This window comes from Suncus etruscus, chromosome 9, assembly GCF_024139225.1.
Source record: "Suncus etruscus isolate mSunEtr1 chromosome 9, mSunEtr1.pri.cur, whole genome shotgun sequence".
In the NCBI taxonomy this organism is placed as follows: domain Eukaryota; kingdom Metazoa; phylum Chordata; class Mammalia; order Eulipotyphla; family Soricidae; genus Suncus; species Suncus etruscus.
Window position 1 is genome coordinate 102365630 of NC_064856.1, and position 71447 is coordinate 102437076.

The 71447-nt window shown below is 40.9% G+C and overlaps 3 protein-coding genes across 3 annotated transcripts; 2 read left to right on the plus strand and 1 right to left on the minus strand.

The window, feature by feature from the left end:
* The first annotated feature begins 1084 nt into the window (after positions 1–1084).
* On the plus strand, positions 1085–30222 carry ZFP91 (ZFP91 zinc finger protein, atypical E3 ubiquitin ligase). The gene is made up of 11 exons (XM_049779648.1): positions 1085–1472; positions 7540–7565; positions 17214–17423; positions 18000–18036; positions 18608–18712; positions 19156–19290; positions 20308–20358; positions 21199–21277; positions 23723–23837; positions 26028–26127; positions 26528–30222. The coding sequence occupies exons 1-11, from the start codon at positions 1156–1158 to the stop codon at positions 27036–27038; spliced, it is 1686 nt and encodes a 561-aa protein (XP_049635605.1). The 5' UTR covers positions 1085–1155; the 3' UTR covers positions 27039–30222.
* Positions 30223–31852: 1630 nt separating this feature from the next.
* Positions 31853–33855, plus strand: CNTF (ciliary neurotrophic factor). Its single transcript, XM_049779919.1, has 2 exons — positions 31853–32067; positions 33205–33855. The coding sequence occupies exons 1-2, from the start codon at positions 31954–31956 to the stop codon at positions 33685–33687; spliced, it is 597 nt and encodes a 198-aa protein (XP_049635876.1). The 5' UTR covers positions 31853–31953; the 3' UTR covers positions 33688–33855.
* Positions 33856–53127: 19272 nt separating this feature from the next.
* LOC126018724 (macrophage-expressed gene 1 protein-like) lies at positions 53128–55251 on the minus strand. Its single transcript, XM_049780819.1, has one exon. It carries the CDS (start codon positions 55249–55251, stop codon positions 53128–53130), a length of 2124 nt encoding a protein of 707 aa, XP_049636776.1.
* Positions 55252–71447: the final 16196 nt, after the last annotated feature.

The following is a 71447-nucleotide window of genomic DNA, read 5'->3' on the forward strand; positions in this document are numbered from 1 at the left end:
GCCGCCGCCATTTTCCCAGAGACTTTTCATCCGGCTGCCGACGAAGTGTTTTTTTTTTCTTAAAGGAGAAGCGACAGCTCAAAAAAATTTTTTTTCCCCATCTCCCCGCCAAGACCCGGAGACGCTGGGGTAAAAGGACAGAAAGATCACAAGACAGGAAAGTGGGCTCGGGAGTGGGAAGCAGAAGGCTGAGGCTTCCAAAGGCAAAAAACTAGAAAGCGCCCTTTCTAGGTGGCAGTAGCGGCTACGGAGGGAGGCAGGTGCGCGCGCATCCCGTTCTGGGTGCGCTTGAGGCGGGGGGAGGGAGGGAGAGAGAAGTGCTCCCACTGCCCCTAACCGGAAGGAGGAAGGGGTTAAAAAATAAAAAAGGTCACTTTGGGGATTGTCGCGAGACGCCGCCGTTTAACGGTGAGAACGCGGCGGCGCGGGCAAGGAAGGAAGGAAGGAAACCTCGCGCGCTCCTTGGGCGCTGTTTCCTGATTGGTCCAAAGCAGGGGTGGAGGCGGGACTATTTTTGATTGGTCTAAAGCAGGGTTGGAGGCGGGACTGTTTTCTGATTGGTCTAAAGCAGGGTGGAGGCGGGACTGTTTTCTGATTGGTCTAAAGCAGGGTGGAGGCGGGACTGTTTTCTGATTAGTCCAAAGCAGGGGGTGGAGGCGGGACTGCTTTTTGATTGGCCTAAAGCAGGTGTGGAGGCGGGGCTATTTCCCGATTGGCCCAAAGTAAGGGCGGAGGCGGGACTGTTTGTTGATTAGCCCAAAACAAGGGGTGGAGGCGGGACTGCCTCCTGATTGGCTGCAAGAAAGGTTGGAGGCGGGACTTGGGGGGAGGACGTCGTGGCGTAAGAGGTGGGACTAAGGCGTCCTCCCTCTCCTGCGATTGGCTCCCGCGCTCGGGGCTAGTGCGTCCGCGCAGGCGCACCGTCCGCTTCTCGGCCCGGCAGCGGCTTTGATTGGCAGGCGGTGTGCGGGGTGGGGGGGGGGGCGGGGGGAGCGCTCGCCCGCCCGCTCGCTCGCTCGGAGCCTCGGAGGGCTGAGGCTAAGCGGGAGCCGGCCGCGCGCCGGGAGGTGGAGGGGGCGGGGAGGAGGAGCAGCAGCGGCGCCTCCACCGCCTCGAACGCCGGGGGTGGTGCGTGGGGGGGACGGAGGAGCCCCGATGCCGGGGGAGACGGAAGAGCCGAGACCCCCGCAGCAGCAGCAGCAGCAGCAAGAAGAGGGAACGAAGGCGACTCCGGAGGAGCCCTCGGAGGCGGCGGCCACCACGAGCAGCCGCGTGCTGAGAGGAAGTCGGGATCGCAGCCGGGCCGCTGCTGCAGCCGCCGCCGCCGCCGCTGCCGCCGTCTCCCGCCGCAGGAAGGCCGAGTATCCCCGCCGGCGCAGGAGCAGCCGCAGCCCCAGCGCCAGGCCGCCCGCACCCGACGCCAGCAAGCCCCCGTCGCCGGCGCAGGGCGGCAAGAAGAGTCCGCGGCTCGGGTGAGTCGGGGCGCGAGGGTGGAGACGGGAAAGAGCACGCAGACCCCCCAGTGCGGTCCGGAGCGGTGCAGCGCGTTGCGCGCGCGCGCTGAGCCGCTTCGGCTTCCGTAGCGCCCCGCGGGTCACGTGACGCGCCGCCCGGCTCCCCCGCCCGCAGTTGGACGGCTCGCCCGCCAGATGTCACCCGGCCCCGGTGCCCGCCCGGCCGCCCGCCCGCGTGGCTTGGCTTGGCCTCGCCGCGCTCTCTCAATCTCTGTCCCCTTTGGTGGGCCGCCCACTCATCCACCTAAACCCCCCCCCCCAGCTCCTCGCGCAGCTCCCCCACGCCTCCGATCGCCGCCTGCTTTTGCCCACCTGCGCCCTTTGTCCGCCGCTCCCCGGCCCCTCCGGCGCACGCTGCCCCACGCCAACGGGAATGACATCATGCCCCCCCCCCCCCGGCCACCCGGGGACACCCCCGAGCTCCTCGGCCATTCAATTCTCTGCACTGCCACTTCTACTGTCTGGGACTCAATTCTTTTTTTTTTTTTATTTTTATTTTTTGCAGGGTTCCTGAGATGTGCCCCCACCCCCCAGTTTTTGGGCTTTTGCGTTTTTGTTTGTTTTGTTTTTTTTTTTTACCCCGGCCCAGCAAAACTTTGTTGTTGTGTTTTGTTTGTTTTGGTTTTTGGGCCACACCCGGCGTTGCTCAGGGGTTACTCCTGGCTGTCTGCTCAGAAATCGCTCCTGGCAGGCACGGGGGACCCTATGGGACACCAGGATTCAAACCAACCACCTTTGGTCCTGGATCGGCTGCTTGCAAGGCAATCGCCGCTGTTTTGTTTTTGGGGTCACACCGGGCAGCGCTCAGGGGTTCCTTCCTCCCTGGCTCCACGCTCAGAAATTCGCTCCTGGCAGGCCCGGGCTTGGGGACCCCCCTCCTATGTATGTATGGGATGCCTTATGGTATTCGAACCACCGTCCTTCTTCATGCAAGGCAGACGCACTACACCTCCATGCTATCTATCTCTCCGGCCTCCCAGCAAAACTTTTTGTGGGGGGGGGGGCAAAAAAGGAATTTCCCGCTCGTTTTGTTGAAATATGGGGTGTTTAGATGAAGCGCAAGTGGACGCGGCGTGGTGGCTATGACGCTGCCTGCCACGTAGCTGTTTGGTTTTGTGCTGATTGGGCCCGGGAAGCGTTCATTTGGAGGAACTTTTCTTTCCCAGCAGGAGGGTAATCTGGAAGAGGTTTTCTAGAGATTTGAGGATGAGCTTCCTCGGAAGGAAGTGCGGTTCTCTGGGGCAGGGGGTGGGGGGGGTGTCTCTTCGGGTGTTAGCGCAAGTGGCCGAGCTTGATTGGCCTTGCTGCTGCGGCTCCCGGGTTACTCCCAGCTAGAGTCCGGGACTAGATTATTATAAAGTTAATAATAGACCCCGTAGAAAAACGGCTGAGCACACTTGTTTGTAAACACTCCCTTGTTCCAATTAAGTTTTTTTGGGGGGGTCCTTGCTGAGAACATCGTTTGTAGTCGTAAAAGTTCAAAGTGGGAGGAAAAAATAATTAGTCTTAGCGGCGTGAATCTCAGTAAGAAGTGCGGGGTGCAGCAAGATTGGGTTTAAGTTGCATCTTCAATGAAGACTTCTTCCAATTTGAAGCTTGCCTCTTCCCAGGTTGAGAGTTGAATCTGCTGCTTGAGGTGCTTGCTTGCTTCCCTTAAAAGCCTCTCAGAAAGGGGACTAAAACCCAAAGGTTTTATTTTCATTTTTTGAGTGTTAGCATAATTTGGAGAATCCATCGAATGAAATAAAGTCTTGTGTACGACAAAAAAATAAAACTGTACTTGCAAACAAAGTTTAAACATCGTAGAACAAGTAGGAAAAGTGGACCGGTAATAGTATGTGGATATAAACTCAGGATATATTTCTTAACTTGTGCCTTCATTTCCCATTCTGTAGGAGATAAGAGTTGAAAAAAGCTAGGTCTGTGAAGCCAACAGTATTACCAGTGTTGAAAGTTCATTTGTTTTGCAATGTGGGAGGCGAACTGCCTTAATTGCTGTTCTATTCTTTTTAGCTATTTGTTTATAATTCCCACCAGAATTTACATTTTCCACCTTATAAATGGTTTGTAACTAATTATAATTTTAAAAATTCCCTTCCTATTTACCTAACCTATCTGCCCATTTAAGAAAATCCAGTATTCAATACACATTCGTGTCCTCACATTTCTTCCACACTTCTTTTTTTAACCAGTTATACTTACAGAAATCATCTCATTTCTTTTTTAGTAGTTCGGTCAGTTTTACCCAGTGTCTAGTTTTGTTCTGGCCACTCCCCTGACTCCGGGCCAAATTAATTTATGAATGTATTTCCATACTACGAATGTTAAATGATGACATCATTCAATATCTTCAGTATTTTCTTTTCTCTCTGTAATTCCTCTTGTGGAAAAAGGAAGATATTCTTGTCCCTCTCTCATTCAGTATCCTAAAAGATAATAGTTTGCTTTTACCTTCACTTAATCTTGGGGTTGTTTCTTGATTACTTAAAATTACAGTTTGGAAAGAACTGTTAAAAGACTGGAGAGATTAATTGTATTGTAAGGTGGTTGAGGCACTTGCCTCCTTGGCCTTCTCTCTTGGGTTCCATCCAAGCACTATTAGGAGTGAGCACTGAGCACCGGTGGGTGGGATCCCTAAATCAGAGAAAGTGAGGGGATTGTTAAAAGTTTCTTCACGAGTGTTTTCAATCAGACATTTGCAACTTAATTCATTCTCAGGCTGTCGACTAGTCCTACAACTTTCTGTCCTGTCCATTTTTTTTTTTTGAGAACTGCCGAGCTAGAATTTATAAAGATAAATCAGGCACTTGTTTTAAGGACCTTTTGGTATAAGGATGGTATGTCGATTAGTGGAGACTTGTATATATATAGTTTTTATAGTGTTTCAGAATGAGAGAAACATAAACTCAAGTAGGAAATGTGATTAATTTTTTAAGTTTATTTCAAGATGCTTTTGAGAATCAATTTATTGTGCCCTGGTCTTCCTAGAAGATTTATTTATTTTTTTTTGTTTTTGTTTTTTTTTTTGTGGTGGGGCCACACCCGTTTGACGCTCAGGGATTACTCCGTAGGCTATGCGCTCAGAAATCGCCCCTGGCTTGGGGGGACCATAGGGGATCGAACCGCTGCCAGTCCTAAGCTAGCACTTGCAAGGCAGACACCTTACCTCTAGCGCCACCTTCCCGGCCCTATTTATTTATTTGATTTATCTGTTTACTAGGAGACATTTTGACAATTCTGGCAATAGATTGCGCCTTCGAGTATGAAACTTATTGTACTCGGGTCTCTTCCAAGTCCCATTCTCTTCTATAAACGTTATCTGTAATCAGTCGCATAACCTGTGTTTCTTGTGTTTGAAGAAGCAACCAAGTTTACAGTAGCTTTAAAGGTCAGTACGTAGATTTAGATCAAAAACTTTCCAATTAGGAGGCAAACTAATAGAGAAACCAAAAAATCGGATTGAGGCTTACACTTGAGTCTCTGTTCTTCCTTGAACACGTTTCTTGCACGTATTTTATCTCCTTTCATGTCTAAGTAAATTTTATTCAATCAAACCTATCTTGTTTCATTCACACGCATTGGGTTGAGTTTCCTGTTGGTTGAGAAGACGTCCCTGGTTTATTTTTCTAGGCGTTCTTCAGTGGCTACTCCGATCTGCGTGCCCTAGTTGCTTCCAGAGGTGCTCAAGAGAAGCTGAGACCTGAGTACTGGGGGGGTCATACACTGTTCTCAATGTACAAAGCCTGCTCTCCAGCTCTTTGAGCCATTTCGTGCTCAGGAGAATGGCATAAAGTTAAATCCTGGAGCCGGAGAGATAGCACAAGCTGTAAGGCATTTGCCTTGCATGGAGAAGGATGGTGGTTCGAATTCCGGCATATCCCATATGGTGCCGGGGGTGATTTCTGGAGCGTGGAGCTCGGAATAACCCCGGAGCCCTGCTGGGTGTGACCCAAAGACCCCCTCCCCCCAAAAAAAAGTTACCGTAGATCCTAAAATCTTCATAAATTGCAATTTGAAGGCTGGTAAAGAAGCATTAACTATATAGTTCTAGTGTCTGGTGTGCAGAATTCCATTTTTGGTTTTGTTGACTTGCTAAAAATAAAATGTTACAAAACTTCTGGGAATGATACTTTGTAGCTGTTTTCCGATGAATAGAGATTAGTATTCGGAACTGATTTTTTTTTTTTTTTTTACTAAGACCAGTAGCGTAAGAGCGAAATTTTGGGTTTTTCAGTATTGGTTGGTATATAAGTAGAAACCTCAGACTATTTCAGAAGTTTTTGAAAAGTTTATAGGATTTATAAATAGAACAATCATTTTTTTCTTAGAGTTAGGCTGATCAACAATTAACTTCTATATTTAATTGAGATGTTAGTGTATTTGTGTTAAAATCATAATACCATGTTTGTTATTATAAAGGTGTAAAGAGGAGATGATAGCTATTTCTTTTTGGAGGGGGTGGTTCGGGCCACACCTGTTTGATAAACAGGGGTTACTCCTGGCTAAGTGCTCAGAAATTGCCCCTGGCTTGGGGGGACCTTATGGGACGCCGGGGGATCAAACCGCGGTCCTTCCTTGTCTAGAGCTTGCAAGGCAGACACCTTACCTTTAGCGCCACCTCGACGGCCCCGATGATAGCTATTTCTAAAGAGAACAGACTTTATTTTATACAATAAGTTATTTGGGGGAGTAATATTTAGTAACGTAAGATTCTTTATATTATTTTGACTTTTTGTTTTGTTTTGTTTTTGATTTTGGGTCACACCCAGCAGCGCTCAGAGGTTACTCCTGGCTCTTTGCTTAGAAATCGCTCCTGGCACACTTGGGTATCATTTGGGATGCCAGGATTCCAACCACCATCCTTTTGCATGCAAGGCAAACACCTTACTCCATGCTATCTCTCTGGCCCCTATTTTGACTTTTAGAGTAGACTTTTATACTGGTTAGGTACACACTGACAAACATCTCTAGAGTAAAGATTTATGAGATATTGAGTCTGGAATAATGAAACCTTATTGCTTATCTCCTAGATTGAGCTAATGAGATTTTTGCCACTTCTCTTGCCAGATGTATTTTAGTGTTATTTTATTTCACTCCTGGTTACTGCGTTTGTAAAACAAGAACTTCTCTTTTTCTTTTTTAATTGAATCACTTAATCTCAAAGTGACAAAGTTATTCATGATTGTTTCAGGCATATGTTGTTGCAACATCAAGCCATTCAGCAATGATCACTTCCCTCCCCCAGTGTCCCCAATTTCCCTCCCAGACTATCTTTATGGCAGGCACCTGATACCACTTTTCAGATGGTTTTCTCCAGAATGGCCACTTCCCTGACCTCTTCCCACCCTAACCCCAAGCGCCATTCTTCCTTCGACCACTAGAAACCAGTTCTCATGCTTATTGTTTCTGGTGCCTTTTGGCATTTGTTACTCCTCTACAAAGTTTCTTTATCTTCCCAGATCAGAGAGATCATTCTCTCTCCCCTCTCTAACCTTGCTCGCATAACAATCTCCAGATGTATCCATTTAGCAACAAATTGCATGGCTTCCTTCATCTTTTCTTAGGTTGAGTTGTATTCTTTTATGTAGATATACCATAATTTCTTTATCCACTCATCTGTTCTCAGGTACTTGAGTTGTTTCCTTATTTTTGACTACTGTGAATAGTGCTGCAATGAACACTACATTGCAAATATATTTTTCTGCATTATGCTTTTGTGCCCATAGGGAAACATTTTTTATAACTTGCTAATGGAAAAATTTGATGTGACTTTCTTTAACCTAACTTTTCTGCAATTTAAAGTAGTTTAAGTTTGTGTTAATAGTCAAAGTTCAACTCAATTATAATCCCATAGTTAGCCTATGTGACCCCCATATTGTATAGTGCAGATAGAGATTATCTGCCCATGCAGAAAACTCTTGGATAGTACTACCCCAGATGGTTTGGTTTTGAAGAACCTGAGATACATCTTTGTGTTTTAGAAAGTGTGTAAGATTGTTCATTAAATATTTTTCATTTCTTTCAGGTGTGTGGAAAAAGTAGCTGATAAAGGTAAGACTTACACTTTTACTGTTTTTTTTTTTTTACACTGATTATTTTATATCTGCTAAAAAGTAGAATTTTCAGCCCAATGATCAAAATTTTTTTATTTAAAGATGATTTAACTGGGGCCGGAGAGATAGCATGGAGGTAAGGCGGTGGTTCGAATCCCGGTATCCCGTATGGTCCCCCGTGCCTGCCAGGGTGATTTCTGAGCATAGAGCCAGGAGTAACCCCTGAGTGATGCCAGGTGTGACCCAAAAACCAAAAAAAAATAAAAAAAAATAATAAAAAAGATTTAACTTAGTAAAGTGGTATTATAGAACTAACTTAGATAATAGCATTTTGACACAATTAAAACTTAATATTGGGGGGCCGGGCGGTGGCGCTGGAGGTAAGGTGCCTGCCTTGCCTGCGCTAGCCTAGGATGGACCGCGGTTCGATCCCCCGGCGTCCCATATGGTCCCCCAAGAAGCCAGGAGCAACTACTGAGCGCATAGCCAGGAGTAACCCCTGAGCGTCACAGGGTGTGGCCCAAAAACCAAAAAAAAAAAACTTAATATTGGAAGATCGGGTTATGTTAATTTTTTTTAAATAACTAGTTCACAAATTAGACTAAAATAAAGACAATCTTGCTGGTAGAGACTCAGCATAAATGTAGTTTGATGAATTTAGAAAACACGGTATTAAGTTTTCAGTCTGCTCAATAAATGCAATTTTGTAGATCATTCTCTATAAAAGAATTTCAGCAAGCCAAATCTGTGTATGTTTGTATTGAATGTAATCTTCTATCTGAAAGAGGTTAGTGTCTGCTTTCTTTTTATAGAAGGTCTTAATTTTTTTAAAATACAATTCTGGCAAAATAGGCTATTACATTGCCCTTATGGTGGGCAATTTCTTTTTTTTTTTTTTTTTTTTTTTTTTTTTTTTTGGTTTTTGGGCCACACCCTGTGACGCTCAGGGGTTACTCCTGGCTATGCGCTCAGAAGTTGCTCCTGGCTTCTTGGGGGACCATATGGGATGCCGGGGGATTGAACCGCGGTCCGTCCTAGGCTAGCGCAGGCAAGGCAGGCACCTTACCTCCAGCGGGTGGGCAATTTCTTGATGCCAAATTCATTATACGGTAGGTAGGTATTTTATCCAGAACTACAGCAAATCGTTTTTTCCTTCATAAAGAATACTTTGCAGGTATGTGGGCCAGGCGGTGGCGCTAAAGGTAAGGTGCCTGCCTTGCCTGCGCTAGCCTTGGATGGACCGAGGTTCGATCCCCCGGTGTCCCATATGGTCCCCCAAGCCAGGAGTAACCCCTGAGCGTTACTGGGTGTGGCCCAAAAAACCAAAAAAAAAAAAAAACAAACACACACACAAAAAAGAATACTTTGTAGGTATGTAAGTAAAGTTTAAAATATGGATTGTATGCTAGGAAGTTTGATTAGGAAACATTAAATTAATGGCTTCTTTGTAAATATGTGGTGTCCAGATTTCTAAAGGTTTAGGGTTGACATAGTCACCTTCTCAGGACTTACTCCAGGAAGTACTATGAGAGCAATGGGGGGTGCTAGGGATTAAAGCTAGGTTGCTGGCTCACAAGGCAGACAGCCTACCTACTGTGCTCTCTCTCCAGCCCCCAGATTTTTTTTTCTCTAGATTTCTTTGTGTATTAGACCCGAGATATTGTGAGTGAACAAGGCATACTTCTTGCATGACTTTGGTATAGCAAGTTTGAGATTTTATTGTTTGCTGCTATTGCTTAGAAAATAAGGCTTGTTTGCCAAGATCTTGTGCTCCTTCAGAGCTCATTTAGAAAAATTTTTTTTCTTTTTTTGGTTTTTGAGTCACATCCGGCGGTGCTCAGGGGTTACTCCTGGCTATCTGCTCAGAAATAGCTCCTGGCAGGCGCAGGGGACCATATGGGACACCGGCATTCGACCCAACCACCTTATGTCCTGGATCGGCTGCTTGCAAGGCAAACACTGCTGTGCTATCTCTCTGGCCCCTCATTTAGAAATTTTATGATGTGGAGAAAATGTAGAGACAGCTGGCAATCAAATGCCAGAGAAATTCTCATTCAAACAAAGGCCAAACCCTTATCAGAGCTAAAGTTACTTTATGGCTAATATTAAGCGTCTGGAGGGGAACTGTGAGAAGTCAGTGGAAATTCTGAACCCCCGTTAAAGAAATTTTTCTGTGTGAATATCTTTGACCAGAGTTGGCATGTTACATGTAAAACATGTTTCGCAGCCCTGTGAAGGTTAAGAATGCATTGTAGGTAATTCAGTCATAGAGCGAATTTCTCTAATCCACTAATGCTCTCTGTCTGGATCTAGAATTGGAGCTTGGCATTGAATTCAAATTCTGTTACTGCAGAATAATTTAATATCTAGGCTCCAGAAAGCATTCAATAGAAGGCAGCTGGTAAGTTTCCAGTTTTAAGGGGAAGAGATAATGACCAATTTCCATTTCCATCTCTCTTGAAGAACTTTGAAACTCCTTGATCACTTAGTTTCCTAGTTAAAAATCTTCAGAGTTTTAATGGACTGGAGATACCCATGGAATAAAGTATATTTCTTGGTGTGTCAGGAGAGGTGGGGAGGAAGGGCAAGGCTGTGCAGGTCACTCTGCAGATGTTTAAAGGCCCCAAATGATTTCTCAGCACCCCGTTTTTGTACCTTGAGCACCACCAGGAATTATCCTGCAGCACTGCTTCCTCCCCCTCCCCCCCAACCACCACCAAAAAAGGCATTCCCATCTTAATCCTCAAATATGGTAACAGTTGTAGCTCATGCAGTTTCCTTCTCAAAGTGATTGTTAGTCAAAAATGGGCCTGCATTGGGTTTTTGTATTTTAAGGCTTTTTAAGCCTTCTTTTCCCTGACTTAATACTGCTGAGATTGGCAGATTGTCTTACTCCTCAAATATACTAACTGCTGTTTCCTTCAAAGATTGAATAATATAAATTGGCCTGATTTAGGTTTTGGTTTTGGTGTTTATTAAACCTCTTTTTTCCTGGCTTCTTAATACTGCTGAGATTGGTTATATTTTAAAATGGCTTTTATTGTTATTTAAAGAACAGCAAATTATATATATATATATACATATATATACACACACTCAGGCAAATCTGATTAGTTTTGAAAACTTGAGTCTATTATTATAATAATGTTCAGTCTCAGATTTTTTTTATCAAAATTTGGTGGGCATTTTATCCTATTTACTTCACAGTCCTTTATATTCACATCACAGGAACTATATTTTAATTTCCTCTGAGTATAAAAATGATTACTTGTTCCTTTTGAGAAATGCCCGTATCCTTTAAACAAACTATTTTTCTAGTTCAGGGTCCACAGAGAGAGATAGTACATGAGCTAAACTCTTGGATGAAGTTCATCCTATTTTGATCCCACATAGTCTCCCAAGATCTGGCTTTTTTTTCTTCTATTTCAGATATTTGGATTATCTTCTGGGGCTTAGAAAATAGCAAATGGTTTAGAGCTATTTGCTTTAAGATAAAGCAGGACTTGTTTTTGTTTTTGTTTTGTTTGGGGGGGCAGGGCACACCCATTTGATGCTCAGGGGTTACTCCTGGCTATGCACTCAGAAATCGCTCCTGGCTTGGGGGAACCATATGGGAAGCTGAGGGATTGAACCACGGTCTGTCCTAGGCTAGCGCTTGCAAGGCAGATGCCACCTCTTCGGCCCCAAAGCAAAACTTACTAAAGTTGGTCCACTTAGGTCTTTTTAGCCAAGCAATTTTAATGTGACATGGGTATATAAAAGTCAGAATGTAAATCAAACAGTTATTAGTAATAAATCAAATTATTTTAGAATGACCACACATTCAAGTTGCTACACACATGTTAAGGAGTTTGGACTTAGAGCATCTGCCTTAGAACCAGTCATAGTTCAGATCCCTGGTGCTGCCAAACAGACCTAAACTGAGAGCTCTGCTATTTGTGATCCACGGTGCTGCACAAACAGTTGCCATGTGTGAGTGCCCTAGAAAGGGCCACTTTCCCTAACTCTAATGGTACACCCCTGCTAACAAGATGTGCAAACTCCACAGCTAGGAAATGCAGGTTGTGCCTTAGCAAGGAGTAGAAGCCCTAGCAAGATCTATAAGTGGACTCCCCAGGCCAGTCATGTTTGTAGCTTGCCCCATCATCACAGCACCAAAGATGAGCATTAAATGGAAAGGGAAGGGGGGGGAGGATTTTTTTTAATAACTCTGAGAAGTTTCTAGTATATATAATAATTCTTTTATATGATTGTTCTTTTTTCTGTCAAAACTACCTGAGACCTAGGAGTCTTAGCAGTGGCACCAGCGGTAAGGCACCTGCCTTGCACGAGCTGGCCTAGGACGGAACTCGGTTTGATCCCCCAGCATCCCATACGGTCCCCCAAGCCAGGAGCATTTTCTGAATGCATAGCCAGGAGTAACCCCAGAGCATCACCAGGTGTGACCCCAAAACAAAAACTACCTGAGACTTGATGGGGGCAGAGCAATAGTATAGTGGGTTTGGCATTTACCTTGAAATGTAGCTGACCATTTCGATCACCAGCATCCCATTTGGTTCCCTGAGACAGGCTAGGAGTGATCCTGAGCAGAGCTAGCTAGAAGTAAGCCCTGAGCACTATTGGGTGTAGCCTACAAACCAATAAACACCCAACATGCAAAACTATCTGACTGTTGAAGTAAAGTGCCCTAGTAAAGGAAAATTCAGAAGGATCCTAAAGGAGGAACAATATGAACCCAGTTCTCTAGAAATATGTTTTTGTAAGGACATTACATATGCAAGAATCTCTGAAAGGAATTAACTCTAACGTAATGCTTTCTGGCCCTTTAAGTCCAAGAAGGCTTACGCACTTCTGAATTAAAAGTGGCCAGGCTGATTCAATATCCTCGAGCTTTAGTGCAGTTAATTCCCTTGAAGAGGCTGCAGGTTCACTCTTTTACCTCATTAAACCTGATTTCCTTTATCTGGTTAAACAACTTTTAGCTTCTTACTGGCTGATTGTAACCACTTCGGAGAATTTCTAAACTGTTTTCTTTCCTGTGATTCTCCCCTGATTCTTACATTAGTTAACTTACTGTATACCAAGACATCTCAAAAGTTATGGGAACTAGGGGCCGGAGAAATAGCATAGAGGTAAGGCATTAGCCTTGCTTGCTGAAGGACTGTGGTTCAAATCCCGACATCCCATATGGTCCCCTCTGAGCCTGCCAGAGTGATTTCTGAGCATAGAGCCAGGAGAAACCTCTGAGCACTGCCGGGTGTGACCCAAAAACCAAAAAAAAAAAAAAAAAGTTATGGGAACTAGAGAAAATTTAGCAATCTGGGATACAACGCAGGCAGGAAGCATAGATTTGGTCTCGGGCACTGCCTAGTCCTTCTGAGCACTAAGCTGGGAGTAGCTGTTCAACCTATCAGTGTGGCCCAGTAAACTAAAATGTTTCTTAGAAATAAAACAATTTGTTATTTCTTCTCTTTGATATTCTAGCCCAGGCATTTTATGATGTCATGGTGGGTTCAATATTCCAAAAGCCTAAAGGCCTTTAATTTCTAACTTAACTTTGCCTGAGTTTGAAAGAGCCTCTTACTATGTATGGCTCACTGCTCCTTCTCCCTTTAAGAACGTGAAGTACAGTGAATGTGAGGTATTTTGTAAGTAAGTCTTTGTGGTAATTAGGGGGTGCTCCCAATCAGTCTGGGGGGGGGGCAGCAGAGGGCTGGTGCTTTCCCAGCCAGCAGTTCAATGTGGGGACTCAAGAACACAGTGCATCTTGGGCCTACAGTGGTGAGCATTGCCCAGGAGATTCCAGGACAGCAACCAGCAGTCTCCAGAGGCCTCCAGTGCTACACTGAGAGACCATAGAACATTGTGTGGTATAGAGGATCAAATCAGTGTCAGCTGAGTGCAAGACCCCTGTAATCTCTTTGCTTCTCTGATCCCTTTTGTGGTTAATTTGCATGATAGCCTTAGGAACTAACACAGATTTGAGAAGTGAAATGTTGCTGTAAGAAAATACCTGAAATATGGGGCCGGTGGGATAGCATGGAGATAGGCCTTGCATGTAGAAGGAAGGTGGTTTGAATCCCAGCATCCCATATGGTACCCCGAGTGCTGCCGGGTGTGACCCAAAAACAAGAAGAGAAAAAAAAAAAAAGAAAATACCTGAAATACGGAAATTAATCTAATTACTGAATAGAGGCTAGGAACATTTAAAAGTGATTTGGGGGCTGGAGTGATAGCAGCGATAGGGCGTTTGACTTGCACACCACCAACCCAGGACAGAAAGACCATATGGCATCCCATATAGTCCCCTAGCCTGCAAGGAGTGATTTCTGAGTGCAGAGCCAGGAGTAACCCCTGAGCACTTGCCATATGTGGCCCAGAAACCAAAAAGTGATCTGGGAAAACGAAAATGGTGAGCATATTAGTAGATAGTGAGGACAGGTAATACTTAATATGTAAAGGCAGAGGGAAAAAAATAGATTAAGAAGAGAAACTTGCAGGAAAGTGTCAGGTTCTGTCTGCTTTATACTTGATATGAACTAAAAGTGTGAGAGGAAAGAGAAATTGAGGCATGAACTATAGTTCAGAGTGGAGGTGGAGGAACTAGAACTTGTCTTTGTACCTTGTGTGGCTCTTGACATAGATTTTTTAAATCACTGCCTTATACTTTAGTCTTAAGTCAGATGAGGTGAAAAAGAGACTTTAGGAAACACTATTTCCTCATGACTTTGTTACTAAATTTAGTATCCTTTTTTTAAGCCTGGAATAGTCTTTTTTTGAGCAGGTCTGCTTTTGTTTATCAAGGAATGTCTCAATTTCCTCTTGATGTTTAGAAAATAGTTTGCCAGATATAGAATTCTTGCTTGACAAGTTTTTTTTTTTCATACATTTAAATATAACATTGTTTTCTGCTTTTAGTAGAAAGGAACTAAACTGAAAAAAAAAAGCCAGTTCTTTTTTACAATTACTGTTTCTGTATTTACATTTCCTGTTTGTTGAGCCATTTAGCTCATGTTAAAGTGATTCAGCGGAAATTATTTTTATTTGAGGGTTATATCTAATAGTTCTAGGGGTCAGAGTTACTCTTGGCTCATGGTAGGCTTTGGGGGGACCATGTGGGATGCTGGGGATGTAAACAGGCTCAACCACGTGTAGAACAATTGCTGTATGATTGCTTCAGCCCCAGAAATTACTGAAAATGTCTGTTTAATGTTGCCCTTTTTTTAAAAAAAAATTTTGTTGTTATTTCCCCCAGAATATTTTAAAGTTGTTTCTAGAAGAGGTATGTGTGTGTTTCTGTTGAGGGAAATTTTTGGTGACTTATTTTCTGATTGTACATTATCTTTAGGGACTAGAGTTTTTAGGAATGGTAGGTAGCATTTAGTAAATAGGATCTTATGCTTTCTTTACAAGGATAAGCAGTGATCATTAAATTATCAAGGTCGCATACAATTTTTCCAAAACTGGCTATTCATATGAAGAGATAAAGGCTAATAGAGTCCTATCATCATCGAGGAAAGGAGTTTATGAAGAAGGTTTAAAGTTCAAATTAGTGTAGTTGGATTGAGTGAATGACTCTCTATTATTTAAAATTGTAGTACTTTATGAAGGGTTTTTAAATTGTAGTACTTTATGATCCTCAAGAAATTATCTTAAAAGCATCCTTGACCTAATTGTAAAAGTCCTTGATCAGTAGATTCAGGATCCAGTTTTTAGAAATAGATAGTTGTCTATTCTGGCTTTGTGATAGTAAACAATTGGTCTTTAGTTTTACAATACAAAATTACTTAGACTAGATTGAACCGCAGTCTGTCCTAGGCTAGAGCTGGCTAGGCAGATGCCTTATCACTCTGCCACCTACCTTTTGATACTAACAATACTTGGAAATATATATAGCTCAGATAGAAATGAGAAGGGCCAAAGAGTGGAAAACTGGAAGAAAGTATGTCTGATTTAATAGTGATGTCTGCTTTTTAGAAGTTCACACTGTCCTTACCTTTCAGACTAATTTAATTACCTTTTTATATATTCATGTATTGTGAAGTAGTAGTGTTAAAATGAAAGCATTGCCTTCTGTTCCATAGGGCATAGAGGAGGATGTTATTTTTCAAATATTTAAAAAAAAATGGTAGCTACATTCGTCCTCTGTGTGCATATGTATAGGAAAATACGTTGGAAATAGTATTATATAGCTAATGTAGTTTAGTTTTGTGGTTGTTAAGATGTTTTCATTTTTAAATATTTTAACATGTTACATTAAAATGGTCTCTGAGTTCCTTTTATTTTCCTAGAGGTTTGTACATAGGCCTTATGTTTACTGATATACTAGTGTACTAGGGGAAATCACAGACTGGTAAATGGTAAACTAGGTGAAATTGTTAGATATTTATATAGTAGGTGAAATTGCTGGATATATTTGAACCTTCCTCAGAGGTGAGCGGTAATAATTTCTCCTTATTTATTGTTGTATATGAGATATTACATCTATTTCTATGTTTATTATATATGCACACTCACAACATAGTGTCCATATAATAAGTTTTATTTTTTATATAATGTCATGGAGTAGGTTCCAATTGATTGCCTTTGATGATGATATAAATGGTCCAAATTAGTAATTAGTTTCATCCCCTCCTTATTAGTTTTTTTTTTTCACTACTGAAAATATCATAATGATAAGCTCTATACAGAAGACATTTTGTTAAGTATGACTGTATTTTGGTAACCCAAATTTCTAGTCTAACATGAAAATTATAACATTAAACAGACATTTAGAATTTTGATAATTGTTTTGTCAAATTTTTTACAGATGTTTTGCCAGCACACAAAACCTTGCCAAATGTTGTCAAACATTCAAATTATTACCAATGTAACAGGGAAATAGTGATATCATACTTTTATTTACATTTTACCTTTTTGTGAGTGGATTGAGCTCTGTTGTTTTTGTTCCTATGTTTGAAAGCTAAATATATTTACTGAGCTGAAAGTTTTCTGTTGGGCTTATTTGACTTTGTTTGTAATGGGATTTGCCTTATAAAAGAGTTTCTCTGTTCATGTAGTCAAAGTTTCAATCTCCAAACCTAATATTTGTAGTAAAAATGCTGGATATTTATACAGCTCAGATAGAAGCTGTATGTCTCATATTGGTTGTACCAGAGATTAAACCCAGGGCCTAAGTACATTTGAATTTTGAGGTTTGGTGGTTTTGTTAACAGAAAAATAATGATCTGTTTGAGCCTGACTCTTCATATATTGATTAGCTTTAGAAAATGGTTTAATTATTAGCAACAATTTAATGTACTTCTCTGAGCCCCCCCCCCTTTTTTAAGACAAGACAAAATAATTCTTCTAGAATTGGTAGAATTGGTAATAATTCTTCTAGAGTGATGATACTGTGTAAATTACTGTTTTGTTTGGAGGCCTTATCCAGTGGCAGTGGTTTAGGGATTTCATATCTTGTGGTACTTATGGGGGAACAACCACTTCAGCAACTCTGAAACCTACCTTTGGCTCCATTCTGAAAACAGCTTCCAAGTATAACCTGGTGGAGCATAGCCCAGTTCCCTTTTTGACTATTTGTAGTAATAGATCTATAGACATGATTATTCATTGTAAACTTAGAACATGTGTTATATGTTTTTTGTAGATCCAAAAGAAGAGAAAGAGGAAGAAGATTCTACCTTCTCTCAGGAAGTTTCCATTGCTGCATCTAGACCTAGTCGAGGCTGGCGCAGTAGTAGCAGGACATCTGTCTCCCGGCATCGCGACACAGAGAACACTCGGAGCTCTAGGTCCAAGACTGGTTCGTTGCAGTTCATCTGCAAGTCCGAACCAAATACAGATCAGCTTGATTATGGTACATTACAAATACAAAGTCTGTTTACTAAGTACCTCTTAAGTATTTTTTCATGTGGTAGAGTGTTTTATTTGGGGGTGTGTGTTTGTTTTGTTTTAGTTTTTAATAATATCTTTAAGCACCATGATTACAAACATGTTTGAATTTGGGTTTCAGTCAGGGTATTTGCTGTGTACGTTAAAAAACAGGCTTTATTTGGAGGTACTGAAGAAGGGGGGTGGAGAGGAAAAGAATAATAAAGTAGCTCAAGAGAGAGCCCCAGTACACAACCATCATGAAAGCATGCATGTTCACATCTCAAAAGAGATTTGGGTAATGTCCTCGGGCACCATGTACCTAGTCAGTGCATGTGTTACTTTTTATTATAATGTTGAAAATTAGCCAACAGCTTAACTTTCATGAATGGGGTATCTATGGTGGTTATAAGAAAGGGTTCTTTCTTTATTTTGAAGTGCTTTTTAAATACTTTATTTTTGTGTAATTACCTCCAAGTAAGAATTTGGCTTGAATTTTTTGGCTGCAGAGAAAAATGCCTATCTCTGTAGATAAATTGTTTATGGGGATTTATTTTTCTAGATGTTCCAGAAGAACATCAGTCTCCAGGCGCCATTAGGTAAGAAATGTTTCATCTTGAAACTCTGGGAAACATAGAGCAAGAGCAACTTAGAGGATTCAAAACTTGCACTTTATACTAAAGATTAAGATATAGATAATTTCAGGTTTTGAATTTATATTCAATTTAGATTCAACTTTTAATTGGCACTTAATCATGTAATTTTTAGATATGAAATTTAGAAACCATGCCTTTACCTTTTGCATTCTGGTAACAGAATGTGTTAGAAGTAAAATGTTGACATTTAGTCAGCATCTTCTGTTACTGTGAGTGTGAGGGAGCGCGCGCGCGCGCACCTTTTTTGAAGTTATAACAGCAGTTTACTGGATATTGTATAATAAAGCAAGTGTTTTTAACTTTAACTCTGAAAACTCACCACTTTATTTACTAGAGTGGTAACATCTAGGACTCATAGTTTTAGTTTCATTTGTTAGGATATAGCAACTCAAAATTATAGATACCTCACTGTACATGTTGGGACATTCTAAATAAGGTACTGAATAGATTCATCGAATATAATGCTTATATATTATAAAACTATAATACCTTAACTTTGTTTTTGTTTTTTTAGTAGTGAGGAGGAGGAGGAAGAAGAAGAAGAGATGTTAATTAGTGAAGAGGAAATTCCATTCAAAGATGACCCAAGAGATGAAACCTACAAGCCCCACTTAGAAAGGCATGTCTCAATTTTACTCCAGGCCCATCAGTGAAAAATTAGAGGAGCATTTTTTTCCTGTTAACAAGGTGATGGGTAAAGACGTAATGTAATTTTGACTGTGAATTTCTTTTACAGTTCTAGCTTTTCCACATACAACCCCTCTTTTCCATTTATGGACTTTATTTTCCTCATATCCAAATTATGATATCTGTTTTACTATGGATTGAGTGGATACTTAGAATTTTTCACTTTTTTGTCTCCTTCTGCAATTCTCTTGAGATTTGATTCTAGAGCGTCATTAGACTCAAAGGATATCCAGCAGTTTTGAATATATAGTAGCTTTGTGGAAATCACATTTCCTGAGCTGACGATTATAATTTTATAGTGAATGAGTGAATGGTTTACCCTGCTGACATGATTTTCTTTGAAAAGATATTATTGAAGTCTTTTTGTGTTTTCAGGGAAAACCCAAAGCCACGAAGAAAATCAGGGAAAGTAAAAGAAGAGAAAGAGAAGAAAGAAATTAAAGTGGAAGTTGAGGTAGAAGTGAAAGAAGAAGATAATGAAATTAGGGAGGATGAGGAACCTCCTAGAAAGTGAGTAGTTGGCAAATCACTCAAAGCAGTCAGCAAGTTGGGGAGCCAATTGAAAAAGGGTGGAAAAGGGAAGCAGGTTAAATGTCACTAGCACCTAATCATTACAACATTTTTAATTGATTTTACCTAGTAATAGTGACACATTTGTTTAAAAAAGGAAGAGGGGAACCAGACAGACACTGTAGTTAAGGCATATGCAAAATATATAAAAAGAAGGAACAGCTTCACGTAAAGATTGTATCTGGCTTTTTAGCAAACTTGTGGGGGGTGAATCTTAGCATGGTATGTGCTATGTGTATAATTACAGTACTGCTGCAGGGAGTTCATCATTTCATTGACTAGACTTTTTTGAAACTTGAGAAATTTTAAGTGTAATCCAACTGGAGAGGTAGTGCAGAGCAAAAGAAGTAGAGATAGCCAAAGAAAAAGGATTGGCAAATGTGAATCCTCAAAAGAAGAGCATTAGGTTGAATAATGCTATAACTTTAATCAGGTATAAAAGCTGTCTGGCATTTCATTTCACAACAGAAATAAATGGCTTTTGGTATGTAAGACTTATTTCCTAAGGTGACTAACTTCACTGAAATAGTTCCTGAAGTAGTAATCATTTTTTTTTTTTTTTTTGGATTTTGGTTTTTGGGTCACACACAGCAGCGCTCAGGGGTTACTCCTGGCTCCAAGCTCAGAAATCACCCCTGGCAGGCTCGGGATGCCATATGGGATGCTGGGATTCGAACCACTGTCCTTCTGCCTGAAAGGCAAACGTCTTACCTCCAGGCTGTCTCTCCGGCCTCCTGAAGTAGTAATCTTAAAAATTGTCTATAAGTATCCAATTTGTGAGAGGTCTTTATTTTGCCTGGGACCAATATGTAGTTGAAAGTGAAATGGATTGAAATAATTGATTTATCCTGTGTTTACATCACCTGCTTTCTGTTTTCCTAAATATGTCTTTAATTACCCTCTATTTTGTAAGCTTCAATTCAGAATGCATGACATTATTTTGTTCTTTAATTATAGGAGAGGAAGAAGGAGAAAAGATGACAAAAGTCCTCGTTTACCGAAAAGGAGGTGATTTGTATTTTTATTGTGTTACATCCTGTGTCTCGGGCAACTACATAATTACATATGTTAAACCTCATAACATTCTGTGTTATGTTGGAACTTTTATTTAAACACTGATTTATAAAGTAGTTCATAGCTGTTGTTTCAGCCATTTTCAACCACCAATGTGTGTGGCCTTATTTCTCCACACATGCACCTAACAAAGCGTTTTTCAACTAATGTGCTATGGGAAAAATTCCAATTTTACCCATAATGTGCGGCTTCGGCTCACAAATAGACCAATCATTATTTTTATTATTTCATAATAAAATAATTATAAAATAATTTTTTTTATTTAACATTTTCTAACGATGGTGTGCCTCATTTTTTTTTTTTTTGTTTTGTTTTATGAAAAAGAGTGCCTTTGCACCGAATGGTTGAAAAATACTGACCTAACATGCCCCTTTTGCCGGCACAAAATAATTTCCTTTTATATTGCTTGGTACTATAGATTTGATAGTGCTGTTACTAAAGTTGTTGGGGATTTACTGATCTTCTTGTCCTTCTTTCTGTGTTAGTCTTTGCTCACTGAGCTTCCAGACAACTTTCTCATCTGATTTATTGTTGTTCTGGGCTATCAGATGAAATTTGCATATGCTGATGTGACCTCCAGGAGATGTGGAACTGGGGTGATTAGTAGCAGAGGAAGGAAATGGGGCATTGGGCCTTTTCCTATTCCTCTGTGTACAATTAAACGTTTTTTTTCTTTGTACTGTGAAAATACTGTTCCCTATTATACAGTTGCAGTTTAGAGTTACCATGCAGCCTCCTTTATTTGCTAACTTCTCTTCTACCTGTTGTTAATAGGAAAAAGCCTCCAATCCAGTATGTCCGTTGTGAGATGGAAGGGTGTGGAACTGTTCTTGCTCACCCTCGCTATTTGCAGGTTAGTGAAGCTGTTACATAAGTTCATCTTTTTAGGTTAAACTCCGTTACTAATTCTCGTAATTAAAGAGATGGTCCTCAGTGAAATGATATCCCTTCACTCATTAACATAAAACACAGAAAAATCTTAACCTTCAGTCTGTGGAGGGTTTTTTGTCTTTTAAATAAGTAAGACCATGAAGTTCTCAAGTAGAGAATTTCTTATAACTTGCCGTATTCTCATCTCATTGGGATATAACTACATCTGATACAAGAAGTAATTGTTGTTTTGTTTTGTTTTTGTTTTTTTTTTGTTTTTTCGGGCCACACCCGTTTGATGCTTAGGGGTTGGTTACTCCTGGCTAAGCGCTCAGAAATTGCCCCTGGCTTGGGGGGACCATATGGGACACTGGGGGATCGAACCGTGGTCCTGATCCTTGGCTAGCGCTTGCAAGGCAGAACCCTTACCTCTAGCGCCACCTGGCCGGCCCCACAAGAAGTAATTGTAACAATAGACTGAGACACAGATAAGATTTTATTTTAATGTGTATGATTTTTTTAAAATCAACAGATGAAGTGATTTTTTTCTTTTAATACTTATTCTAAAGGGTTTTTAGGGAGGAAAAGTGCTCCTAAGAAGTGCTCAGGATGATCAAGAATGCAGGGCTACTTAGGCTCTGTGTTGCCAGGAGCCTCCAGGCTATGCTCAGGAGGCCAATTAGTCCCTGGAATTGAACCTGGGCTCAGCCACATGGCAAGGCTCAGGCTCTCATACTGTCTCCCTAATTCCTAAGATAAAGATTTAAAATTTTTGTTTTTAGGGTGTTTTTCTTACATGAATAGTTGAGTTGAGTGTCTGTGCGCGTGCGCGCGCACACACACACACACACACACGAAGTACTAATAAACAATTCCTGGAATGGTGCTCAGAATATTGTTCTGAGCAGTGTTAGGGGACCAAGTGATGACAGGGATTGTGTCTATGGTGCATGCCGGTAGATATGCGCTCCAGCCCTTTGAACTATTCTTGTCACCTTTTGAGTGGTTGTGTGTGTGTGTGTGTGTGTGTGTTTTAAGGAAGAAGGCCAGAGAAATATTTTAATGCTTTGAGATTTACATATAGGAGGCTCAGGTGTGAACCCCAGTGCACATGGTCCTCAAGCATTGCCAGATGTGATCCAAAAACGAGTATAAAGAGAAGCTGAGATAATGATTCAGAGGGGGATACACAAAGTTCCTGACACTGCATGGCCCCAGAGCACTACCAGATATAATCATGCTTGCTCTTAGCATTGGTGGGCCTATTTACTGAACCATCAGGCCCATATTACTGGGCCAGAAATAGCTATATGTGGTCCCTTACCCCTTTAGTATAGTTTGGGATGCCCCCTCCCAAAAAAGGAAAACTACATCTTTTGAGGGGTCCTTCAGACAGAGAGAAAATTGGTTTAAGAAAAATGCCTGTTTCATCTTATTTTGCAGCAAGTATGAGACATCTTATTTGCTACTTTTTTTTTTTTTGTTTTGTTTTTTTTGTTTTTGTTTTTGGGCCACACCCGGCATTGCTCAGGTGTTACTCCTGGCTGTCTGCTCAGAAATAGCTCCTGGCAGGCACGGGGGACCATATGGGACACCGGGATTCGAACCAACCACCTTTGGTCCTGGATCGGCTGCTTGCAAGGCAAACGCCGCTGTGCCATCTATCCGGGCCCTTATTTGCTACTTTTACAATAATGGCAGTGACTTCTTTTTTTACTATGTGCCATTAACTATAGGAAATGTTAGCAGTGTTGATCTCTAGAGACCATGAAACAGCATTTTAGTTTTTTTACATGAGAATTGAAAATGGTATATATGCTGAAGTCATGCTGGAAAGTGAGTTAACAGACCCAGATTGGAATCTAGCTTTGTGATTCATAGTATGTGTTTTCTCCTTTGATCTATCCCTAGCACATAAATAAAAAAGTAGATGTGGGCAGCCACATCAGGAGTAACCCCTGAGCACTGCCGGGTGTGGCCCAAAAAAAAAAAAAAAAAAAAGTAGATGTAATGAGCCATACTTCTGGTGTTAGCACCACACATATGGTGGTGCTGGTGAGGATGGCATGTGGTGCCAGGGATCAAACCCATTACATGTACTTGAGCTACTTCTCTGGCCCAATACCCTAAAATCTTCGCTTTTTACTTAGTTTTCTTTTTGTTTGGGGCCACACCTGCCAGTGCTCAACATTTAGTTCTGGTTCTGCAGAGCCCAGGGATCACCCCTTGAAATGCTCAGGGAACCATAAACAGTGCTGGAGATCAAATAGGGTCAGTAGAGTGCATGGTAAGTACCTCAACCTCTTCTTAATATCCATCCTCCATGGATTTAAGTTTTATTAATTTGAGTATACTGCCTCTGTCCTTGAACTACATTTGGTTTTCCATTAATAGAAATCTTCATTTTTTTCCTTTTTTTTGGATTCAGCATCACATTAAATATCAGCATTTGCTAAAGAAGAAATATGTGTGCCCCCATCCTTCCTGTGGCCGACTCTTCAGGCTCCAGAAGCAACTTCTGCGGCATGCCAAACATCATACAGGTAGTTTTTTAAATTAAAATGATTACCAAGAAACTAAATGCAATGTGTTGTTAAAGAGTCAAGTGTTGGGGAAAGATGTTTTACAATGAAGTCAGAAGATAGTAAAAATTTACAAGTGAAAAAAAAAAGAATAATTTTTATTGGGAAGCACTGTTGGATCACTTTTGACAGGGCTTGGGAGACCATGTGGCATGCCTGGGATCAAACCTGGGTTGGCAATATTGAAGACAAACACCCTATCTTGGCTGTAGTACAGCTCTAGCCTCGCAGTAGGCTTTTAAAAGTTTAAACTTCTTTAAGAAATTAAGATGTTGGGGCCGGAGAGATAGCACAGCGGTGTTTGCCTTGCAAGCAGCCGATCCAGGACCTAAGGTGGTTGGTTCGAATCCCGGTGTCCCACGGGGTCCCCTATAGTCCCCCGTGCCTGCCAGGCGCTATTTCTGAGCAGATAGCCAGGAGTAACCCCTGAGCATAGCCCGATGTGGCCCAAAAACCAAAAAGAAAAAAGAATGTAATTAAGATGTTGAAATCTTTTATTGAGCATCTTTTCTACATCTGCTACACTATTTACACATATTACTGATTATCTAACATCACCAAATTTCCTTGGTTTAATTTGCTTTTACAACTAAGAAGTTAACAACAGTAATTTCCTTAAGTCACACAGCTAGTTTTCAAGAGAATCCCCTTTGCTTCTAGTAGATGATAGCTTTTGTGACTTAAATATGAACAAAAATTAGAAGAAAACATCCAAATATTAGTCTCTTACATTTTAAGTACTTATAATTGTCTTCATAATGAATGCATATTACAGAATAGATTAAAATTTCACAGACAATCTCTGGAATGAGCTAATAGGTCAGTAATAGGAGTAGGTTGGATCTACCTTTTGAATGCATGTGAGACCTTTATTTATTAGTTAGGCTAGTATTTTTTTTCTCACTTGAAAAAATAGCAGTGGTACCAGTTACCAGTATCAGTTATAAAGAAGAAACAAGATGACAAAGTGTTGGTTTTTGCACAGGATCTGCAACAATAGCATAGATTTTCATAACATGAGGCTTTGAACTAAGCTCTTCATCTTACTGTCTTTACAATACACTTTATTTAGAGAGAGTTAACTCTGCTCTTACTTCCTAATGGGTGTTGCCATTTCTCCATCCTTTCTCCCTCTAGTAATAGTTTTGCACTCAGAATTCAAGAATTGGTTGTAGTTTAGCTTTGTTTTTTGCTTTGAGTCTTTATATTTCACTTAAACATGATCCCATTTATTTGCATTCATTTACCACAAATGGCAGGATAACATCCTTTTTAGTAGCTAAGTCCTATTGCATTGTGTATGTATTACATCTTTATTCAGTTATCCATCCTTGGGTACTTCGCTCAGGTTCACTCCATAATAACTATCGGTAAAGAATGCTGCATTGGTTGTAGAAGTGCATATATAGTTTTGGATTTGTGTTTTTGTGTTCTTAGTATAGATCCTTAGAAGGGAATTGCTTAGGCTAGATCTTTTCTTACTCTTTTGAGAAAACAAGCCAGAGAGATGTGACAGCAAGTGAGGCGCTTGCCTTGCATGTGATGCTCGATTGCTAGCATTCCTAGTGTTCCCCAAGCACCATCAGAAGTGAGTTCCTAGGAGCAGAGTGGGGGTCGGAGGTAGCTCTTGAGCATCGCTGGTTATAACCCAAATCCCTCTTACTTTCCCTCCCCCCAATACCTTCATATATTTTGTAGTAAGCTTTATAGGGTTTTTCATAAGACTGGACCAGTTTTCATTTTTCTCAGTAGTGTATTTGTATAGCCCCTTCTCAGAATGGTGAAGTGATGATCGTTGTGTGTATTTTGAATGCCAAATTCTGTAAACATGTATTAATGTGTGTTTGACACTTAGGATTGGACGTTTCAAGGAATAAAATCCATGAAAAATTTAGTTATTTACTTCTTATAAAAGTAAGTGAAAAGATAAAATTCTTCCATTTTAGATCTATACCAATGGTAAAAAGGACTTAAGATGAAAACTTATGTATTAAATAATGTTGACCCAAATGTTTATATGTTGAGAACACTAATTGATCTTACTTTTAAATAAACCTGTGGATCATCCATCCACTTAATAGAAGCTAGAAGAAAAAAAAAACATAGAGGAATTTTAAATGACGCACTAACCACAGCTGTGCTTTTCCTTAGATCAAAGAGATTACATCTGTGAATATTGTGCTCGAGCCTTCAAGAGTTCCCACAATTTGGCGGTGCACCGCATGATTCACACTGGCGAGAAGCCGTTACAGTGAGTATTTTTTGTATGGTAAATGTCTAAGGGAGAGGCTCTGAGACCCTGGTCAGGGGTTTAACTCTATAAATATTTCACTTGCCGCTGCTCTTTACTTTTACCAAGTTTTAACAAGTATATTGACTGGTTAAGCTATTATTTAGTAGCTTTTTTCTTCTCTCTGCTTCCCTTGTCTCTCATACAGGAAGGAACCCAGTGGAATAAGATTAGCTTGCCTATATGAACTCTTGTTAAGTTTTTACAAAAAGCATGTAACTTTTCACTTATTTTATTGGTTGTTCATTATTATTGTCATGGGGAAATCCAAGCTCTAACTTCTTGCCATAACCCTGATTAAGAGTTCTCTCTTTTTCTCTCTCTTTGTATTTGATCAGCCATTTCCTTTTTTACTCTTTAGATGCGAAATCTGTGGATTTACTTGTCGGCAAAAGGCATCCCTTAATTGGCACATGAAGAAGCATGATGCAGACTCCTTTTATCAGTTCTCTTGCAATATCTGTGGCAAAAAATTTGAGAAGAAGGACAGTGTAGTGGCTCACAAAGCAAAAAGCCACCCTGAGGTGCTGATTGCTGAAGCTCTGGCTGCCAATGCAGGCGCCCTCATCACCAGCACAGATATATTGGGCACTACCCCAGAGTCCCTGACACAACCTGCAGACGGTCAGGGTCTTCCTCTTCTTCCCGAGTCCTTGGGAAATTCCACCTCTGGAGAGTGCCTGCTGCTAGAAGCTGAAGGAATGTCAAAGTCATACTGTAGTGGGGCAGAACGGGTGAGCCTGATGGCCGACGGGAAGATCTTCGTGGGAAGCGGCAGCAGCGGGGCCACTGAAGGGCTGGTCATGAACTCGGACATACTCGGTGCTACCACAGAGGTTCTGATTGAAGACTCAGACTCTACTGGACCTTAGTGGAAAGGAAGACTTTGGGCACTGGGACAGCTCTGACTTTGTATTTAAAGATAAAAAGGACAAAAAAAAATTTAAAGCATTTAATATCTAGTAAAATAACTGAAGGGCCTGCTCTTTCCATTGTGGATCACAGTACACACACATACATCCAGCCGTCTTCTCCCTCTGTCGTCCCCTCTATAAAATTGATGTTGCCTTTACCAGAAAGGTAGGTGAAAAAAAAGCAGTTCTTAGTGACGATTCTCCTTATATGCAATTCCAGCTGAGCAGACTTCTGCTCCTCAGCAAATTCCCTTTTCCGACATGTAACTTATGTGCTCGGGATCAGCTTTTAACTCTTACTAGTATATTCCTGGACTCTCGGCCCCTTCTCCTTTACTGCTGCCCTATGGTCTGGCTTCTATCCATTGCAGCATACCTAACCCCCAAAGTATCATACAGTTCTAATCTCTGGAGGCTGGCAGCTTGACTTGGCACTTTAGGGCCCCTTAGCAAGGTGAGCTGGTAAAACAGCACATGTCTCTTACCCTCTTTTCCTTGACTACCCATTGAGTTTGGGAAAAGGAGGATACATGGGGACCACCTTTCTCCTCTCTGACCCCTGCACTTGCCCCCCTCACCCTGCTCCAACTTTTCCATAACGGTTCTCAATGGTGCTCACTTGCTCGGAAACAGGCTCCCACCATAGAGGGGGCTGCTCCCTACCTGGTCTTTGTGACCATGGACAGGGCTCTGTATCAGTGAGACAAGTCCCAGACTAAAGACAGAAATTTGCACTTTGAACATGTGTGTTTTGTGTTGTGGAACCTGAGATTCCTTATTTATTAATGGAAAGTAATTTGATTATTTGACTTTTTTTTTTGTCTTCGTTGCTATTATTTTGTGGGGCTGGGAGAATATTCAGTTATTCTGTCATTTCCATAAGAAGTACTTTTGAAGGCAAAATATAGGGTTGAAGAAGCATAACCAGCCTCTCAAATCATATCTCTCCAGTGGCCTTTAAAGAAAGCTGGTCCTCAGCACTAACAAAATCACTACAGTAGTCTAGTGTTCTTTTTTTTTTTGGAAGCCTTTTTAGCAAAGGATGTTAGGTTTGTGGTATTTAGTGCTCTGAGTTCTCTGAGCATTGAGATTTAGGGATTTTATGGGGGTGAGAAGGGTTGTTTGTTCAGGGTCTGGATAACATATAAAAGATTTTCTCTGGTGAACTTATTTTTGGTTTAGATCCCATCGCAGATCTTAGTGACCCTACTTTTTTTGTTTTGTCCTTTTACTTTTTGTTTTTGCTTTGCTTTATCATTGGTTCATTCCAACGCCCAATTAGTGAGGATTACTGCTATTAGTGAAGGAATGGTCTGAGTCAACAGTTTTAAGTCCCCCCCCAAATGCCTCTGCTTTGTTTTCCTTTTAATTACCTCAGAAGAGGAAAGGCTTCAATTGACAAAAAAGGAAGACATTTGTTTATGATTTGGCTGTCACCTGAAATTCATAAGATATTGCTGCTTCATTTTTCTTAAGATAGATTTATGGGTGGGTTGCTTATTATGCCTGGGAGAGACTTGTTCAAACTTATAACTCAAAAAATGTAAAAATCTATTTTGCTCATTTTGGGGGGGCATTAGAAGGGCAATTTCTATTCTTTATATCTCAGAAACTGGAATTAAAGGCTTACCCTATTCATTGTTAGAAATGTATGATGGCTTCTGGAAAGAATGAAGTTTTCCTGAGACAAAATAAGGAACAGCTTGTTTTTCACAAACACTAAAACTGCAAAATTTGTTCATTTTCTTTTGATTTATTTTTTGGTCCAAAAAGCGGGACAGCAAAATGTCATTTCTGAAAGAGGCTTACTTTACACCCACTAGTGTCGGTGGATGAACTCCAAGAAATAGGGAGTAAAACACCTACATTGAAAGTCAAACGCACTATTGTTTCTTTTTAGAGGATTGCAGATTTGCCATCCCTCCAGTGTGGGGGGAGAAATTGGAGTAAAAATCAAAAAGTATAGCTTTCCTGTCTACAATAAGGATTTGGAGTTGACTTTGGTTTGTTGGGTTAATTTGACAATATTATAAGGAATGATTGACTAGATCTACAACAAGTTGTTCCACTCCAATAAAAGTCCATTTTGTGCTATTGAATTAGCTAGCATCTATACCTCACATTTAGCCCTGGCTTGTCGAATTTATTCCCCTCCCTATAAATTACATTTGCAGTGGTTAGTCATTAGTTCAGCTACCTATACAAAAACAAACTGCATTAAGAAAAACTGAGATAGAAAGTGTTCTTACCTCTATCACACTCATCTTCCCATCAAAAAGCAAATAGTTCTAATAACTAGATAACTTTTATTTATCACTCCCTTTAGAGTTGTTCTGTCATTAGCCTACAATTCTAGCCTTTTTAGTAGGTTTTAAAATAATTTTCATGAACTTAATTTCGTTTTCTTTTGAGAAAGGGATACCAGCATAGTAAAGGGATAGAGTAAGTAAAACTACTAAATACTCTTTCTACTCGTCAGGCTATTTTTCCATTGACTTTTTGATGTGCTCTTTAATCTTAAAAATATGCATTCCTAATCTTAGGTTCTGTTGCTTTGTATCTTCCCACCTCATATCTCCATCTTGAATTTGGCAATTCTAAATTCTAAAAAGTAATTGAGAAATAAGTCTAGTTTCTAGATGCACTTCCATTTGTGGTTGCCAGAGTCATTTCGCATTAAGAGACTTACTAGCTTCAGAGTTAGCTTAAACACTGGCCAGGATTACTGGAAGTTTAAACAATATGTAGAATATCATCCATATAAGAGCACTTGAACCTCCTTTGTACCTGTTCAGAGTAAAAATAGAGTACTAAACCTAACTAAGGTCTTTAGTCTGGTTGGTTGAAGCACCATTTTCTCTACTTTATCTCCTTTCCAATGTACTCAAATTGAAAAATTGTAATGGATCCATTTTATTTCTTAAAAAGCCTTTCTTGCCTGTTAAAATGTGCAGGACCCTTCTTTTGATGGGAGACACAGGTGGTTAGCAGCTGCCTGAATCTAGGTTGGAAAGGTTATGTAAGAAGAAATTATAATAATAAAAGGGATACTCTGCTTTTCAATTCTTTTGTTTTCTCTTCATCTAAATAAGGCATACTCAAAATAAATCTGTAAAGAAGAAAAATAAAAGTCTTCATGGAAGCACCTTGTCTTCCTTGGTTGTACTGAGTTAAAGTAATCTTAGGAGGGAAAAAAGCAGTACTAGATTAGAAAACCAAGTGTGTTCAGATTTTATAATAGGTTTGATTGCTTTTGTTGAAAATCAGGTAGTTAACTTTTGACTCGGTTTATTATTTGGTTTTTGGGATTATTCCTGATTCTGCACTCAGTAAATTACTCCTGGCAGGTTCCAGACCACATGGGGGATGCTAGGGATTGGACTTCGGTTGTCTGCATACAAGGCAAATGTCCTACTGTTATAGTCCCTCAGTTTCATTTTTGATTCCCATTGCATAGGTACCTTATGAACTGTGATCATGATCATGTGAGATAGACTTGGAAATTCACTTTTTGATAAGAAAGTGACCATATTAATTTAGTAGAGAAGAAGGCTGCTGTGAATGTCATGAAAAATCCTTGATTATATTTTATATCAGTTGTTTTTTTTTTTTTTACAAAACTTGAAGTTCATGACAAGTACTAAAAATGTTTCCTGCATTCCAAAAAGTCCTATTATGTCAGCAGCTGACTTCATTTTTTTCCTTCATTTATGGTTTACCTACGGAATTTTGCCACAGAGAAGACATGTGCTTTAATTTAGAGACAAAATTAAAAGCAAATTGTTCATTTGGCGATGAAACTTTCAGCTCTTACCCAATTGACATCATCTGACCTACAGAATTAAATGTAGTAGAACAACTCTTGAAGTGCTTCTAAATTCTTTTGTCCTTACTTCAAAGCCCAACGTATATCTTGTTAAGGGCTGTGGTTTATGCTTGAAATACAGAAGACAAAAGCATGTAACTTGTGTGAAACTACCTAAGAAATGTTACCCTAGGGTATTTACTCAACTTTGGAAGTGATCAGGCCAAGATAGTTTCTCCCTCATTCTGCTACTATGAAGAAGACACCATAATTGAGGTTAGAGATGCTGCTTTGCTGGTTTCTAATCAAGTATAAATGGCTTGATTTAAATATTGCAAAAGGATACAAGTGAAAAGATGCTGTGATTTGAAAGGACCTGTTTCACATAAACTTGTTCCGTGAGCAAAATGTGTGATACCCAAAGAATAAAATTAAAACAATGAGTGCTATAGGTACAGAATCACAGACATTTAAATGTTGGGTCCCAGTTGCCGGCACGTTAAGTCTGACATAATCTAGAAAATAGGGGAGGTATTTGAGTGAATTTAGTCTAGAGATCAAGAGACTTAAGAGTCTTAGCACAATGACTCAGAATAAGTGCTTGGTAAATGACGAAATACAAATGATAACAAATAGTATGTAATACTTTGTCAGTTTTAAAAGGAAAAAGGTAGGGACACAAGGAGGAGTGATAGTGAACTGAAAGATCACATTCAGCAGGGATGCCATGAGGATTAGTGGATAGTGACCTTGTTGCTAAGTGCACAAGCAAAACAATGACATAAAAACAAATATGCTAGGCACCAAGTGGAGGAGAGCGATGGAGGCAGACACTGCATGGGGAAATAAAACTGATTAAAAAGGGGCCTTTGATTCCACAGGCACAAAAATCCACAGCCAGGAATTTGCTGCCACCTCTGAGTCAGGCAAGGGGTGGGGGTGGGGTGCACAATCCCATTAGTAGAGAATGCCCAGTGGATTTAGTCTGAGAGTCACATTTCTTACTTGGACCAGTGTAGACAGAAGTGAACTCAGCTCACTTGTTTCCTGGGACAGCTGAGTTAGGGAATGGCTTTTGCAGAGACTTCACCACTGACCCCTCTCCGCCGGGACCTCTGTAGCCGGTCTATCTGGCTAGCAAGGAAGATTCGTTCAGACCTGACTGCCCTTCTGGAGTCTTACGTAAGTTGCCTGTTTTGCTCTTGTCTCTTTTCACTTCATCTTTTCTGATCCTGCCCCTTGTTCTCCAGTCCCATACAATTGTGAATGCCTTAATCATGATCTTGAGATTAGGCATCTGATTTGATCAAGGCCCTTTCCTTTAGGAAGCTTATGACCAGATTTTCTTTAGATTCTTGAATATGGAAATGTACATGGGATTCTAGTTAGAATTGGCTATATGTTGTGGAGGCTGTTCCTAATTTGATTGCTTGAATTCTACCAGAATAAGTCATAGATCCTCATAGGTTTGGGATCTTCATGATATAATACCTGTTCAGATTTTTTTTTTTAGCATCTGTATACAAAAGGCAGATTGAGGGTTTATAGGGGTAGGAGATGAGGCTATAACTCCAACCATTTTTTAAAAATTTACAACTGCTTTATCACATTGTAAGTGAATCCATATTATAAAAGTCTACCTGTAATAACCAAAGAATTCCCTGAAAAATTGGTGAATGTTCATTTCTTAAGGAGCTAATCGTGGTCTCAGATCTGTTTTTCTGAATGAGGGAATTCCCCATCAGGCTCTTCCAAAGACATGATATGCAGCACCCCAGATATCTGTAGATATTTGAATTGAAGTTCTCTGGGGTTTCGTTTATCTTATACTCCTCCAGTCATAAATCAGACTTTGAGGTACCATTGTTTGGTGGGGGCAGTCATGCCCACATTGTAAAGGTAACTCCTCACCTGGAGAAGAGACGGTGGAGGAGAGAACACAAACCTTCCGAATAATATGTCCTCAAGTTTCCTGAGTCTTCAAGTATATCTAATGCATTTAAACTATTATGAAAATACTTGTCTCTGGGAAGGAAAATTTATTCTAGACCCCAATGTTTTTCAACCTTTAGAACCTATCATAGTTGCAGTTTCTCCCCAGAAAGCGGAACCAGGTTCTCAAAGCATATATATACAATATATGTATTTCAAGTATATAGCTTTCCTAAAGTTTTTACAGAAACCTTTCCTCCCCCAAGCAGTATCCTGTTTACAATTTGGATCCTTGACTAGGAAAATAAGTCATATTTTACATAAAATATAAGTGAAAACGTTGAGATGGTTGCCAAAGCTGTGATGGTTTTCTGTGTCCTTGGCCAGATGAGGCATCAAGGCCTGAATGAGAACATGAACTTGGATTCCGTGGATGGTGTGCCCACGGCAAGCACCGATCGGTGGAGTGAGCTGACCGAGGCAGAGCGACTTCAGGAGAACCTCCAAGCCTATCGCACTTTCCACGTCATGTTGGCCAAGCTTTTAGAAGACCAAGAGGTACACTTGAGCCCCACCGAAGGGGACTTCCATCAAGCATTACGTGCCCTTCTGCTCCAAGTTTCTGCCTTTGCTTATCAGTTGGAAGAATTAATGGTGCTCCTGGAACACAAGATTCCCTCCAGTGATCCTGATGAGGTGCCTGTAGTGGAAAATGGTGGTCTCTTCGAGAAAAAGCTCTGGGGCCTCAAAGTGCTACAAGAGCTTTCACATTGGGCAGTGAGATCCATTCATGACCTCCGAGTCGTCTCTTCTCAAACTGGGATCCCAGTACATGGAAGCCATTATTTTCCTATTGACAAAAAAATGTAGCAGTTTCCCTCTCTTCGCCCTTTTTAATGAAATATATGTGCTCTCTGAAGGCTGGAATGGAATGGAATGGAATATATACGTTCTCTGAGGCCTCACTTTCACAGCTGTTGAAAACTTAAAACTGGTATTTTCATCACATAAGATTGAAAACACGAAAGTGTGTGTGTGTGTGTGCGCGTGTGTGCGCGTGCGTGTGTGTGTGTGTTTAATGCTCTAATCTTTTCTACCCACTGTTTAACCAATAGAGACATTTAACAGCCTCCTGGGATTAATATATTTTTGATTAATATATTTGAATTAATATATTTGACTCTAGTCTGAATATTTCTTCTGAGAAGACAGAAATATAATTAAAAATCATAGATTCTTTAGCCATTTTATATTCTTGGATAATAAAACTAGTAATTAACATTGAGTGTATAATATAAAAACTGTATCAAGGACTTTATATTATCATTATTATTATTATCACATTAATTTGAGAGAGGTGGTGTTACCTCCTGTTAAACAGATGAGGAAACTGGTTCACTGAAATAAATTACTCGAATTACTCAGCAAATGGCACACTAAATTTGAACCCTGGTCTTTTTTATTTCTAACCTGTGTGCCCTTCACTTTATGAATTTATCCCTGTACATTGTTGCCACAAAGGATTGGAAAATATACCTAAAAAATTATCCACAGCACTGGAAAAAAATCCCATTATGTATTCCCAATACTCACCCACCCCCTGGTACGATTTTAGTTTTAGTTTAAAAGATAATATTTGTTGCCCATATTGACCAATGAAGATCTTAAGATTTTGTTTGGAGGACCAGAGAGAAAGTACAACGGGTAGGGCACTTAATTTGCACATAGCCAATCAGGTTCTATTGGTGCCATGTATGGTCCCCTAATCTTTGCCAGGAGTTATTTCTGAGCACAGTCTGGTGTGGCGCAGACTCCTACCACCACACCCAAAAAAAAGATTGAAGAGAAGATTGGACCCATGAAATTTCTGAAATTGGTGAATTGGCAACGGGTGTTAGGAGAGTCTGCTTTAAGGTGTCTACTAGTATTCTTGAATTTGGGGTTAGACACAGTTTTGGCAAGCTTACCTCACATTGTTGTAATTATTAGCAATACAGTGATACAGGCACCGTGATCCAACATATTCATGAACAATGGATGGAACTAACCAGATTAAAAAGTCACAAGTCTTTCATCACACATCCTCTGAACTTAGTTGTGAGGAGAGGGCGAGGCCCTTTCCACTGTGCAACATCCAGTAATTCTAAAACACTGGCAATTTTAATGTTTCCTGACTCAGAATTCAGTGCAAATGTTCTTGAAATAGGAAAGACCCCAGCTAGCAAAAGTGAACATGAATGGAAATGACCCGTTTCAAGTCTTAGAACAAGCCATGCTTTTGTGAATTCAAAAGGCCTCGGGTGTGTCGTTTTATTTCATGCTACGAATTAATCAAAACTCAAATTCTTGTATGGGTAGCCCCAGTGGATCCAAAACTCAATGAAATAAAATAGACAAGAGCTCTGAGCTGGGCGTTGGTGCACTACAGAGCCTGCCCTCTGTTGCATGTTTGTGTAAACAAGATTATGTCCTTAGAGAAATTGACTCTGCAGAGAATTCGTTAGGTACAGGTGCAAGCATTGTCGAGTTCCAGGAAGGAGTCAAACAAGGGCATGAAATCATTTCCTGGAAGGGCTGGAGTTCTTTTGTGTTTTAGAGACTGACCAGGTACCAAGTAAATTAAGTCGTGAGAAGCATTATGCTTGGTTCAAAGAAAGGCAAATAATCTGTGGCCAGCTCCACCAGGAGTCTCTGGTGTTAATTCATGTATATTTTCCTGCTACACCAGCCATGAGGCTTAATTCATGTCATTCAAGCTTTTGTTTTATTTACAAATGGTTTCTTCTTAAATTAAATCTTCTTAAGATTGTTTCATTGGCAAAACAATGATTTATGATCATAAAGATCATATATTGATTTTTTTGGTTTTGGGGACAGGGACACACCTGGTGATGCTCAAGGGTTACTTCTAGCTGTGTGCTCAGAAATTGCTCCTTGCTTGGGGGACCATAGGGAATGCTGGGGATCAAACCCAGGTCCATCCTGGGTCAGCCACACACAAGGCAAATGCCCTACCTCTGTGTTATCACTTCGGCCCCAAGAGCGTATATTTATTTGTGTATTTTACATTTTCTTAAATGCAACTAATGTGACTGGAGAGATAGTATGGCAGCTTGGGATTTTGTCTTGAATGTGGCTGACCTGGGTTTAATCCCCCACACCACATATGGTCCCCTGAGCACCACCAGAAATGATCCCTAAGCACAGAGCAGGAGTAATCCAGGTGTGACCAAAAACAAAATGAAAAAGCCACTAAAATTTCAGGGTTTTTTGGGGGTGGAGGGGGTGGAGTCAGGAATCAAACTCAAAGCTTGTGCATGCTAGGCTAGTACTGTACCACTGAGCACTGAGTCACATCTCCAACCCATTACTAAAATTTCTTTTTTTTTTTGGTTTTGGAGCCACACCTGATGACGCTTAGGGGTTACTCCTGGCTATGTGCTCAGAAATAGCTCCTGGCTTGGGGGACTATATGGGACGACAGCAGATTGAACTGTGGTCCATCCTGGGTTAGTGCGCGCAAGGCAAATGCCCTACCTCCTGCACCATCGCTCTGGCCCCATTACTAAAATTTCTTTCTTTTTTTGGGGGGGGAGGGGGGTCCTCACCCGTTAGCGCTCAGGGGTTACTCCTGGCTCTGTTCAAAAATCGCTCCTGGCAGGCTTGAGGGACCATATGGGATGTTGGGATTCAAACCACCGTCCTTCGGCGTCTAAGGCAAATGCCTTACCGCTGTGCTATCTCTCGGCCACCCTATTACTAAAATTTCTTGATAAACTGATGATAAACTTAATGAAGAGAACAGAAATGACCCCTTTCCCAAGTGTTTCATTTTTATATTCAGCAGATACTACTAGGAAAACATCTGCAGAAGTTCCAGAAATGAATGGAGCATGATATCAGCTCTGTTGCATTTCCTATGAAAGGACAGTTATCTGTAAGAGGCATAAAAGAAGTGGCAGATGGTCCAGAAAAAGTTCAAGCACTGAGCACTGAATAGAAAGAAGTAGGAAAGTTGCCTTATAACAACAAATTAGGTCACAAAAGTAGCATGTCTAGTCAAATGCATTCAGTATGCTGAATTGTTATCAGTTTCTTCAAGCAATAGAGTTGAAGAGATAGCTCTGTGAATTGGAGGATATGATGTGCAGGAGGCCTGAGTTCAATTCCCAGCATCTGATGGTCCCCCAGCACATAAAGGAAGGAAGGGAAGGTGTATGCACTTCTAGTTTGACCTTGGCATTGCAAGCATTGATTTCGTCTGAAGAATAGTATACTAGGTAGGGTGCTTACCTTGCACAGAGCCAACCTGGGTTCAATCCCTGGCACCCCACTGGTTCTCTGAGTCCAACTGGAGTGATCCCTGAGCACACAGCCAGGTATGGTCCCAAATAAACAGGCAATAGGTTTTCAAAAGGACTATGAAAGAGCTGGAGAGGAAGTACAGGAGAAAAAGTGTCCCTGCATGTGATGATCCTAGTTCGAATCCCCAGCACCATACATGGTTCCCCAAACCTAAAATTTACAGGCCATGGAGGATCGCTCCTGAGCACCGCAAGGGATAGCCCTGCCACCCACACAACCCAAATAAAAGAAGTGTGAAGAACGTCCTTAGCAAACAGTAAAGGGAGAAATGAGTACATAGTCAAAAGTACTGACAAAATAATTATATGGACATTGTGATGTTTATCTGAAATGGATGCTATTGAATGAGAGAATGGCAGTAGACCACGCAAGTCTTGGACTTTAATTTTATTTTGGCTTTGGCTGTACCCAGTGATGCTCAGGGCTTACTTACTCCTGGATTTGCACTTATGATTTACACTCCTTGCAGGGCTCAGCGAACCATATGGTATGCCAGAGATCAAACCCAGACAAGGCAAGTGACCTACCCACTGTATTATGTCTCTGATCCCTAGGCCCCTAATCTAAGGGGTGTCTTATAATACAGTTAAGGGTAAAGATAACATGTATGTATGTCTATATTTTAAGTTTTATTATCTCTTAGATCTACATATAGCTAGGATCACTGGGGAAGCATACCTATAATATATATACATACATCTATAAATAATATAAATAACAATTGAGAATTAAAAGGCATATATTAAGTTCCTAATTCCCTTGCTCCTTGTCTTCTAAAGAGAATTCCTTTTTCTTTTTTCATTGCACAGCCTGCCATAAAGTTGTCAAAGAATCTCATATCTGAGTTGATCAATTATTTCTGCATTGATTTCAGAGGGTGTTTCAGGAAGCAATGGACAAGTAAGACCAATCCCAAGGCAAATTATGGAATAAAATTAGCATTAGACTAATCAGATTTGAAACAAGGAAGAGTTTTAATAAAAATGGAAAGTTAAAGTCATAGGCCTGATATTGTTATTTCAGGCTACTGTGGCCTACGGTCCAATGGATGATTCATTGTTGTGACCACTGGTCAAACAGGGAGAGGACACTCCACTATTTCAGGGAAGCAAATGCAGTGAGCAGATGAGTCTTCCAAGTGGATAAAGGGCTTGGTGAAGGGCGACAGGAGATAGAATTTGAATAACATCTCGTGACCTTGTCTTACCAACTGTAGTAACAGAGTGGTTTGACTTGGCTATATACCCCAGCTTTTAGCCACAGATCCCAAAAAAGAACCTCATGAGTGTTGGTCCATTCAAAGCATGAACATTATAAGAAAATAGTTTCTGGGGCTGAAGAGATAGCACAGCAGTAGGGCATTTGCCTTGCATGCTGTCGACTTGGGAGGGTACCGTTTGACTTCCAGCATTCCATATGGTCTCCTAGCCTGCCTGGGGCAATGTCTGAGTGCAGAGCCAGGAGTGACCCCTGAGAGCCGTTGGGTGTGACCCAAGGGACAACCAGTCAATAAAGTTAAAAAAAAATAATTACTTTGCTCTACAACCTGCAGCTTAAAAACAATTTAATAGTTTGGATTTTCCCCCCCTTTGGAGGGGAGGGTGGGGACCACACTGGCAGTGTTCAGGGTTTATTCATGGCTCTGTGCTCAGAAGTGACCCCTGGAAGTGCTCTGGACCATAGGGCTGGGGAAATCAAACAGATTCAGCCACATACAGTGGCAAGTGGCTTAACCCCTGAACTATCTCTTCAAGAATTTGATCTTTTGATGACATGTAGACGGGCATAAGAAAGGAAATACATGTCAATGTTGAGTCTCCCATGACTTGGATCTAATGGGGTTAGATAGAAGATGAAAGATGCAAAAATGGCAATAAATAGAAATCTTGCCTCAGCAAGTCTGAATTACATCTTTTATTTCTGTATCTTTGGGTGAACAAAGGGAATTTCAAGTGATTTCAACAGGGGATGGAATGTGATCCTCCCAGTCAGGGTCAAGCTTAATCAAGCGTGCTGAGTAAAAGCTATGATGTCAAGCCACTGGGAAAAACTCCCAACTCTTGTCAGCATAGAAAAGACTTTTTCTCTACACCACGAGAACAGTACTTCACAGCAACTTCGAAGTCAGACTTGTGACAAATCAGTGGCTGATTCCAGCCCTTAAATCCTCAAATGGAAGCTGCAAAGGGAAGAGGCATAAAGCGAAATTTGACCCAAACAAAGCTCCTTTATTCTCAATCACTGGACTTGGAGGGAGTGAGGTAGAGCATGTAAATGGAATAGTGATTTCTCACCTGGCAGTCTCACTGGGGCCATACCCAGTGGCGAGGCTGGGCTTACTCCTGGCTCTGTGCTCAGGGATCACTATAGTGTTCAGTGCTCAGGGGACCATATATGGTGCCATGGTTGGAACCTGAGCCCACCACATGCAAGGCCAGTGCCTAATCTTCAGTCCTTTCTCTGTCTCTGGCCCTATGGGTCTTATTTTTAAACAGAAAACGGGGTAGAGTCTTTCCCCAGCAAGCCTGGCATTGCTGAAGGATTATTTCCCTTTCACGTGCCTGGTGTGGAATTCTGCCCTAATGTATCCTTAGCAAGTTAAATCTCATGATTTTTTAGTATTAATTAAAATATTGTAAGGGAGCGGTGGTGCAAGCGGTAAGGCATCTGCCTTGCCTGTGCTAGCCTAGGATGGACCGCGGTTCAATCCCCAGTGTCCCATATAGTCCCCCCAAGTTAGGAGCGATTTCTGAGCACATAGCCAGGAATAACCCCTGAGCATCGCTGGGCGTGGCCCAAAAAAACAAACAAAAAAGTTACATAAGACAGATGAGCACAGAATTGGGAGTCTTACAGAAGCCAGAGACCATGAGTAGACCAGTGTCCCAAAGAATTTGTGACCCATGAGGCCAGAGCTCTATAATACAGTGATATAATACAGTGTGCCTTGCACACTGCTGACCAGAGAGCTTCACATCCTATAGGCCCAGCCTCAATGGCGAACCTATGGCATGCATGCCAGCAGTGGCACGTGAAGGTCCTGCAGCTGGCATGCGGGAAGGTCCGCAATTAAGATATGCGGCTTGTGCCGCATAGCTTTTAGATACTAATATCTTGTTATTAAGGTTTAATTGACGTGCTGACACTTTTGAGGAAATTCTTTGGTTTTGTGAGGCAGTTTGGGCACTCAAGTTCAAAAAGGTTAGCCATCACTGCTAGGGTGACCTTGTTTAGTTTCATCTATCATGGTCCCTGGGTAACTTTGACATTGTTAAGTTCATTGACTGTGAGCTTGAAACCTCTCTGTAATAATATCAGAATTCAGCTGTGAACATCAAATTAATTCTGACATCAGGGTATGATGTTAGGATTATAATAAGAAATGAACATAGCTTTGAAGACATGGCTCAACAGGCTAAATGCAGACTTTGCACTTTGCATGCAGGAGGCTTGGGTTTGCTTCCAAATTCACATGGTTGCCTGAGCACTTCCAGGAGAAACCTCTGAGTCTGGAGCCAGTAGAGAAAGAGGAAGGAAGGAAGGGAGGGAGGGAGGGAGGGAGGGAGGGAGGGAGGGAGGGAGGGAGGGAGGGAAGAAAATACATATATGTCTGTCCTTGACTCTCAGCTCATCAAACCTTTGTAACTTTTACGTTTTGAGAGCACTAGAAACATCTTTTATTCTAACATTTCACCTTTGATTCCAGTTCCTGAACAGGGGCCCTGAAAACTTTTTATTTTCTGCATGATACAGGTGTCTTTGTTCACATGAGGTGGCTGACTCCAGGTTGGTGCCTTTGAAGTTTAGTCACTGGGAAGGACAAGCTATGATCTGAGGCTTGGAATTTTTCAATCCTGCTCTCTATTCTCTTGAGAAAAAAAAAAAAAACTGAATACAGAGTTAACAATCCGTCATACTGATGAGATGGAAATTCCATTAAAAAACAAAACCATGGGAATTAGAGAGTTCCCAGGTGGATGAACACACCCACTCCAGAAAGCTAATGAACCCCAACTCCATGGAGACAGAAGTTCTTATGCCTGAGACCTGTCCCAACCTTGCCTTCTGCCTCGTTTATCTGCTCATCTGTATCCTTTAGCATGTTCTTTAACAAAACCAACATAATTGATTCGTCAGGTTCTGTGAGTCATCTTAGCAAATAAATCCAGAATATAGGAGGAGTTTTTATGGAAATCTCTTGTTTGGACAGAACCAGACAAATCAGAGAAAAACTGCTGGTAATGAGCTTGTGCCTGCAGTTGGCATCTCAAGTGGGTAGGAATGACGTGGGATGTGATATTTCTCTCCTCCAGAAAGATGGCATTGGGAATGAACGAAGTTGAAGAGCACCCAGCTGGTATTGCAGAAATGCTTGGCATAGAGGGAAGTCTTAAGTATTTGGTGACTAGAAGTAAAAGGTTCTGTGTAAATAATAAAGGAGATTGACAGGGCCAAGAGTCTTAGTTAAGAAGAGCTCTACTATCCCAGCACAAAAAAGGAATAAAAAAGAGTCTTCATTATACACAGGGGATATCTCTTGTCTTTCTCCTAGAAAGAAGACTGTGTATGGGAAATGATCCATATTTCATTCTAACTGCTATACATGGCCAGTGCTGCTAATAGAAATCTATGTATAATTGATATTTCCCATAGATCACAAAGGGACAATTCTTTTTAGAAGGCCCACTTATAGAGTGCATCTTTCTGGGCATCCTCAATTAAGAATACTTTATTGAATCCTTCTCTCAGCCCGAGTCTTAATCCTTCAACAATCCCTTCTAACATTTCCTTAGTTCGGTACAATAGAGTCCCCTATAATGGGGGTGGGGAGAGAGAGAGAGACCCCAGGTTAGCTTCCCAACACCACATACCCCTGAGCACAGAGTCAGGGTAGCCATTGAGCACTACCAAGTACAGTGGATATGTTACAATTTCCCCCATTCAATCCAAAAGAAATTCCCTACAATTTACTAGTCCCATTACAAGCTAATTAATCCAACTTTGACTGTAGGTGTTGTCCAGGTGGCCTTTGAACATTAACCCTACAGGTAACCTCTAAATTAACTCTAACCATCTCCTAAACCCTCATCCTAAATTTAACCCTAAGTGTGATGCTAAACCTGCACCTTATCCTAAATGAAAACCTAGCCATAATTCAAACCCTTGTAATAACCCTGGTACTAAATGTAATCCTGACCCGATTGTATTCTTAACCTTAACATAGAAAACATAGCAAACTACATAACAAGAGAAAAAAAAAAAAAAGAACAAGTTTTTTTTTTTGCTTTATTTAAAGAAAATGCATCACATAGTTGACGTAGTTGACCATGATGCATTTGTTTTCAGGTGAATGAGAGCAAAATTAAAAAAAAAAAAAAAAAAAAAAAAGGATGAGAAGAAAAAAATTAAAAAAAAGAAAAGGGGGCCGGGTAGGTGGCGCTGGAGGTAAGGTGTCTGCCTTACAAGCGCTAGCCAAGGAAGGACCGCGGTTTGATCCCCCGGCGTCCCATATGGTCCCCCCAAGCCAGGGGCGATTTCTGAGCACATAGCCAGGAGTAACCCCTGAGCATCAAATTGGTGTGGCCCAAAAACCAAAAAAAAAAAAAAAAAATTTAAAAAAAAAAAGAAAAGAGTGGGGCCGGGAAGGTGGCGCTATAGGTAAGGTGTTTGCCTTGCAAGGGCTATCATAGGACGGACCGCGGTTCGATCTCCCGGCGTCCCATATGGTCCCCCCAAGCCAGGAGCGATTTCTGAGCGCATAGCCAGGAGTAACCCCTGAGCAACAAACGGGTGTGGCCCAAAAACAAAAAAACAAAACAAAACAAAAAAAAAGAACTACTGCGACAAGCAAATCTGTGAAATTATTGTATCTCCAAGGAAGTCACTAATACAATGGCAGAAGGTTTAGTAGCTCTTGATGTTATCCTTTAATTATGTTAAATTGGTATGTTCCTTTAGGGGGTGACAGCATCAAAATAAAATTGTCCAGGAATTCAAAATACTATTACTGATACGGGGCTTTAGTAGGGTATCTTCTCAGCTACCTCTTGGAAGAAGAAAGAAATGGTGGAAGAGTGCACACACTGGCTCCAAAAAAGCCCTGGTGATATCAACCCCTAATCCAGTATATCTAAAGTTGTTGATTTGATTGTTATCAAACCAGGTCAGATTAGTGTCTCTGAAGAGAATCATAGAGGAGTGGTGAGGCGCGGCCATGGGCAACGTGGTAATTGTGGATGATGGATGCAGCAGGCATGGCTTCAGCAGGATGGAGATTTGGCCCGTTTTTTCCCAAGATTGCTAGCTTTTGGCTCCATGAAGGTGTACCCATGATTCTTCATGGCTTGGTTTATGTTTCTTTTGAGAAAAAGCGAGTCTATAGAATTGGTCGGTGTAACCAAAAAAGGGTGGGGGAGATAGCATGAAGGTAAGGCATTTGACTTGGATGCAGAAGGATGGTGGTTCGAATCCCTGCATTCCATATGGTCCCCTGAGCCTGCCAAGAGCGATTTCTGAGTGTAGAGCCAGGAGTAACCCCTGAGCATCACAGGGTATGGCCCAAAAAGCAAAAACTAAACTAAACAAAACAAAAAACAATGTTCCAATACCCATCCTTACAGTGCTCATTTTCCACCAATATGCCCAGTTTTTAGCCTGCCTCTATGACAGACACTTTTCTGTTCTCTTTTTCACCATATTCTTCCTTTTAGGCACTGTGATTTGCAATACTGTTACTGAGAGGATATCACTTTACTCTTCAGTACCCAAGACTTTTCCAGAGTTATTATTTCAAATCATCATTGTCATAGTGGTCCCTTATCTGTCCTAAGTGCACTCCTTCCCGACCTTTTGTGGCCATAGATGATTTTTCCTGGCCCTCATTTCTATTGCCTTTGGGTAGCATTCTCAGATGATGATTTTTTAAAAATCTTGAAAATAAACGTAATCGTTCTAGTCTTTTTCTCTGTCTGTTTCTCTCCTGATTCATTTTACTCAGTGTGTCTATTTTTTACTCAGTTACTCAGCATTCTCTCCATGTCTTTCTTGTATAAGTAAATTTCATGATCTCATTTTTTCTATCAGCTGCAAAATATTTCCTTGTGTAGATGTGCCACAGTGTTTTTTATCCACTCATTTCTTTTGAGGGACTTGGATTGTTTCCAGATACTGGCAATTGCAAATGGTGCTTTGATAAATATAGTGTGTAAATGCCCTTTCTGCCTTGTGTTTTTGGACCTCTTGGATATATTTCCAGTAGCAGTATTGCTTGGTTGTGTGGAAGCTTAACTTCAAGTTTATTAAATTATGTCCATTTTATTGTCATAAAAATATTGGACCAAGCTATGACCCCAAAAGCAGTGAATGAGACAATCCTTTTCCCCCACATCTTTTTCAGTGCTGATTATTCTTACTGTCTTTGATGTGTCTCTGTGGTGTGAGATAACATTGAATTGCTACTTAATTTTGCATCTCCCTCGTGATTAGTGTTATGGCATTTTTCATGCTTGGCCAGTGGTATTGCATCTTTGAAGATGCCTTTCACTTCAATTTCATGGGGAATTTTTCCTATGTTTTCTTATATGTACCGATGGTTTCAGGTCTGACATACAGGTCTTTAAACCATTTTGATTTGGTTTTATGCATGGTATTAGAAAGATATCTGACTTCTTTTATTTTTATCTTGCATGTACCTGACCATTTTTACCAACACCATTTGTTGAAGTGGCTTTCCTTGTTCCACCTCATATTTTTTGTTTCTTTATCAAAGATTAACTAATAATATGCTGAGGGTCTGTATCAGAATATTCTATTTTATTTCATTAATCTGAGGTCTGTATTTATTCTACTATCATACTGTATTAATTACAATAGCTTTGTAGTATAGTTTAAAGGTAGAGAAATTTATATTTTCCATCTTCTTTTCCTCAAGGATTGTTTTAGCTAATTGAGTTTGAGGGGAGGGTTTATTTCATATGAATTTTAGAAGCATTTGATCTATCTCCTTGAAATATGTCAGAAATATCCTATAGGTACTGCACTGAATCTCTACAATGCTTTGGGGAGTTTTGCCACTTTGCTTTTTAAATTTTGGGTTACACCCATTGATGGTATGGGGTTACTCCTGGCTCTCCACTAAGGAATTCTTGAGGAATACTACGACTTCTGGTGGGATTCAAAGGGCCATAATGGATGCCAAGGATTGAACTCGAATTGACTGTGTACAAGTGATTTATCCACTCTATTATCTCTCTGGCCTCTTGTATTACTATTTTTATATTAATCCTCCCAATCTATTAGCAGAGTATGTGTTTACATTTCCTCATATCCTCTTTTATTTCCTGACATAATGTTTTGTAATTTTCTTTTTCTTTCTTTCTTTCTTTCTTTCTTTCTTTCTTTCTTTCTTTCTTTCTTTCTTTCTTTCTTTCTTTCTTTCTTTCTTTCTTTCTTTCTTTCTTTCTTTCTTTCTTTCTTTTTTCTTTCTCTCTTTCTTTCTTCCTTTTTCTTTCTTCTTTCTTTTTCTTCTTTCTTTCTTTGTATGTGTTTACATTTCCTCATATCCTCTTTTATTTCCTGACATAATGTTTTGTAATTTCTTTCTTTCTTTCTTTCTTTCTTTCTTTCTTTCTTTCTTTCTTTCTTTCTTTCTTTCTTTCTTTCTTTCTTTCTTTCTTTCTCTCTCTTTCTCTCTCTTTCTCTCTCTCTCTTTCTTTCTTTCTTTCTTTTCTTTCTTTCCTTCTTTCTTTCCTTCTTTCTTTCTTTCTTTCTTTCTTTCTTTCTTTCTTTCTTTCTTTCTTTCTTTCTTTCTTTCTTTCTTTCTTTCTTTCTTTCTTTCTTTCTTTCTTTCTTTCTTCTTCTTCTTCTTCCTTCTTCCTTCCTTCCTTCCTTCCTTCCTTCCTTCCTTCCTTCCTTCCTTCCTTCCTTCCTTCCTTCCTTCCTTCCTTCCTTCCTTCCTTCCTTCTTTCTTTCGTTCTTTCTTTCATTCTTTCTTTCTTCCGTTCTTTCTTTCTTTCGTTCTTTCTTTTTTTTGTTATTTGTTTTTTGTTTTCTTTTGAGGGAGCCACACTCGGTGACGCTCAGGGGTTACTCCTGACTTGGAGGACCATATGGGATGCCGGGGAGTTGAACCATGGTCCATCCTAGGCTAGTGTGTGCAAGGCAGTCGTCTCATGCCCTGCCCATCACTCTGGCCTCTGTATAGGTCTTTCATCTCTTTAGTAGATTCTTCTTTTTTTTTTTTCTGATTTTTGGGCCACACCCAGTGACACTCAGAGGTTACTCCTGGCTAGGTGCTCAGAAATCGCTCTTGGAAGCACCAGATTGCACTCTTGCCTTTGAGTGGGATACCTCTTATGTTCTTTGAGGAGGATTTTTGAAAAGCTATCTATGCCTCCCTTTATGTTCGGGGAACAGAGGAATTTTGGAAAACTGCTGTATGAGGATTCCCCTACACTTCCAAAGATATTCCTTCCTCTCTGGGCATCCAATGTGCTGGAGTCTCCAAGCCTGTCTTCGGACTTGGTTGTTGAATTAGCATCAGCTGTTTGCTATGAGTCAGATATTTCAGTTTGTTAATGCTTCATGTGTAGTTGTGTTTTGTGTCAATAAAGCTATTTATTCAAGCTGTTGTAAAAATCTAAAAAAGAAAAAGAAATCACTCTTGGTTTGGGGGACCATATGGGATGCTGGGGGACCAAACTCGGGCCATCCTATGCTAGCGTGGGCAAGGCAGATGCCTTACCACTTGATCCACCAATTCGGCCCCTCTTTAGATTCTGAAGTACTTGATAATCTTGATATTCTGTGGCATAGTTATGAATGGAATTGGTTTTTAATATTTCTTTTCTTGTATGTATTTAGGAAAATCCTAGTTGTTTGTGTATTAATTTTGTAGCTTTCCACTTTAATATACAAATATTTTACTTCTAAATGTTTTTAAGGAGAGTTTTTAGGGTTTTCTAGGGATAGTATCATGTCATTTGCAAATAGTGAGACCTTGACTTCTTCCTTTCCTATCTGAACGCATTGATAGCTTTTTTTAATGTTTATTTATTTATTTTTATTTTGGTTTGGGCCACACCCAGCAGCACTCAGGGGTTACTTCTGCCTCTGCATAAAGAAATTGCTCTTAACAGGCTCAGAGGCCCATATGGGATACCAGGGATTGAATTCAGGTCTCTGCCAGGTTGGCTATATGCAAGGCAAATGCCCTGCCACTGTGCTATCACTCTGGCCCCTGATATCTTTTTAAAAAAGTAATTATTTAAGTATGATAGTTACAGATATGTTCATAGTTGGGTTTCAGTCATACCTTGATATCTTCTTTTTTTCTTTGAATATTTCTTGCTATGGCAATAACTACTTCCAATACTTATTGAATAGAAATGGTGAGAGTAGGCAACCATGTCTTGTACCTGCTCTTAGGGAGAAGGCGTTTAGTATTTTCACCATTAAGTATAATGTTTGCTGTGAACTTGTGGTAAGTGACTTTGACTATATTGAGGAAAGTTCCTTCAATTCTGGTTTTGTTGAGTGTTTACCATGAATGGGAGCTAGATCTTATCAAACGTTTTCTCTGCATCTATTGATATGATCCTATGATTTTCATTTGTACTTTTGATAGGGTGTCATAATTATTTATTCATTGTCTAATGCAAATGTTTACTAAAATTTAATAAATATTTAGTAAATATTTATATATGATATATTTAATATTTATAATTTTATACTAAAATTTTATAAATAGAAAACATTTTAAGCATATGCTACATCTTTGTGGAATGGATGTAACTGCAGATGGTATTTGAAATAAGTGCAACTGTGTTCTAATAAAATTTATTTACATCTAGGAAACATTACCTATTAACTTAAGTTTACAAGTGATAGACTTATTAAACTTATTTATAGGCAATGTTTTCTAGGCCCAGTTGTGTTTGATATCTCTGTGTTGGAGCCTTCTTTCAGTCCAGTTTTAAAGTTTGATGAAGTTGTAGAAGAGAATGAACTTCACCTGTCCTATCTGAGGTTTTCACTTGGGGATTCTATTAAGAACACTGAAAAGGACGAGAAGAACAAGAAATTTTCTAAATTATGGGATACACATACTGTAGTCTACCAGAGTCAAACCATTTAAAATCGTAATTTAATGTTTCAGTAAGAAGCATCTTCAGCAAAGAATACATGAGACATGTTATAGGGCTGGAGGATAAGCTGTGCACAGGGGAACCTCTGGTTCCAAACTTACCACTGCATGAGTTTTGAGCATCAGTTTCTAAGTACTGAACTGGGAGTGGCTACAAAACAAGCAAAACAACATAATACATATGTAAATAAATAATTAGATAGGTGCCAGAGAGATAGAACAGGATTTAAGGTCTCATGCAACTGAACCCAGTTATACTTCCTAGCACTGCCGTTGAGCACTGCCAGAAGTAATCCCTGAGCAATGTGTCAGGCATAAGTCTTGAACATCCATGAATGTATTTCATCTTTTCTCAAAAAAAAGAATACTAATACTAATACTAATAATAATAATAGATGTCTAGGTGCCACAAGAAGGCAAATATCTAGAAACAACTGGAAGAGAGTGTTTTTTTTTCCAGATTCCACTGAGGTCCTCTCAGGAATAAGTTTTCCTCCTGTAAAAGGAGAATTTATGTTTTTCCTGTGGGCAGAAAAGGGGACAGTTTTTTATTTCTATGTTTACTGCTCATAAAGAATAAGTATTTTTAATAATATAATTACTTTAATTCAAGCACCATAGTTGCAAAATCGTTTATGATTGAGTTTCAGTCATAGAATGTACACCACCCTTTACTAGTGCACATTTCCTGTCACCATGTCCCACTCGGAGTTCAATCCCCAGCTTCCTGTATGATGCCCAAAGCCTGCCAGGAGTAATTTCTTTTCCTTTTCCTTTTTTTTTAAGCTGAATACTTTAATCTGTCTGCCAACAACCTCCAAACTGGTGGACCAGGGTCATCTGTAGAAGGAGATGAACTCTGCTCAATATCATGAAGAGTATTATATAGGGAACTAATAATATAGGGAGGTTCTAGCTTTCTGATGATCTTTAAAATGATTGGCTATTATCTAGGGGTACCTTCCTACTGCTCCCTTGTGTCCTTTCCTGATAGGCTACCTTCCTTGTTCAGAACAGAAAAGAAGCCTGACATGTGGCCTTTACAAAATAGCATCCCTCCTCGTTCAGAATCCAGGTCCTTATATTTTCTTCTTCTTCTTCTTCTTCTTCTTCTTCTTCTTCTTCTTCTTCTTCTTCTTCTTCTTCTTCTTCTTCTTCTTCTTCTTCTTCTTCTTCTTCTTCTTCTTCTTCTTCTTCTTCTTCTTCTTCTTCTTCTTCTTCTTCTTCTTCTTCTTCTTCTTCTTCTTCTTCTTCTTCTTCTTCTTCTTCTTCTTCTTCTCTTCTTCCTTCTTCTTTCTTCTTTCTTTCTTCTTCTTCATCCTTCTTTCTTCTTTCTTCTTCTTCTTCCTTCTTCTTTCTTCTTCTTCTTCTTCATCCTTCTTCTTTCTTCTTTCTTCTTCCTTCTTCTTCTTCCTTCTTCTTTCTTCTTTCTTCTTCTTCCTTCTTCTTCTTTCTTCTTCTTCTTCTTCTTTCTTCTTCTTCTTCTTCTTCTTCTTCTTCTTCTTCTTCTTCTTCTTCTTCTTCTTCTTCTTCTTCTTCTTCTTCTTCTTCTTCTTCTTCTTCTTCTTCTTCTTCTTCTTCTTCTTCTTCTTGTTCCTTCTTCTTTTGGTGTTTTGGGTCACACCTAGCAGAGCTCAGGGGTCACTCCTGGCTCTATGCTTAGAAATCGCTCCTGGCAGGCTTGGGGGACCATATGGAATGCTGTGATTCAAACCACTGTCCTGCATGCAAGGCAAATGCCCTGCCTCCATGCTATCTCTTCAGCCCCCTGAGTCAAATCTTTGACTCTCCTTGAGGTTCCCCATCCTTGTCCCTACTGGTGGGCACATACAGGGACCTTAACTGAAGCATCTTAATCAGGGAGATTTTGTAAGGTGATTGAACCACTGTTCATACCAGGTAGCAGAATCTTACCATCGCCTATCCCACTCCTGAAAACTAGCCTTCACCTGCTACAGTGTTTCAAGGGTGATCCCTGACTTGTTAGCATAGAAACAACATTGCTCCCCCAGAGCCTAGGTCTAGTCAAAGCTTGTTCAGGAGAGCAACTTCAGCAAGGGAGGCAACTTGTTCTTCTAACGTCTCAATAGAAAAATGATTATGTTCTCCAATTAGCATCCACTTGTTGGGAGAGGTGTTTAAGTTGCATGTCTCCCTTGACAAGGGAGGCTACTCTAACACCAATTGCTACAAGAGCTGGTATAAGAAGGGTAATGGCCCTCTTCTAGTGGGGCTGATAACTATGCTCAACTGTTCCCATACACCTTCTCTGACCAGGTATGACACCTGAGGTAGGAGAATGACCATGATGCAAAACTCATCTGGATTTATAAAAGCAGTGGCAAACACAAAGTGGGTAGTCCCTTGGTACACATGGCAAGCCATGTCCCATTCGGTCTCCAATGGGGATTTCTTCTCCATGCATCTATATGGGCCTCCACAGTCTCATTGCAATAGTCCAGGTGACGGGAGGGGAATCTGGTGGCCCCTCTAGGGGTGGCTAAGAGGCACATGCCCATGCCTTATAGTCCCTGCAGGGTGACCTACCCCTCAGTTTAAGGGCAGCCAGAGTCTGATGTCTGAAACACTGCCCCCACTACTCCTATTCCCATGAAATATGGGAATCTAGGGTCCAAGAATAACCAGCTGTCCTTGCCAGCCCCAGGCAGGTGACATTGCGAAAACAGCAGGCTGCATTGATGGCCTGGAGTTCCTCTTCCCCTTCAGTTCAAGAAGAGGTAAAAGGTTATGGGGCTTATACTGGCACCTTAAGGCAGTATTGAGCTTCTGACTCTCTCCTTCTTATCTGCCTTAACTGATGCTTTCCTTCTAGGAAGTTAATCTAGGCATGTTCTGTTAAAGGTCCTACTGACATTTGGGACAGAAAGTATCTGGCATCAGGGGTTTTTTTTGGTCTTTTTTTTTTTTTTTTTTTTGCATCTGATTAACAGCACTTTTAAAACTCTTCCTGAGACCTCGCCATGAGTAATTTCTGAGCACAGATCCAGTAGTAGCATCTTAGATACTCATGTCTACACATTAACCTCAGAATTACTGATGTTTCTTAGAAGTCATGAATCTAAGACGCCTTCCTGGGGTTTCAGAAAATTATTGTCTTTGCTTAGAGAATTTATGTTGGCAGACCTGAGTTGAACAGAACTCTAAAGCGAAGGTCTTCTACAGGGACTGTGGGGTCAAGGTAGAGGGGTAAAGACTCCTAAGTTTTCCAAGATGAGACTTTATGAAACTGCCAAGGACAAAAGTAGCTTTCAGCATTTTTGACTGTGATCAATGTTTGAAATATATTTCATATTGTGTTATCTGAACTTGAACCATTCACTACTCCTGATTTTTTTGCAATCAACGTAAATATAAATGAAACACATTTTCACAAACTAATTCTAATTAGTTTCTAATTCTACTTAGTTTTCTAATTCACAAACTAATTCTAATTCTAAACTACTTTAGTTCAAGTAGTGTATAACATATGTTTCTGTTATTATTTAACAAATTTTAAATTTATTATTTTATTTATTTATTAATAGATTGATTGGTTGTTGGGCCATACCCAGTGGTGGTCAGGGACCACTCCTGGTTCTGTGCTCAGAAATCGCTCCTGACAGACTTGGGGGACCATCTGGAATTCCAGGAATCAAACCGGATCCCTCCCAGGTTGGCCGCATGCAAGGCAAATACCCTATAGCTGTGCTATCTCTCCAGCCCTTATTATTATTATTATTAATGCTGATCTATAGTCTCCTTTAGTTCATGATAAAAAAATTTTAAAAAATCATTCAGGGCTGGAGAGATAGCACAGCAGTAGGGTGTTTGCCTTAGATGCTGAAGGATGGTGGTTCGAATCCCAGCATCCCATATGGTCCCCTGTGCCTGGCAGGAGTGATTTCCGAGCGTAGAGCCAGGAGTAACCCCTGAGCGTTGCTGGGTGTGACCCAAAAATCAAAAAACAATCAAACAAAAAAATCACTCTTGGAGCCGGAGTGACAGCACAGTGGTAGGGCGTTTACCTTGCACTTTGCCAACCCTGCACAGACCCGGGTTCAATCCCTGGTATCCTATATGTTTCCCCAAGTCTGACAGGAGTGATTTCTGAGTACAGAGCCAGGGTATGGTAAACAACAACAACAAACAAACAAACAAAAAAACACTCTTTGACCAAACAGGAGCTTACTTTTCAGGTCACTCGATACAAGACAGTGATTCTGGGAACACACTCTGGCAACATGACTATTCTAACAATTACCAAAATAAAAGTTCAACTTCAAGGCTATTCTATATTCTGCAGTCAGTGATGATTTCAACTTCCCAATTCATCACCACACCCCATCATCCTCACCTCCCCTTCATTCCCCCTCATTTTTTCACATCTCCCAACCCATTGCCAAAAAAAAAAAAAAAAAAAAGAAGAAGAAGAAAAGCCAGCATCACACATTTTTTTGAGGAGACCAAGGAGATTTATTGGCTGGGTGCAGTCAGGGGGAAAGGCAGCACTAGGAAAACATGGTAAATGAAAGGCTGGACTTGCCCTGAAAAAAGCCACAGGACAGGAACAGCATTTGTGTTCAGATTTCAAAGAGGAATAACACCGTATCTTTTAAGAAAGTGAGTATTGTCTGGAATTCTACATTTTTCATCTAGACAGTCAATAAACAGAACAAATGGTCAAGGATTTATGTAATTTATGTAACTGCAGAAAACAAAGATGGAATGTGACAAACAAAATGGACTTTGCAGTTCTGTTTGGCTACTTATCAGATCTGCACAAAAGTCTTGCCCTTTTGCATTCAGACACCAGGATCCGCAGCAGTTTCAGTAACTTCACCGGACTGATTATTTATCAGGACAGTCTCCTGGTTTCCCCTCCATCTGCTATTCTGGCGGCGCTTAAAAAGGACAAAGGCTCCCACAGCTGCCGCCACCAGCACCGCCACCGTTGCCACTAAGGCTCCCGCAATGGATCCCGAACTGGCCCCTGATTTCTCCTGGGCCACGAGCTTGGCTGGCAGAGAGAGGCGATTCGAGAAGGCCATTGTTCTGTTGCTTTTGAGCGAGGCGGGACAGGGAAGGAAAGGAGGCAGTCTGAGCTTTATCTGCTCCTCGTCCTGAAAAGCCCCAAATCTGAGGCAGTAGAGGATTTGGCAACCGTCTTTGACAAAGGCCTGGTGTTGGCTGTACCCTCCTGGGCACTTCATGGGGTGGTCAGTGAGACTGTCCTGGTAGAACATCTCTTGCAAGAAACCGGGGCTCTGGCCTTTCATGATGCCAGCCAAGGGGTTACCCTCTTGACAGCTAAAGAATCCTCCAAAGGGAACTGCCTGGGCCCCACCCAACTCTGGGTCACTACTGACACAGACCTTAAGGTCATCGAAGAGGGTTAAGGGATAGAAGTGGCTTGGGCAGGCTTGAGCCCTGGTGATTGGGTTGGCACTCCTGGGGCTATACAGACCTCCAAAAAGAAAACCAGAGAGGGCTGGCAACTTAGCCCCCGTTTTGGGCACACACCAAGACGTGGAGAGCCATGCCGTGCTGTTCAACTCCTGGGGTCCACACACGTCATCGCAGCACGTGAAGAGGAGCCAGCACTTTTTACACACCTTCTTGCACACGTTGTGGGGTTTGCTCCAGGTCTTGTACTCGCGGTGCAGGCTGGCAACCTCGTACTCGGGCGTGCAAGAGGCATTCCCCGTGAGGGGATTCATGGTGCGATAGACCTTGCAGAAGGGCTCGGCGTCCACCCCGCTCACAGCTTTGCATTCCTGGAAGACCCCTCCGAAGCTGAAGTTGGCTCGGTTGCTGCCGGAACAGGAGCCGTCGTCCACGTTGGCCTGAGGGTTGAAGGCGGGATCCCCGCGTTTTACGCACCCCGGGTGCGCGTTGAGCGCGTAATAACGGTTGATGGCGTTGCGCACCGCGGTGGCCAGGCGTTGCACCGAGGCGGGTGGCAGCTGGGGGACGGTAGTGGGCTCGATCAAATCGGGCAGGGGCAAACCAGCCCGGCCGATGGCTACTAAGCGGTTGTCGATGCTCTCTTGCCAGGTTTGCAAACTCATGCCCGGAGCGTAGGGCAAGCCGCCTTGGCTGCGCAATTTGGAGGCTACTGTGTTCTGCATATAATTCTGGATGCGCTGGTCCTCGCTCAGCCAGGACCCGTCGGTCTTGAGCGAGAACTTAAACGCCAGGGCGGCCGTTAAGGTGATGTTGGTCTTCTCCTGGGTCTGACTGTCCACCAGCTTGCGTCTCACCTGGTCCTCTTGCACCAAGGCGGCCCCGGCTTCCACATCGGTGAGGACGTGCGTCCCGAATTTGCGCACCAGCAGCTCGGCCAAGTATTGAGCCTCTTGGGTCTGATTGTTTTCCAGATAGTCGTTGAGCTGGAGTAGCTGCTCGAGGAAGACAGGATGGAAAGTGGGGGACTCGGGGACTTTGACCGAATAGACGCTATGTCGGACCTGCACCCGCGTGGTGACCGTCTCGTATTTCATCTCGTATTTCTTGGCTTTCTGGCAGGCCGCGGAGAACTTGCCGTTGAGCGCCGCGAGGAAGGAGAAGTCTGCGTTGATGGACAGAGCCCAGGAGTCGGTGTACTGCAGCCACTCGTCGATGAGCTCGGCGCGCGTCTCCATCGCCGTCTCCCGCAGGGCCACCACATGCACGTTATCGGGGATCAGGTACTCCCCATCTTCCGTGGTGAGGCAATTCGAGTAGTCCCTTAGCAGCACCTGCCCCAGCTCCACGTTGCGCAGGTTGTCCCAGCCGCCTCCTGGCAGCGCGCCCAGCACCGACGTATTGAGCGCCTCTTTGCAATGTTGGAAACTTCCTAGGACGGAGGATGAATAAGGGGAGAGATAGTTTGCTCCCAGTACCTCAGGGAACAGCCCGACCAGCAGCAGGGCCAGGCCCAGGGACATGATTCTGGAGACCTTGCACTCTCTTGCAGACCCGCACTCTCCTCTTGCAGATCTCCAGTGTCCCTTGCAGGACTCAGGTGCTGGGAGATGAAATTTAAACCCCCCCAGAGTTGGCTTTTTTTTGTTTTTGCAAGGGGAGGTGCGGCAAAAACTCCTCCCCTAGGTTACTTACTAGTCAGAAAATATTGCCAAAGTAGCCCTGCTTGAGGAGATTCAAACCAAAAATAGAAAAAAAACATGCTGGAATTTAGGGTCCAAGTTCGAGGATCACCTGAGCAGTCTAGGATGAGCTCATGCGCAGATGGTGTATTTTCCCAAAAAAATTGCTTCTCCCTTATCTTGGCTCCTCCTCCACAGGAGCTTTTGTTGAAGTTAAGTTTTGTTGAAGTTTTGTTGAAGTTAATGCTTTCCTATTCTTTTCTTGCCTGCGTGCAGTTTGCTAAGGTGATGAAATTAGACCAAACTTGTTTTTACCCAAGGGGCTCTATGGACTTTGGAGTTTTTGCTTGAGGGGTAAGGAGAGATGATTTCCTACAAGAAAGTTGAAGAAGTTTTACCTACGCACAGAACAGCAGAATCTGTTCACTCATCCAACATCCATCAGATAAGAGGTTAATCTAAGATATACAAGGCACCGTAGCAAGAAGAAACAAACTTCCAACATCCAAAAATGGAGAGAAGGAATGCACATTTTTTTTTCAAAGAAGAAATAAAATGGCCAGAAACACATGAAAAAAATGATCATCAGGGAGATGAGAATCAAAAACTACAATGAGATATCATCACACACCACAAAGAGCTGTACACATCACAAAGGACAAGAACAATCAGTGCTGGCTTGGAAGCAGGGAGAAAGGGACTCTCATTCACTACAGGGGGAATGTAGACTGGTCAAGCCTTTTTGGAAATTTGGATCTTCCTTAAAAACTAGAAATCGAGCTACCATATAATCCAGATATACCCTAGGAACCCAAAAACACCATACAGAAAAGCCTTCTGCATTCCTATGTTCACCGCAGCACTATACAATAGCCGAAAACTTGAACAACCTAGGTGCCCGAGAACAGATGAATGGCTAAAGAAACTGTGGTACATCTATGCAACAGAATACTGTAATGAGCCTGTTGGAAAAAAATGAAGTCATGAAATTTATGCTTATACATGAATGGATATGGAGATTATTATGCTGAGTGAAATGAGTCAGAAGGAGAGGGATAGACATAAAATAATCTCACTCATTTGTGGATATAAAAAAAAATAAAAGATAGTATGGTAATAATATCCAGACACAATAGAGATGAGGATCAGGAGGACCAGTCCATAGTAGAAAGCTTGCCACAAAAGATAGTGAATGGTTCACTGTGGCAGTGATGGTTGGAACTGGACAGAACTGGGTGCTGAAATGGGATAAAGTGATATGCATGGTAGCCCTTTATTAACAACAGTGTAAATCACAGGGTCAAAAGAGAAAATCACCTATATAGAGAGGTATATATAACATGCATAAAATGCTGGCTCCAAAGGCAGGTGGGGGAAGGTGGGTGGGAGGAAAACAGGGAATGTGCATTGGTGAAAGGTGGTGTACATTCTATGACTGAAACTCAACCATGAACAAATTTGTGATCATGGTGCTTAAGTAAATTATATAAAAAAGAAGCCTTATCTTATCTGAATTACCAAGGGGAAGTGAAACCCAATAGCCAAGCTTGGGGTAGGACCAGGGAGGGAAGATAGAGCTGGGAAATTAGCTTTATGAAGAAACCCACCCATTGAGAGTGTTTTAGTTTCTTACTTGCTGCTTTGCTAGGATGTGGTGGAGTTCCCATTGCAATGGTCAGGCTCAGATTGGTTAAGGGAGTGGCAACCCCACAGCCCCAAGTAACTAGGAACAGATAATTTCCTGAGGTCTGGAGAATTTGCCTTCTTCTGTCTGATGGTCATGTTTTCCAGACTGATCTTCTGCCAGGTGTTTAGTTAGTAGCCAAGGATGAACCCCTTTTTGAACCGACCTTAAAAATGAGGTATGATTCTGTTCACACTCCAGAACCCTGGCATATGGACAATCCAGAGCTTTGGAGGGGCTTAGTATTCACCACAAGAATTTTCCTCCTCTTGCTTTATAGCTCTTAATAGCCTCCCTCATCCGAGATTCACAGGTTTTCTTAAGACCCTGGGCAAGATGCTTTAAAGTCACATTTAGACATTGCACCATTCTCCTTTCACACACCAGGAAGTAGAGGCCCAGAGAAGAAAGGTAAAATACCTAGAGAGGCAAATAGATAAAGGAGAGACAAAGTATTTGAAATCAGGCTAGTTATTGTAAAACACACTTGCTTGCCTCTGCCATGTGATCTGAGCCTCCTGTTGCTTTTTGTTTGGCTTTTGATTTTTGATTTTAAATCCACCCTAGGGCTTGGGTTATTTAGGAAAGGCTACCTGGGATCTCTCCAGGGTAGAATTGCTTGCACAAGTGTGCCGCCGGCAGCCACATTCTTGCAATGCAGGGGCAAACAGGAGTGGAATTTCACTTCTCCCATCTGACTCTCCCATCGGAGTCTACCAAGAGCTCCACTCTGGATATTTTCCCCTCTGTTTTATGCTTTTCTCATCTGTGAGACTCCCTAGGCTGGGGCAGTGGGATATGAGCAACCCACTGAGAGTGGCTGGTCCAGACTGGGTATTCCATCTGTAGAGTGGGTTAAGGGATGCATTTTTTGGGGGGGTGGGGGGAATCACACTTTGCAGGGGTTACTCTTGGCTCTGCACTCAGAAGTTGCTCCTGGTAGGTTTGGGGGACCATATGGGATGCTGGGGATCAAACCAGTATCTGTCTGGGGTTGGCCACGTGTAAGGCAAATGCCCTACTGTTGTGCTATTGCTCAGCCCTAAGGGATGTATTCTAAATCTGGGTTTGCACTGGATTTGTTAGAGACTGTATAACCTAGTGATTCCTGTTGTTATCATGCCGGCCTGGAATTCTTCTTATCTCTCTTTTCATATTCTCTCACTAAAGAAGAGATTAGGTTTATCATAAGATAATTTAGCTTGTTTGCTAGAGGGAAAAAGTAAAGTGTTTTCTTAGTCTCTTACATCCAACTCATGCATCCAGGTGTGGGATCTTGGAGTCATAGCCTCATAAATCCAGAGGCATCTACAAATTTATTACAGTTGAGGTGGGCTTGCAGACATTTTGTAGATGTGCTATGATAGAAGATAAGTAAGTTTTGATGAATAATGGCTACACATTTCCTGAAGGGGAGTCTGGAAAAAGGAGGGCAAGGAAAATGCTGTGAGTTGTTCTGTTTCCAGGCTCAGAGAATGAGAAGGGTCAGATCATCCCCAAATCTTATCCCCAGTTGTTCAAAGACATCAAAAACAGGACATTATTTTTTTTTTTTGGGAGGGGTGGGGAGGCTCAGGGGTTACTCTTGGCTATGTGATCAGAAATCACTCCTGGCTTGGGGGACCATATAGGATGCCGGGGATCGAACCGAGGTCTGTCCCGGGTCAGCCATGTGCAAGGCAAATGCCCTACTGCTGCGCTATGGCTCCAGCCCCCCAAACAGGACATCTTTATTATTATTTTTTTTATTTTTTTGGATCACACCCAACAATGCTCAGGGGTTACTCCTGGTTCTATACTCAGAAATCACTCATGGCAGACTCAGGGCTACAATATGGGATGCTGGGATTCGAACCACCGTCCTTCTGCATTCAAGGCAAATGCTCTACCTCCATGCCCCCAAACATCTTTAAATTAGATGCCAGGGTCCCATGCAATGTTGAATAGAAAACATGACTTCCTATGAAAAAGAACAAATGGCAGATTTTTAGCTACTCATTTTTAAATGCTGCATCAAATCAGTGAAAAGGTTAAAATAATCAAGACCTCATTTGCTCAGTTCTAGTCCCTTAAACAATGACTGTGAGCCCTGGATTTCTACCCTTACAGAAATGTGTCCTAGTGTGCACCTGGACAAAAGGTTTCTTCCTACCTTTTTTATGGAAGTACAGTGATTACTATACTATAGAATATATGCATATATTATTTGCATTATATACACATATATTCTATATACATGTATATGTATACATTATTTATATAGAACCATATTATATATGTTCATATATATTGTTTGTTTGTTTTTGGGTCACACCCGGTGACACTCAGAAGTTATTCCTGGGTATGCACTCAGAAATTGTTCCTGGCTTGGGGGACCATATGGGACACTGGGATTTGAACCCAGCTCCATTCTTGATAGGCTGCATGAAAGCCAAATGCCCTACCATTGTGCTGTTGCTTCTGCTCCTTATATATATATATAGTTGATTTTTTTGAATCAACTGGATGTTTATTTTTACTTTTTAAACATTATCTATTAATGTTCTTGAGTACTAAAGTATCTCTCCAGTCCTCAACCAAATTTTTATAAAGTCAATAAAGAACCACATTTGGTAAAGGGGACTACAATAGATAGTATTGGGAAAACTGGAAACCATATGCAGAAGAATAAAATTGGATCCTTATTTTAGATCATATACACACCGGTACACACACAAACACACACATCTATACAGACATCTAAAAGTAGATGCTTCTTTTTTGATTGTGCTCAGGGTTTACTCCTGGCTCTGCACTCAGGAATTATTCCCCCAGGTGGGCTTGGGAGAACCGTATAGAATGCCAGGGATTAAACCCAGTGGACCACATGCAAGGTAAATGCCCTATCCACTGCATTATGTCCCTGGCCAGTTTTGCAGTACTATTGATGAGAGTTTCAAGCATGCATCATTCTAGTCTTGTTTTCATCGTCAGAATGCCTGTTTCCCTCCATCAAAGTATCTCTCCTGTTTCTTTACAACCACCACCCCCAGTCTCCCCCAGATGAGCTCAGTTCTGGTAGTTCTTCAGTTCTGATGCCTTTGACCATTTGTAACTCTCTACCTATGTCTCTTGATATCTTACAAATGAAAGAGATTATTCTGCATCGGACACTCTTCATTGACTTTACACTGCAAGATACTCTCTAGTTCTATCTGGACTATGAAAATGGCATGATTTCATCTTTATAGCTTTCCATCCCATATGCTTATTTTGTTTCTTTTTCTTTCTGGCCACACCTTCCTATTCTCAGGGACTATTCTAAGCTAATTGCTCAGGGGTCATTCTTAGTGGAACTCAGGGAACCATAAATCATGGGTAGAACCTGAGCTTTTGTTTTGCATTTAAAGTTAATGGCTTTAATTATTATTTATTTAAAATTTATAAAATTTATTTAAAGAAAATGTATCACATAGTTGACATAATTGATCATAATACACTTGTGGAAGTGAACTTATTAAAAATAATGTAATAAAAGAATATTAAATAAAAAGAAAGAAAAAAGTACAGTAGAAGCACGTTTGTGAAAATTTTTTTTTCAAAATTAAAAATGATGAAAACCTCCAATAAAGTCATTAATACTATGGCATAAAGTTTAGTAAGCTCTTGTTGTTAGCTGCTCATTCGGTTAAATTGGGGTGTTCCTCTAGGCATGCCAAGATCAATTAAATAAAGTGTCCAGAAATTCAAAACACCATTACTGATACTATGACTTTTAGGGGTATGTACTCAGCTGCCAGGCCTCCTAGAAGAATAAAGATATGGGGAAGAGAACCTGAGCTTCTTAAATGCAAAGCATGCACTAAGGTTCTTGGATCTATTCCCCAAATTCCCCCTCCACTATTTTCTTTTTCCAAGATTCAAACAAACCAACAATCACAAAGCAGTCGCAGTGAAGACTAGAGAGATATACAGCAGGTAAGATATTGGTTTTGCATGTGGCCGACCCAGGTTTAATCCTCAAAGACCTCAGTGATCCCCTTAGCAACAACCAAAAGCGACCCCAAGCGGAGAGCCATGAGCAAGGTCTGAGCACCACTAGATATGGGTTCCAAACCCAACTCCCCCCCAAAAAAACCCCCCAAAAATGACACCAGAGAAACTGTTTCCCAGAAAAAGTGACAATACAGGGTCCCACAAAGACATCTTCTTGACTCTAGGCTCACTGGTACATCCTTCAGTTTTACATCCTAGACCACAGACATTGTAATTACTTTGGTAGAAGAAGCAGTCAAATGATTTAACTGCTTTAAGTTGCAGGCCCAGAACTGGTACAGACTACACATTTTCTTCCTGAGGTTATTGGCTAAAGACTGGTCCTACATATAAGGGTTTCCTTGCATACCCCACATGATCACCAATGCATGGTCAGGGAAGTAAGGCAATAGTTGACTGAAGGAAAGAGGTTGCCAAGTCCTCAATAACCAAGAAAGATATTTCTTGCAACAGGATCACATTATAATCACATTATCTTCACCACAGCATTCTCTGTTGACTATAAAATCCCAAATTCTTTTGTTTTCAGTCTAAGTAGAGATGGACAGGCAGCCAAGGAAGCCAAGCTCAAGGACATGTAAATAGAAATGGACATGAAGCCAAGCTCATTTCTTGCCTGCAGACTCGTGTCCAAAAAACAACCCAAGACTGTGAGTCTTATTTAGGGCCTCTCTGAAGAAAGACCTAGGAAGTTTGTCTGATTAGAACATATCCAGCAGTGTTTGGGGGCCATTAGGATGCAGTACCCCCAGCAGTATCAGGGGACCATGCTTGGGACCTGGTACAGATGAAGTCTGTGCTCTTGCACTTAAGCTCCCTCTTCCAATTATTCCCTCAGGAATAATTTTATCTGATTATTTACTTTAGAATTGAATTTTAAAGTTTTCTTTTTCAGTTAAGTCCTGCTCCTTAGGGATAATTTTGAAAGGGGGCAGAAATTAGACAGGAGTGACAGTAGTGTAAGTAGGAATGGGGACAGAGGAACTGTGTGCCTCTGGCTCAGCGTAAGACACGATGTCACATGGATGAGTCACATATCAGTGTGTTGGATCTGCACCCTTGGGGATGATTTTTAGTGTTAAAAATAAGAGAAATGTCATTGAGAGGTCAGATCCTGGGATAAGCTTGGATTAAGTTGGCTTTTGATTTGATTTGGGAACTACTTCTATTTAGTGCTCAGGAGTCATTCCCAATAGTTGGAAGGGTTAAAGGGGTGCCTAGAATTTAACCTAGAATATTTCATGCACCATAGGTGCTCTGGCCCATTATTCTGATTTAGTTTATTTTCTTATATGGTTCTCTTGTGATACCACCTTTCCCATGCAACCTTAAATGATATACTATTTGCCAGGCTGTGTAATTGAATTTTTCCTTTTGAGGTGATAAATCATGCAAAGGGATTTCGGTCTCCTTAACAGCCACTTCACTTCTTCATGGTGAAGATGCTAGTAGTGGGCATCCATACTCTCACCCAGGGTGGTGAATAGCCTGGATTTGATCACAATTGTGAGTTTCACAAATTATCTTTATTGTGTCATCTGTCACGGAATTTAGTTCAGCAGGGAGTTTTTATGAATCCAGTCTATCATATAATGAGGGGATACAATGAACAGGTGTGCAACTTCTGTTTCTTGTGACTACACAAAAACACTGAGCCATGCACAGTGCCTCATTTGTACATACATCAACATGTCAGATTATTATTCTGAGTGAAATGAGTCAGAAGGAGAGGTGTAGACACAGAATAATAATTTGTGGCATATAAGAATAATAAATGGCAATATGCTAATAACATCTAGAGAAAATAGGGATGAGGGACAGGAGGACTAATCCATGATAGGAAGCTTGCCATAAAAAGTGGTGAGTTCAGTTAGAATAGAGAAAGGTACATTATGACATTGATAGTTGGAACATATCACTCTGGACAAAAACTGGATGCTGAAAAAGGATACGTGACATGCATGGTACCCTTTAATTAACAATATTGCAAACCACAGTGTCATAAAAGAAATTTTGCAAAACTCAGTGTCAAAGGAAAAGAGAGATAGATAGAAAAAAGCAAAATGCCTGCCCCTGACATAGGCAGAGGAGGGTGAAGGGGAAGGAAACAAAGAACATTGGTGGTGGGGAAAGTGCACTGGTGAAGGGTGGTGTACATTCTATGATTGAAACTCAAGTATGAATAATTTTGTAACAAATATGCTTAAATAAAATTTATTTTTAAAATGTTTCAGGCACTCTATCATAATTCCTTTATGATATATCATATGCCTTTAACAAAGTGCTGTTTTTGTTTTTGTGTGTATTTTAGTTTGGTTTCTTGCAGCACACACTACTAAAGTGCAATAGATTTTTTTCCCTTTCAGTGAAATCACTACTTTTCTCTGAAACACTGTCCTTGCTTTTAAAGATTGTTAAAAGGTTTTTCTCTTTTACCTGTTTCATCTCCATGTTGTAAGGTTTCAAATTTTCAGCACATTTTGGTTATCAAGATGAAACGTTTTGAAATGTTTTGCTTACTTATTATCAGAAATCAAAGCATTTTTCCTCGAGAAGGGTGTTCACTATCCAGAATTAACAAACGATCAGTGGAGTCAAAAACTGTATTTCATGGTGGATGTTAATTCACATCTAAATCGGCTTAATCATAAACTACAGGGGAAAGGAAACAGTTTTTTTGATGTTAGAAGAAGTTATTTCATTTGAAAACAAATTATCTGTTTTTGCTCAATATTTTGACAGAGAAACTTGGATTCACCTTCCAATGTTCCAATGTTGAAACATCGCCAAGAAAATAATTCTGATATTGACATTACCAATTTTAAAACAGCACTTTTAAATATGAGGGAAGCTTTTCTCAAGAGGTTTCAGGATTTCAGAAACAGCAAAGCGATGTAGGCCTTTGTTAAAAAAAAAAAACTCTGGATGTCACTGTAATGGAATTAAACCTTTCTCCTTTTAATATCGACATAGGCAACTTTGAAATGCAATTTCTGGATTTAAAAACAAAGAACTGTGGAGCTCAAAATTTGAATGCCCTTGAGCTAATGTAGAAAGATTGGAGAAACACAAATGTGAATTTAGTTCACAGCACAAGTGGTCTGCTTTGAAAGACCTGGAGAAGGAAGATATATTGATTTTTAACACCTGGAATAGTATTCCTGACTCATATAATCAACTAAAAAAGCTAGTGTTTGCTGTTCTTTCCTTGTTTGGGTCTACATATCTATGCGAACAATCATTTTCAAGCCTGAATCTTATCAAGAGTAAATTGAGAAATCGACTCATCAATGAGAACCTGGAATAGTGCCTAAAATTAAAAACAACATACAAACCTGACTTACTCAATCTAGCCAAGGAAATGTAAGGCCAATGTTCACATTAGTGTTTGTGACTTTGTTAGTCATTGTCAGAATGTAATTTTCTCTACATTGTAAGGCAAATTTTATGGATTTTTTTGTTTTGTTTTGTTTTGTTTTTGGGCCACACCGGGCGGTGCTCAGGGGTTACTCCTGGCTGTCTGCTCAGAAATAGCTCCTGGCAGGCACGGTGGACTATATGGTACACGGGGATTCGAACCAACCACCTTTGATCCTGGATCGGCTGCTTGCAAGGCAAACACCGCTGTGCTATCTCTTCGGGCCCAATTTTATGGAATTTAACGTTATCAATAAATAATATCGTTCTAAAGTTTTTGTTTTATTGTGTTATTTGTATCCTCCCAACCTATGTGGATACTTGCATGCAGAATATTCTCAATAAAAACTTATTGCAACTAAAAACAGTGTACCATCTTATGTATTTTCGGTTTTAAAAATGTGACTCTCGGGGCCCGAGAGATAGCATGAAGATAAGGCGTTTTCCTCTCATGCAGAAGGTCGGTGGTGGTTCGAATCCCAGCATCCCATATGGTCCCCTGAGCCTGCCAGGAGCGATTTCTGAGCATAGAGCCAGGAGTAACCCCTGAGCGCTGCCAAAACAAAACAAAACAAAACAAAACAAAAACCAACCCCCCCCCCCATGTGGCTCTCAAAATAAATTTCAATCGTGTTTTTGGCGAGATTTGGCTCAGTTGAAAAAAAAGGTTGCCGACCACTGTTTTGGGTTAATAGCTCTGTGACATCTTACAGGGAAAAGTCTCTAGCTCATATGCATTTTATTTTAATTATTTTTATTGATTTATTAATACATTTATTTATTATATAATCATAAATTATATAAATAATTAATCTATTGAATTTTTTATTTTGCTTTTATGCACTCAGTCATGCACAGGGCTTATTCCTGGCTCTGTGCTCAGGAATTAATTCTGGTTGAGCTTGGGAGACTATAAATATAGAACTGGCATGTTCCCTACCCACTATACTACCTCTCCAGCCCCTCACATTTATTTAAAAATAAAGAGTAGGTACAAAATAAAGAAAGATTAGGTACAAAAATAAAGAAAGGTACAGAGGGTGAGGAGGTTTGCCTTAAATGCAATTGGCCCAGGTTTGATCCCTTAGAACTACTTCCTGAGTCTGCTAGAATTAATCTATGAGTGTAGAGCCAGGAGTAAGCCCTGAGCACCACCAGGTGTGACCCCCCCCCCAAATCAAAACCAAAATGAAACAGTATAAAAAAGAGCAGAGATGGGTCTCCAACGGTCTTGCTCATGTCACTGAACTAATATGTCTGCCTTTGAATGTGTGAGTGCCTCTATTTAATCCCTGACACCGTTTTCCCTTCTCTAGTCATCTCTTTCCCAACCACCACGGCCTCCGGCATCCATGGGGTGGCCTGGTGGTCTGTTCCCAGTGTGCAACCAGGCTCATCATCACAACAAAATCAAATAGGAAAAAGGGGCAAGTAATTGCACTGCTGGTGAAAGAGAAGGAAGAGATAAGGAGGGCAACGTATAAAATATGGAGGGAGATGGGTTTAGTCAGTTTCTTGCTCAACTGGCCTTAGGATATAGGTTTGCATGTTATGGCTCTGTATCTTGAACCTGTAACTGCATGCATTCGAACTGTTTTCTTGTTTAGAAACAGCTGTGAAAATTAGAGGATGAATAAATCTATAAATAATTTTCATTAGCCCAAATGAGAAATGCTGCTATTCCTACCTTGCCATGCATGCCTAAATTACTGGACAAGGGACTATATTGGTTCAAATAATCTCTCAGTTCCCCTTTCCTTCTAAAGATGCTGGGAATCTGCTTTCTGCTTTTTCTTGTCTTTCATGTGATATTTTCCTTCGAAGATTTCTCCTGGCTCGGCCTTATCTATATATGGAGATGTGTGTTCTTTTTTTTTTTTTGTGTGTGTGTTTTTTTTTGTTGTTGTTGTTTTGTTTTTGAGCCACACCCAGCAGTGCTCAGGGTTTACTCCTGGCTTTCTGCTCAGAAATAGCTCCTGGCAGGCACGGGGGACCATATAGGACATGGGGATTCGAACCAACCACCTTTGGTCCTGGATCGGCTGCTTGCAAGGCAAACACCGCTTTGCTATCTCTCCGGCCGGAGATGTGTGTTCTTAAGTGGTGCTTGGTGTTACTCTTGACTCAGTGCTCAGGGGCTAACTCCTAGTGGTGAGGTTATCAGGAGAACCAGGCGGTCTGGGGATTGAATTTAGGGATCTTTTGCATACAAATCATGTGCTTATTTGAGCTAGCTACCCAGCTAAGTTTGTTTTTCTAAATAAAGATTTTTCAAGACACTAAAGTTTGTGTTGGTTGGTTAAATAACAACATATAGTTATATGTGACAAATAATTATAAAATGTAACTATATGCACAATCATCACAATATAGAATCAACCATTCATTTGCAAGATTGTTTTCAAAATTTAACCTGATATAAACTATTGCTTCTTTTCGGGGAGGCCATACCCAGAAATACCCAAGGTTAGCTCCTGGCTCTGCATTCAGGGTTTATTCCTGACAGTGCCCCACGATCATCTGGGAAGCCAATGGAGTTAACCTGGGTTAGTAGTGTGCAGGGTAAGTTCTCTCCTCACTGTACGCATACTCTGGCCCCCTTTCTGAAGTTTCTTAACTCATTTAAGAACCTTCTTTCCATAGCTGGAGGTAGAAACCATCTAGTTATTTCTGCGATCACTCAGACACATCTATCTTGCTAAATGAAATCTAACTTTTTTTCTGGTTTGCCCCTGAAGAGTTTTTCCATGTTCAACTTGTTTTGTGGCCAATGGAATTTTTTTTATTTTAATTCTTAGCATAGGTGACTTTGTGATATGCAGCTACCCCAGAAGATCATATGTAATGTCCACAGAGATAAAACCAGCATCCTGAGAGAAAATAAAATTCTAAACTTTGAAGTCAACACATTTTGTATTTTATCGGGTAGAGGCAGGATAACTGTTAAGGGAATGTGGCAGTCTAGTCACAGGGCAAGTATAAAGGGGAAAAGTAAAAAATGCTTGGCTAATGATATGGGCTTTAACTTACTATATCAAAGTATGGTTGTTTGTTTCTTTCTTTCTCTATTTATTTATTTATTTTTTTTTGTTTTTGGGCAACACCCAGTGGCGCTCAGGTGTTACTCCTGGCCCCTACACTCAAAAATTGCTTTTGGAAGCCGGGAATTGAACCTAGGTTCATCTGGATCAGCCGCGTGCAATGCAAATACCCTACTGCTGTGCTATCTCTTCTTTTTCTTTCTCTTTCTTTCTTTCTTTCTTTCTTTCTTTCTTTCTTTCTTTCTTTCTTTCTTTCTTTCTTTCTTTCTTTCTTTCTTTCTTTCTTTCTTTCTTTCTTTCTTTCTTTCTTTCTTTCTTTCTTTCTTTCTTTCTTTCTTTCTTTCTTTCTTTCTTTCTTTCTTTCTTTCTTTCTTTCTTTCTTTCTCTTTCTTTCCTTCCTTCTTTCCTTCCTTCTTTCCTTCCTTCTTTCCTTCCTTCCTTCCTTCCTTCCTTCCTTCCTTCCTTCCTTCCTTCCTTCCTTCCTTCCTTCCTTCCTTCCTTCCTTCCTTCCTTCCTTCCTTCCTTCCTTCCTTCCTTCCTTCCTTCCTTCCTTCCTTCCTTCCTTCCTTCCTTCCTTCCTTCCTTCCTTTCTCTCTTTCTCTCTTTCTCTCTTTCCTTTTTTTTTCTTTAGCGTTACTTCTGTCTTTGCACTCAGGAATCACCCCTGTCGGATTCAAGGACTATTTAGGACCATATGGGAACAGAACTTAAGATAGCTTTGTGCAAGGCAAGAGCCCTACCCACTGTACTATCATTAATGCCCCTCAAGAGTATAATTTCTCAGTATCATTACTGTTACTTTACCCAAAATTAAAAAAAAAAATTAAGTATCTGTCATAGAGAAGCAGGCTGGTGGATGGGTGGAAAGCTAAGAACACTAGTGAAGGAAAGTGGATACTGGTAAAGCAAATGGTATTATTAAAACACTATTTCTGAAACTCGATCATTAATAGCTTTGTAATTTACAGTGACTTGAAACTAATGTGCTTTTTTGCCTCTTTAAAGGACACACTCCCTACCGGTGAGCGATTTTATTCTGCCAGCATCTCGATCCTCACTGCGAAGGCATCATTTGACCAGCAGAGGGCAGTGTGGACTGTGGGAGTTCTGTGCGCTGTCAAAAATGCTAGTTTCTATTCTTAATTGCTGTTAAAAAAATAAATAAAACTAGGGGCCAGAGAGATAGCATGGAGGTAAGGCGTTTGTCTTGCATGCAGAAGGACGATGGTTCAAATCCCGGCATCCCATATGGTCCCCTGTGCCTGCCAGGGGTGATTTCTGAGCATAGAGCCAGGAGTAACCCCTGAGAGCTGCCGGGTGTGACCCAAAAACTAAAAAACTAAAAATATATATATATAAAATAAAAATAGTAATAACATAAATATTGCCTTCTTAACCATTTCTCCATTCTAAGTGGTTCAGCCTATTACTGTTAAGTACATCCATATTTTTATGCAACCAATCTCCAGAACTTTTGTGTTTTCCAAAGCTGAAACTATTCAAGAACCGTTACACAACTTCCTCATTCTCACAGCTATTTGGAAATCACCATTTTTGATCTCTATGGACCTTTATTATTCTAGATACTGCAGATAAATGCAGTCATATGGCATTTACTTATTTATTTTCACTTTTATCTCAGGTTTAGTAGATGTCAAATTTTTCTTCTTTTTATTTTTGATTTATTTTTGCCTTTGGCATAATGGACTGATGGTACAAATCTCTTCCCTGTTTTTTACAAGTTCTGGAATGTCATGCATTTGTAAATAAGGGCATCCACTTCATCTACTGCAGACCTACTGCAGAAATAATTCTTCATTTATTCTTTGTCCTCTGAGACTCCTGAATTGCATTTTCTGTAAAAGACAATTATTGTAGAAACCACTTGGGAAACTAAGTGGGAACTGAAGGGGTTTCCAAGAGAGTTGAGAGCCATTAGACTGAAATCCTGGTCTGACTCTCTTAAGATAAGTGGTGTGTGTATGTGTGTGTGTGTGTGTGTGTGTGTGTGTGTGTGTGTGTGTGTGTGTGTGATAGAAAGCCACACAGAGAAAAAGAGAGAAACTGAGAGAAATAAAGAGACAGACAGATTGACAAAGACAGACAGAAAAAAAAAACAGAAACACAGAGAGAAAGAGATAGAGAACATCAGGAAGACAGAAAGGGAGAAAGAAAAGAGACAGAAATAAAAAACAAAAAAATGGGGAGAAATAAAGCAAGAAGAGGATTTCAGCGCCAGCTCTTGGAACCACTGGCCAATTTTTTAGGCCTTCACACCCCACACTCAATCCTTTGGCAAAATCTTTTGACTCTTTCTGACCATCTGACCTTTCAAAGACCCTTTCACTTCTCAGCATCTGCCTTAGTACCTTATTTCCTCTATCCCTTCATCCAAGCCTTCCAGAAGTCTCTTCTCACCCCGGCTCTCATTACTTGTGCTTGTCTGTCCTTCGGCAGCTTCCATTTGTGGAAAGAAGCCATAGTCTTTGCCATGGAGGAAGACCCCAAAAGTAGCCTCCTGATGCTGCTCTGTTCTGGTTCCACTCTTTCCAATCATCCTCTTTGCTGCTTGCTCTTCTTCAAACACTGAAGAAGGGATTTTCTGGTTCTAAGATACCCTAGAAATTAAAAAAAAAACTATTTAAATACCTTTGTTTACAAGGTTGTTCATAATCCAGTTGTTTTTTCTTTCACAGTTACAAAGTTGTTCATGATTTAGAGTTTCAGTCATGCCATGTACAACACCCTTCACCAGTGCACATTTCCTAGCACCAATGTCCCTAATTTTCCTTCCTCTCTCTCTACCTTGCCTGCCTCTGGGACAGACATTTTTCTTCTCTCTCTTTCTCTTGCCTTTTTTCCCCTCTTAGATGCTGTAGTTTGCAGGATTGTTACTTGAGGGGTGTCATATGAGCCTACCACTTTATCTCCTTTCAGCATCCAGTTTAGTTCTTGTCCATAGTTCTTGCAACTTGTCTTTAGTTCTTGCAACTCTCATTGCCATAGTGTTCCCATCTCTCTCTGTTCTAAGTGCACTTCCCTGCTATTTGTGGCAAGCTTCCTCTTGGACTTGTCTTCCAGGCCCTCTTTTCTCTTGTCTCTAGATATTACTATCATACTACTTTCTTCGATAGCTTTCGAGATTTTGTTGTGGTTTCCTTTGTCTAGAAAACTCTCCCCCACAGATGGCTGCATTAACATTTTTCTTCTCATGGCATCTTTTTTTTTTTTTTCCGGAGAACCACATTTCTATTACGGCCCAGTTTTGACCTAGCAAATCTTTTATGTTTGTTTTGGGGCCATACCAGGCAGTGCTCAGGGATTACTCCTGGCTCTGCACTCAGAAATCACTCCTGGCAGGCTCCGGGGAACCATATGGGATGCAGGAAATCTAACTCAGTTTCATCCCCAGGGTCACCTGAATGCAAAGGCAAACACCCTACGGCTGTGCTATCTCTCCAGCTCTGACCTAGCACATTTTTTAGTACTCAGATATGCTATATAACATGTAGATAGTTTTTTTTGGGGGTGGGGTGGGGGGAGGAGGGAGGACAACCAGGCTACAATTTTCTTGTTGTATTTACAGTAGATTATTTTTTCCAAAAAAGTTTTTTGATTTCTTGCTTTGTTTTTTTTCCTCTACAACTTTTAAACATTGACTTGTGGTGCATCTTGAACTTGTCCCTCCACATGATTTCACTTTCTAAGTGTCTTATCTTTTCTTAGCCCAGTTTTCCAGATACTAGTAAAGAATGATAGTATCAGAGTCAGCTGAGCAAGCTACGTTCAGATTCTGAGGGGGGCATGCCCTAAATTTCTCCTCAAGTGGATCTATAACCTGGTGATTTCCAACATGGATA

Excerpts from the sequence above, each read along its gene's own strand:
- ZFP91 (XM_049779648.1), top strand. The coding sequence starts at position 1,156 with ATGCCGGGGGAGACGGAAGAGCCGAGACCCCCGCAGCAGCAGCAGCAG. Across the intron at positions 1,473-7,539 it reads AAGAAGAGTCCGCGGCTCGG|GTGTGTGGAAAAAGTAGCTG; the intron begins GTGAGTCGGGGC and ends CATTTCTTTCAG. Across the intron at positions 19,291-20,307 it reads GATGAGGAACCTCCTAGAAA|GAGAGGAAGAAGGAGAAAAG; the intron begins GTGAGTAGTTGG and ends CTTTAATTATAG.
- LOC126018724 (XM_049780819.1), bottom strand. The coding sequence starts at position 55,251 with ATGTCCCTGGGCCTGGCCCTGCTGCTGGTCGGGCTGTTCCCTGAGGTA.
- CNTF (XM_049779919.1), top strand. The coding sequence starts at position 31,954 with ATGGCTTTTGCAGAGACTTCACCACTGACCCCTCTCCGCCGGGACCTC. Across the intron at positions 32,068-33,204 it reads CTGCCCTTCTGGAGTCTTAC|ATGAGGCATCAAGGCCTGAA; the intron begins GTAAGTTGCCTG and ends GTCCTTGGCCAG.